General features: G+C 41.5%; 1 protein-coding gene across 1 annotated transcript; it reads left to right on the top strand.

Moving 5' to 3' along the window:
- The first annotated feature begins 45,621 nt into the window (after window positions 1-45,621).
- NXF3 (nuclear RNA export factor 3) lies at window positions 45,622-58,638 on the top strand. The gene is made up of 19 exons (XM_032331545.1): window positions 45,622-46,003; window positions 50,272-50,446; window positions 50,668-50,821; window positions 51,547-51,630; window positions 51,728-51,832; window positions 51,945-52,025; window positions 52,583-52,690; window positions 52,856-52,965; window positions 54,771-54,807; window positions 55,158-55,226; window positions 55,298-55,353; window positions 55,493-55,600; window positions 55,721-55,779; window positions 55,890-56,005; window positions 56,098-56,140; window positions 56,702-56,774; window positions 57,315-57,497; window positions 57,926-57,975; window positions 58,086-58,638. The coding sequence occupies exons 1-18, from the start codon at window positions 45,802-45,804 to the stop codon at window positions 57,927-57,929; spliced, it is 1,767 nt and encodes a 588-aa protein (XP_032187436.1). The 5' UTR covers window positions 45,622-45,801; the 3' UTR covers window positions 57,930-57,975; window positions 58,086-58,638.
- Window positions 58,639-72,089: the final 13,451 nt, after the last annotated feature.

Genomic DNA, 72,089 nt, shown 5'->3' with positions numbered 1-72,089 from the left:
AATTTGTATGCGCTTTTTGGACAAATGTGTGATCATGTATTCTGCCCATTTCTTTTTTTTTTAAGTTTTTATTTTTTCAGCGTAACAGTATTCATTATTTTTGCACCACACCCAGTGCTCCATGCAATCCGTGCCCTCTCCAATACGCACCACCTGGATCCCCCACCCTCCCACCCACCACCCCTTCAAAATCTTCAGATTGATTTTCAGAGTCCATAGTCTCTCATGGTTCACCTCCTCTTCCAATTTCCCTCAACTCCCTTCTCCTCTCCATCTCCCTTTACCTGCCATGCTATTGTTATGCTCCACAAATAAGTGAAACCATATGATAATTGACTTTCTCTGCTTGACTTATTTCCCTCAGTATAATCTCTTCCAGTCCTGCCCATGTTGCTACAAAAATTGGTATTCATCCTTTCTGATGGAAGCATAATACTCCATAGTGTATATGGACCACATCTTCCTTATCCATTCGTCCGTTGAAGGGCATCTTGGTTCTTTCCACAGTTTGGCGACTATGGCCATTGCTGCTATAAACATTGGGGTAGAGATGGTCCTTCTTTTCACTCCGTCTGTATCTTTGGGGTAAATACCCAGTAGTGCAATGGCAGGGCCATAGGGAAGCTCTATTTTTAATTTCTTGAGGAATCTCCACACTGTTCTCCAAAGTGGCTGCACCAACTTGCATTCCCGCCAACAGTGGAAGAGGGTTTCCCTTTCTCCACATCCCCTCCAACACATGTTGTTTCCTGTCTTGTTAATTTTGGCCATTCTAACTGGTGTAAGGTGGTATCTCAATGTGGTTTTAATTTGAATCTCCCTGATGTCTACTGATGATGAACACTTTTTCATGTGTCTGATAGCCATTTGTACGTCTTCATTGAAGAAGTGTCTGTTCATGTCTTCTGCCCATTTGTTGATATGATTATCTGTTTTGTGTGTGTTGAGTTTGAGAAGTTCTTTATAGATCCTGGATATCAACCTTTTGTCTGTACTGTCATTTGCAAATATCTTCTCCCATTCCGTGGGTTGCCTCTTTGTTTTTTTGACTATTTCCTTTGCTGTGCAGAAGCTTTTGATCTTGAGGAAGTCCCGAAGGTTCATTTTTGCTTTTGTTTCCTTTGCCTTTGGAGACATATCTTGAAAGAAGTTGCTGTGGCTGATATCGAAGAGGTTACTGCCTATGTTCTCCTCTAGGATTCTGATGGATTCCTGTCTCACGTTGAGATCTTTTATCCACTTTGAGTTTATCTATGTGTATGGTATAAGAGAACGGTCGAGTTTCATTCTTCTGCATATAGCTGTTCCATGCTCTTGGATAGGAAGAATAAACACTGTTAAAATGTCTATACTGCCTAGAGCAATCTATAATTTTAATGCCATTCTGATCAAAATTCCACCGGTATTTTTCAAAGAGCTGGAGCAAATAATCCTAAAATTTGTATGGAATCAGAAGAGACCCCGAATCACTAAGGAAATGTTGAAAAACAAAAATAATACTGGGGGCATCACGTTACCTGATTTCAAGCTTTACTACAAAGCCGTGATCACCAAGACAGCATGGTACTGGCATAAAAACAGACACAGACCAGTGGAACAGAGTAGAGAGCCCAGATATGGACCCTCAACTCTATGGGCAAATAATCTTTGACAAAACAGGAAAAAATATCCAGTGGAAAAAAGATAGTCTCTTCAATAAATGGTGTTGGGAAAACTGGACAGCTATATGCAGAAGAATGAAACTCGACCGTTCTCTTACACTGTACACAAAGATAAACACTTCTGCCCATTTCTTGACTGGATTATTTGTCCTTTGGGGTGTTTAGTTTGAAAAGTTCTTTATAGACTTTGCATACTAGCCCTTTATCTGATATGTCATTTGAAAATACGTTCTCCCACTCCATAGGTTGCCTTTTAGCCTTGTTGACTGACTGCTTCTTTTGCTGTCCAGAAGCTTTTTATCTTGATGAAGTCCCAATGGTTCATTTTTTCTTTTGCTTCCTCTGCCTTTGGAGACGTGTCTTGCAAGCAGGCACTGTGGCTGAGGCCGAAGAGGTTGCTTCGTGGGTTCTCCTCTAAGATTTTGACGGATTACTGTCTCACATTCAGGTCTTTCATCCATTTTGAGTCTATTTTTGTGTGTGGTGTAAGGAAATGGTCCAGTTTCATTCCGCCGCATGAGGCTGCCCAATTTTCCCAGAACCATTTATCCAAGAGGCTGTTCTTTTCCATTAGATATTCTTTCTTGCTTTGTCAAAGCTCAGTTGACCATAGAGTTGAGGGTCCATTTCTGGATTCTCTCTCTTTCTCTCTCTCTCCCCCATTGATCTATGTGTCTGTTTTTGTGCCAGTACTATGCTGTCTTGATGTTCACAGTTTTGTAATGTAGCTTTAAGTCAGGAATGGTGATGCTGCCAACATTAGCTTTCTTTTTCCACATCCCTCTGACTATGTGGGTCTTTTATGGTTCCATATAAATTCTAGGATTGTTTTTTCCATCTCTGTGAAAAATGTCGATGGTAATTTGATAGGGTTTGCATTGAATGTGTAGATTGCTCTGGGTAGCATAGACATTTTTGAAATATTTAGTCCTCCAATCCAAGAGCATGGGATATTTTTCCATCTCTTTGTATCTTCGTCAATTTCTTTCATAAGTGTTCTGTAGCTTTTAGAGTACAGATGTTTTACCTCTCTGGTTAGGTTTATTCCTAGGTAACTTGTGGCTTTTGGTACAATTGTAAATGACATTTATTCCTTACGTTCTCTTTCTTCAGTCGCATCGTTAGTGTGTAGAAATGCAACTGATTCCTGTGCATTGATTTTGAATCCTTCCATGTTGCTGAATTGCTGTATGAGTTCTCGCAAATTTGGGGAGGAGTCTTTTGGGTTTTCCACATAAAGTACTGTATCATCTGCGAAGAGTGAGAGTTTGACTTCTTCTTTGCCAGTTTGAATGTCTTTTATTGACTTTTGTTGTCTGATTGCTGAGGCCAGGACTTCTAGTACTATGTTGAACAATCGTGGTGAGAGTGGGTATCTCTGTCATTTTCCTGACCTTAAGCAAAAAGCTCTTGGGTTTTTCACCATTGAGAATGATATTCACTGTAGGCTCTTTGTAAATGGCTTTTATGTTATTGAGGTATGTTCCCTCTATCCTATACTTTGAAAAGTTTTAATCAAGAAATAATGCTGAATTTTGTCAAGTGCTTTTTCTGCATCAGTTGAGAAGATCATATGTTTCTTTTTCTTTTGTTGATTAATGAGATGTTTCACATGGATTGATTTCTGAATGTTGAACCACCCTTACATCCCAGGAATAAATCCCACCCGGTCTTGGTGAGTAATCTTTTTAATGTACTGTTGGAACCTATTGGCTAGTATCTTGGTGAGTGTTTTGGCATCCATATTCATCAGCGATGTTGGTCTGTAACTCCGCTTTGGATGGGGTCTTTGGTTTTGGGATCAAGATAATGCTGGCCTCATAGAACAAGTCTGGATGTTTTCCTTCTGTTTCTATTTTTTGAAACAGCTTCAGTAGAATAGGTATTATTTCTTCTTAAAAGGTATGATAGAATTTCCTTGGGAAGCCATCCGGCCCTGGACTCTGCTTTTTGGGAGGTTTTTGATTACTGCTTCAATTTCCTTCTAGTTATTGGACTGTTCAGATTTCTGACCTCTTCTTCTTTCAGTTTTGGTAGTTTATAAGTTACCAGGAAGGCATCCATTTTGTCCAGATTGCCTAATTTGTTGGCATATAGTTACTTATAATACATTCTAATAATTGTATTTCCTTGATATTTGTCTTCATCTGTCCCCCTTCATTTATGATTTTATAAATTTGGGTTCTTTTTCTTTTCTTTTTGATAAGTCCAGGCTTATTGGTCTTATTAATTCTGGTTTACTGGTCTTATTAATTCTTTCAAAGATCCAGCTTCTAGTTTCCTTGATATGCTCTATTGTTATTCTGGTTTCTATTTTCTTTTTAAAGTTTATGCTCTAATCTTCTCTATTCTCTTGGTTAGTTCAGGCTTTATTTGTTGTTCTTACTCTGCTCCTTTAGGTATATGGTTATCTTTTGTATTTGGGATGTTTCTATTTTTTTTTTTCATTTATTTAGATCTTTAATTTCTCTTTTTAAAAATTTCCTCTCAGCGTAACAGTATTCATTGTTTTTGTACCACACCCAGTGTTCCATGCAATACATGCCTTCCCTAATACCCACCACCTGGCTGCCCCAACCTCCCACCCCCCGCCCCTTCATGACACTCAGATTGTTTTTCAGAGTCTGTAGTCTCTCATGGGTCACCTCCCCTTCCAATTTCCCTCAACTCCCTTCTCCTCTCCATCTCCCCATGTCCTCCATGCTATTTGTTATGCTCCACAAATAAGTGAAACCATATGATAATTGACTTTCTCTGCTTGACTTATTTCACTCAGCATAATCTCTTCCAGTCCCATCCATGTTGCTACAAAAGTTGGATATTCATCCTTTCTGATGGAGGCATGCTACTCCATAGTGTATATGGACCACATCTTCCTTATCCATTCGTCCGTTGAAGGGCATCTTGGTTCTTTCCATAGTTTGGCGACAGTGGCCATTGCTGCTATAAACATTGGGGTACAGATGGCCCTTCTTTTCACGACATCTGTATCTTTGGGGTAAATACCCAGGAGTGCAATGGCAGGGTCATAGGGAAGTTCTATTTTTAATTTCTTGAGGAATCTCCACACTGTTCTCCAAAGTGGCTGCACCAACTTGCATTCCCACCAACAGTGGAAGAGGGTTCCCCTTTCTCCACATCCTTTAAAACACACGTTGTTTCTTGTCTTGCTAATTTTTGCCATTCTAACCGGTGTAAGGTGGTATCTCAATGTGGTTTTAATTTGAATCTACTTGATGGCTAGTGATGATAAACATTTTTTCATGTGTCTGATAGCCATTTGTACGTCTTCATTGGAGAAGTGTCTGTTCATGTCTTCTGCCCATTTGTTGATATGATTATCTGTTTTGTGTGTGTTGAGTTTGAGAAGTTCTTTATAGATCCTGGATATCAACCTTTTGTCTGTACTGGCATTTGCAAATATCTTCTCCCATTCTGTGTGTTGCCTCTTTGTCTTTTTTTTTTTTTTTTTGACTATTTCCTTTGCTGTGCAGAAGCTTTTGATCTTGAGGAAGTCCCGAAGGTTCATTTTTGCTTTTGTTTCCTTTGCCTTTGGAGACATATCTTGAAAGAAGTTGCTGTGGCTGATATCGAAGAGGTTACTGCCTATGTTCTCCTCTAGGATCCTGATGGATTCCTGTCTCACGTTCAGGTATTTTATCCATTTCAAGTTTATCTTTGTGTATGGTGTAAGAGATTGTCGAGTTTCATTCTTCTACATATATCTGTCCATTTATTGAAGATACTGCCTTTTTTCCACTGGATATTTTTTCCTGTTTTGTCAAAGATTATTTGCCCATAGAGTTGAGGGTCCATATCTGAGCTCTCTACTCTGTTCCACTGGTCTATGTGTCTGTTTTTATGCCAGTACCATGCTGTCTTAGTGATCATGGCTTTGTAGTAAAGCTTGAAAGCAGGTAACGTGATGCCGCCAGTTTTGTTTTTGTTTTTCAACATTTCCTTAGCGATTTGGGGTCTCTTCTGATTCCATACAAATTTTTTGATTAATTGCTCCAGCTCTTTGAAAAATACCGGTGGAATTTTGATTGGAATGGTATTAAAAGTGTAGATTGCTCTAGGCAGTATAGACATTTTAACAATGTTTATTCTTCTGATGCAAGAGCATGGAATTGTCTTCCATCTTTTTGTGTCTTCTTCACTTTCTTTCATGAGTGTTCTGTAGTTCCTCGAGTCCAGTTCCTTTACCCTTTTGGTTAGGTGTATTCCCAGGTACCTTATGGTTCTTGGTGCTAGAGTAAATGGAATCGATTCTCTAATTTCTCTTTCTGTCTTTTCATTGTTAGTGTATAAGAAAGCCACGGATTTCTGTACATTTACTTGGTATCCTGCCACGTTGCTGAATTGTGTGAGTTTTAGAAGTTTGGGGGTGGAGTCTTTTGGGTTTTCCATATAAAGAATCATGTCATTTGCAAAGAGAGAGAGTTTGACTTCTTCATTACCAATTTGGATACCTTTTATTTCTCTTTGTTTTCTGGTTGCTGTTGCTAGGACTTCTAATACTATGTTGAACAAGAGTGGTGAGAGTGGGCATCCTTGTCGTGTTCCTGATCTCAATGGGAAGATTGCAAACGTTTTCCCATTGAGGTTGATATTTGCTGTGGGTCTTTCATAAATAGATTTGATGAAGTTCAGGAATGTTCCCTCTATCCCTATACTTTGAAGCGTTTTAATCAGGAACGGATGCTGGATTTTGTCAAATGCTTTTTCTGCATCAATTGAGAGGACCACGTGGTTCTTCTCTCTTTTCTTATTAATTTGTTCTATCGCATTGATTGATTTGAATGTTGAACCATCCTTGTAGCCCAAGAATGAATCCCACCTGGTCACGGTGGATAATTTTTTCAATGTGTTCTTGGATCCTGTTTGCTAGGTTCTTATTGAGAATATTAGCAATCATATTCATCAGTGATATTGGTCTGAAATTCTCCTTTTTGGTTGGGTCTTTGCCTGGTTTGGAGATCAGGGTAATATTGGCTTCATAGAAAGAGTCTGGAAGTTTTCCTTCTGCTTCAATTTTTTGAAACAGCTTCAGGAGAATAGGTATTATTTCTTCTTTGAAAGTTTGGTAGAATTCCCCAGGGAATCCATCAGGTCCTGGGCTCTTGTTTTTTGGAATGGGAGAAGATATTTGCAAGTGACGATACAGACAAAAGGTTGATATCCAGGATCTACAAAGAACTTCTCAAACTCAACACACAAATCAGACAATCATATAAAAAACTTGGCAGAAGATATGAACAGACACTTCTCCAATGAAGGCATACAGATGGCTATCAGACTCATGAAAAAATGTTCATCATCACTAGACATCAATGAGATTCAAATTGAAACCACATTGAGGTACCACCTTACTCCAGTTAGAATGGCCAAAATTAGCAAGACAGGAAACAACATGTGCTGGAGAGGAGGTGAAGAAAGTGGAACCCTCTTACACTGTTGGTGGGAATGCAAGTTGGTGCAGCCATTTTGGAGAACAGTGTGGAGATTCCTCAAGAAATTAAAAATAGAGCTTCCCTATGGCCCTGCCATTGCACTACTGGGTATATACCCCAAAGATACAGATGTTGTGAAAAGAAGGGCCATCTGTACGCCAATGTTTATAGCAGCAATGACCACAGTCACCAAACTGTGGAGAGAACCAGGATGCCCTTCAATGGACGAATGGATAAGGAAGATGTGGTCCATATACATTTTGGAGTAGTATTCCTCCATCAGAAAGGATGAATACCCAACTTTTGTAACAACATGGATGGGACTGGAAGAGATTATGCTGAGTAAAATAAGTCAAGCCGAGAGAGTAAATTATCATATGGTTTCACTTTTCTTTGGAGCATAACAAATAGCATGGAGGACATGGGGAGATGGAGAGGAGAAGGGAGTTGAGGGAAATTAGAAGGGGAGGTGAACCATGAGGGACTATGGACTCTGAAAAACTATCTGAGGGTTTTGAAGGGGCGGGGGCTGGGATGATGCAGGAACCAGGTGGTGTGTATTAGAGAGGCCATGTATTGCATGTAGCACTGGGTGTGGTACAAAAACAATGAATATTGTTATGCTGAAAAGAAAAAAAAAATTAAAAAAAGGATGAAAGCTGTAACTGTGAGACAGGAAAGCATCAAAATTCTAGAGAAAAACAGTCAGTAACCTCTTTGACATCAGCCTTAGCAACTGCTTATGAGATATGTATCCTGAGGCAAAGGAAACAAAAGCAAAGGTAAACTATTGGGACTATATCAGAATAAAAAGCTTCTTCACGGTGAAGAAAACAATCAACAAAACCAAAAGGTAACCTATACAATGGGAGTATATATTTGCAAACATTGCATCTGATGCCCTTCAACGGAAGAATGGATAAGGAAGATGTGGTCCATATACACTGTGGAGTATTATGCCTCTATCAGAAAGGATGAATACCCAACTTTTGTAGCAACATGGATGGAACTGGAAGAGATTATTCTGAGTGGAATAAGTTAAGCAGAGAGAGTCAATTATCATATAGTTTCACTTATTTGTGGAGCAAATCAAATAACATGGAGGACATGGGGAGATGGAGAGGAGAAGGGAGTTGAGGGAAATTGGAAGGGGAGTTGAACCATGAAAGACTATGGACTCTGAAAAACTACCTGAGTCTCTTGAAGGGGCGGGGTATGGGAGGTTGGGGGAACCAGGTGGTGGGTATTAGGGAGGGCACATATTCCATGGAGCACTGCGTGTGGTGCAAAAGCCATAAATACTGTTAAGCTGAAAAGCAATTTAAAAAAATAATTAATTAATTAATTTAAAAAAGTATATGGCAAGAGGAAAAAATATATATATATAGGTATAAAAAGAAAGAACCTCGTCAAAAAGAACCCCAATTATAAGATATATATACTACCAGGATAAACACAAATACACTGAAACACTGGTGGAAAAAAAAGATGGGAGAGTGGTTTTAAATTCTCAGTGTGGGTGATGCAGGTTATTTTGATTCTTCCTGGATGTATCTTGATATCTTTGTTAAAGGACTCAACTTTCCTGAGATAAAGGGGGATTAAAAATTGGTTTACCTATAGGGGTATCATTGATTGGGGAACAGGGGTTACTTTGAACTTTAACTCTACATGAATATTAGAAAATAAAAATAAAAAAATAAACTAGACTAAAGTAAACTAAAATTTCAAAAAATTAAAAAATCAGAAAAGCAAAAAAAACCCCACGGGTGTATGTATCAAAAAGTTCATGTTAGAAGGTTATTATGGAATTTGATGTACTTGATATCTCACTGTGATGGTAAATAGGTTAAAAATTATCTATATAAAAAAATGAACCAGAATAGTGGGAACAAGATAAAAATAGAATTTGTATCTATGAAGTAGTGGTGGTTCTCTTGTTGTCTTTTTTTTTTTTCTTTCCTGGTTTGTTTTCTGGGGGAGGGGCCTGCCACGTGGGTTTTCAGTCAATGATGTTCCCTGAGTTAGTCCTCCTGTCCCTCTCAAGGGGTGGGCTCTGAGAAAACCGGTTTTTCAAGCTTTTGTTCTCTGGAGGATTTTATGGGTTTTTTTTTCTTTCTTTCTTTTTATTCTCTCGCCTTGACAGCTTTTGATGGTTTTTGGAGGTTTAGAGGAAAGCAAACTGCACCCCGACCTCCCTCTCAGAGAGAAGCCTCAGTCTGCTCCCTTGTGGGTGCTGCAGGGCTGCCGGCAGAGCAGGTTCGGAGTTGTGGTCCCTGGGGATGCAGGATCTCCTGCTTGTACCCAAAACCAAGGCAGCGGTGGCTGTCTGGGCAGCTCCAGACCGCCAGAGAGGTTCCAAGCAGCGATCACATCTGAGGTTTTCCTGCTGGCCCAGGCTGGGAATGCCTGGTATTTCCGGGTCTGAGAGCACCGGGCTGACACCTGCATGCAACTCTCTCAGGGGAGGGTGTGGGGCAAGTGCATCTCAGGCTCTGATCACAGGGCGGGGCATTCTGCCATCTGACCAGGCTCCCAGCCCCTCACGGGAGCCGAACCCCATGCGTAATCAGGCGCGCTGGATGCTCAGGGACCAAGACCTGGTTTCTCTGCCACACTCTCTGTGGCTCAGTGCCAGGGGAGGCTGTCCTGGATCCGGGGACTTAAGTCCCTGTCCATATCCACCCCGGTTCCCACAATTTCCCCCCCCGCGATTCTTTGCTCTTTTTGAGTGCTTTCAACCAGACTCCAAGTTAATGCTGGTACCCACATGCAGGGCACTCTCATATTGGGTTATTACTTTCCAATCGGTAGCCTCTGGTGGCTCCCTCCCCCTTTTGTTTATCTTCCGATATCAGTCCGACGTTCCCACTCTGCTTTACCTGCCCACTGGCATCTTCTGCCCCTGTAGAGATCCAGATGTGTATAATTCTGATGTCAGGCTGATTTGATGGGCGATCGCGGAGTTCTCTGGTAAGTAATCAGCTCACTTTAAGGTACAGGTTGAAAGGGCGCCTCCTCCTACTTCCCTGCCATCTTGTCTGATTTTTCTAATTTTGTGAGAGAGGCTTGAATGGCTATGTACTTCCTTCTTAGGGCCACCTTTGCTGTATCCCATAGGTTTTGGACTGATGTGTTTTCATTCTCACTAGTTTGCACGAATTGTTTAAGTTCTCCTTTGATTCCCTGGTTGACACATTCATTATTTTAGCAGGATGCTCTTTAACCTTCAAATGCTTGAGTTCCTTCTAAATTTCTTCTTGTCATTGAGTTCAAGTTTCAAAGCACTGTGGTCTGAAAATGTACAAGGAATAATCTCAAACTTTTGCCATCAGTTGAGACCTGATTCATGACCCAATATGTGATCTATTCTGGAGAAAGTTCCATGTGGACTTGAGAAGAATGAGTATTCTGTTGATTTAGGATGGAATGCTCTCTATATATCTGTGAAGTCCATCTGGTCCATTGTGTCATTCAAAGCCCTTGTTTTCTTTGCTGATCGTCTGTTTAGATGATCTGTCCATTGCTGTGAGTGGGGTGTTAAAGTCCCCTACTATTAATGTATTATTATCAAGATATTTATTTGCTTTGTTTCTTAATTCATTTTTGTAGTTGGCTGTTCCTGTTTTGGGGGCATAGATATTTGCAATTGTTAGATCTTCTTATTGGATAGACCCCTTAAGTATGGCATAGTGTCCCTCTACATCTCTTTCTACAGTCTTCTGTTTAAAATCTAATTTGTCTGATATGAAGATTGCTACACCAGCTTTCTTTTGAGGTTGATTAGTGTGGTAAATGGTTCGCCACCCCCTCACTTCCAATCTGGAGGTGTCTTTAGGTCTAAAATGAGCCTTTTGTAGACAGCACATGGATGGTTCTTGCTTTTTTATCCAATCTGATACCCTGTGTCTTTTGGTTGAGCATTTAGACCGTTTACATTTAGAGTAACTATTGAAAGGTATAAATTTAATGTCATTGTATTGCATATAATGTCCCTGTTTCTGTAGATTGTCTGTTACTTTCCTGTCTTTGTTACTCTTGGGGTCATTCTTCACTTACAGAATCCCCCTTAATATTTCTTCCAGGGCTGGCTAGGTGGTCACATATTCTTTCCGTTTCTGTGTGTGCTGGAAGCTCTTTATCTCTCCTTCCATTGTGAAGGGGAGCCTGGTTGGATAAAGTATTCTGAGCTGCATGTTCTTCTCATTTAGTAACCTGGGTATATCTTGCTAGCCCTTGCTGGCCTGCCCGGTTTCTGTGGGTAGGTCTGATGTTGTTCTGATGTTCTTCTTTCTGTACCTAAGGAACCTCTTCTCCCTAACTGTTCTCAGGACCGCTTCTTTGGCTCTAAGATTTGCAAGCTTCAGTATTATATGCCGGGGGTGTTGATCTATTTTTATTGATTTTTGGGAAGGGTCCTCTCTGCCTCGTGGACATGAATGCTTGTTTCCTTCCCCAGATTAGAGAAGTTCTCAGCCATGATTTCCTCAAATACACCTTCTAGCTTTCTACCCCTCTGGGATCCCGATAATTCTGACATTGGTTCATTTCAAGGCATCATTAAATTCTCAAAACCTTTCTTCATGGGCTATTAGTTGTCTTTCTCTCTTTTCCTCAACCTCTTCCTTTCCATCAGCCTGTCCTCTAGATCACTTGTTCTCTCTTCTGCCTCACTGAACCTAGCTATTAGAGCATCCAATTTAGACTGCATCCCACTCATAGCATTTTTATATTTGGCCTGACTCAATCTCGTTTCCATCCTTAGGGATTCTGTATTGTCATTTATGCTTTTCTCAAGCCTAGTTATTAACTTTATACTTGCTATCCTGAATTCCATCTCTGACATCTTACTTATATCCACATTGATTAGTTCTGTGGCAGAGAACATTGTCTCTGGTTCTTTCTTTGGTTGTGAATTCCTCCTTCTAGTCATTCTGCCCAGGGAAGGATGGGTGAGGAAATGAACAGAGTCTGAAATATCCATCATGACCCAAGCAAAATGCACCCTAGAAAAAATCCAAAGTGGTCAGAAGCCACCATAGAAAAGCAACAAAGCCAAAATGAAGCAAAACAGTAAAAAAGAGGTGGGGGGAAGAAACTATAATCTCAAAAGTTGGACAAAGCAGGGAAATCCACTTTTTCCTGATTGAGTTTTGTTCTCTGTGTTAGAAGGCATCTCAAAATTGTAAAGAAAGCAAAACTTTATAAACACACATGCATGCGATGAAATAGAGTGAAAAAAGGATTAGAATGAGGCCTAATCTATTAAATGTAGAAGTGAACAAATGAAAAGTTAAAAACTGACTTAAAAGCATGAATCGGTAAAATAAGAACCTAGTTAAAATGGTTAAAAGGTTAAAAAAAAGAAGAAGAAAAAGAAGAAATGGTAAATTTTAGACGGAAGGATAAACGAGTCATGAGGCAACACCTGGGGCTGAATATACTATGTTCCCCTGGCACTGGACTTTTACAGTCTCATGGGATCCATAAGCTTGTCATTCACCTGTTCTTCCAGTCTGTCTTCTCGGGGAGGGCCATGGCTGTTCTGCTTCTCAGGTGTGTCTCTGTGTGGGTAGAATTGCCCCAGCCTTTGTCAGGGGGATTGGCTGAATGTGAACTGGTCATCGGTGTGGCTTTTGTTCCCTGGTGTCTTTCTGCCCCTCTTCAGAAGGTCAGAGCAAAAATAGTCATGCCCAGCTCTCTGTCCCAGAGCCACAAGATTCCAGCCCTCCTCTTCACAAAATCCCTGGGTCAAACTGTGTCAAACTGGGTCAACTTCTGTGTGCACCAAACTGTGTCAAACTGGGTCAATTTCTGTGTGCACCAAACTACACAGACTCACGGGGTTTGTGCCCACTACAATCCTCCCAGGGTGACTCTGAGGGACTGGGAGTGTCACTGTGCTTTGTGTCTTTGCAACTGCGAGTGGTTTTGGGCTTGTGTGTGCATCCTGCTCTGCTACTCCCAGGTCATGGCTGGGTGCCACCCTGACCTGATAGCTGTTTTCCAGTCATGGTGCAGTTGTTTTGGCTCTCCCAGGAGATGGTAAATGGCCCATACATTCCGGTCCTTTTCAGGGTGCTTGGGTGAAGAGTGGTCTCCCTACTGGCCTGGGTTACGGTTTATGGTGACCTGAGCTATGTGTCATTCCTGGACTCCCCGACCATAACCAGTTTCCCCACTCCACTGCTTGGGCACTCTATTGATTTAGGTACCCACATTCTTTATGTGTCTCCTGAGATCCTGGGACCACAATGACCCACCTAGAATTCTGCCCTTTTCATCCTCTGAGCCCCTTTCAGAAAGGGATGTCTCTCACTGGAGCAGATTTCTAAGGATTCCAATTTTTGCCTTCCAGTGTCATATCACTTTCTGGCAGCCAGGTTATGGCTCCAGCTCCCTCCTCCCTCCATTATCTTCTGATATTTCCCCACAGTTTCACAACTCCACACCCCCTACCTTGCAAAAAGCAGTCATTTCTCTGCTTGTGGAGTTCCAGACATATATTCCTACATCTCAGGCTGAATTTGTGGGTGTTCAGAATGGTTTGATAAATACCAGTTGCATTTGAGTGACCAGCTGAAACAAGGTCCCCTACTCGTCCACCATCTTGCCTCCCTCCCCTTTGGGTCTTGGTTTTGTTGTTTTTTTGTTTGTTTTGTTTTTTAAACTGTTCTGACACCCTATGTCTTTTGATTGGAGCATTTAGTCCATTTCTATTCAAAGTAATTATTGATAGATAGGTATTTAGTGTCATTTTGTTACTTGTTTTGTCATTGTTTCTGGAGATTTTCTCTGATCCTTTCTTGTCTTTGTCACTTTTGGTCTCTCCCTTCCACTCAAAGAGTCCCCTTCAGTATTTCTTGCAGGGCTGGTTTAGTAGTCAGGAACTCCTTTAGTTTTTATTTGTCTGGGAAATGCTCTATCTCTCCTTCTATTCTGAATGATAGCTTTGCTGGGTTATGTATTCTTGGCTGCAGATTTTTCCCATTCAGCACTTCGACTATATCATGCCACTCTCTTCTGGTTTGACAAATTTCTGTGGAGAAATCTCCAGCTAGCCTTATGGGTTTTTCCCTTGTAAGTTAATGTATTCTTTTGTCTTGCTGCCTTTAAGATTTTTTTCTTTATCACTGTGTTTTGCAAATTTAATTACAGTATGTCTTGGTCTTGGCTGACGAGGGAAATCTTCCCATTCCACTGAATGTTTCCCAGTCCTTAAGATACTACCTTCTCACACACGGTTTCTGTCCCTGTGTACCCCACATCCTTCTTTCTCCTCAGCAGAAACAATGGTTCTATTGCCTTGATTCAGTCCCTAGAGACCCCTACAGTAACCCAATACTAATGGTGTACTTTAGGGAAGAAGGTTGGGGCTGTTTCAGAACTGCAGAAGGAGCAGTCTTTTAGAGATGTGGGTACCCAACATTCCCAACACTTTCAAAGATGCATTCAGCTCTATTCTGACAGCCACCTACTTCTATAGCCCCCAAGTTCCAAATGGGGTACCAGGCAGTAATAATAACAAATCGCCACTCACAGTGCTTTAAAAATGTCAATAACCCATCGTAATTTAAAAGCACTACAGGTCACTAAGTCACAGGAATAAAAGGCACAGCACAGGCAATATAGTCAATGGTGTTGTAAGAGTGTTGTATGGTGAGAGATGGTAGCTACATGTGTCGTGAACATAGTATAAGGTATAGAGTTGTTGAATCACTACAGTTTTACACCTAAAACTAATGTAACATTATGTGTCAACTATACTCAAATTAAAAAAAAAAAAAACTACAGGTCACCATAAAAATAAAAAACAAAACAAAACAAAACAAAAAACAAAAAACAAAAAACAAAACAAAAAACAAACAAACATTGGCTTGAAAAGTGTTAAATGTCAATGCCAAAATAAAGTTAGGGCAACTGGAGCCCTGGAGGCTTCAGGACACATGGAAGAAATTGGAGCAACTCCAGGTTTCATGACTGAGCAGACATTCAAATAGCAGTTTCTCCAATTTCCTTAGCCTTTCTTGACTTCCTATACCCTGACCTAAAGTATGGATTGAATAATAGTTTGCCTGAATAAAAATTTGGTTGAAAGGAGATATAATTTGAGTACTGCTTGCTTACACTAGCTTCGACAATTTGATTTTCCCACCTTCCGGATCATCTTTCCTGGAGGAAATTCCTGTTCCTCTGACTCCTCCTTGTCTGTCTACTGCCTTAAGAAAACAGTCAATTTCCGTGGTTCTGATTCCTAGGTCTCTTGGCTCCAGGGGCAGAATTTCACTTGGACCACCGTTATTGTCATCATCATCAATATCATTACCTCCAAGAGTGGTTGTTGAGTGAGCACCGATAGGGGAGTGTAAAATGACCAGTCGTAAATCCCTGGTAGCCCATCATCTACATATGAGACTGCTGGGTATATGAAATCTTCATTTCACCCCCTCTCTCTCCCACAGAGGGTTTTTAGACTTTTTCTTTTATCAATCTCTTTTTCCTTGGAACATGAAATTTTAGTTCCATAGCTGAAATGTTAAGTGTTTATGTACTGTGGTCCTTTGTACTGATATAAACCATTGTAATGTAGAGGTTACCAACTCTCAACCCTCAGCACTAATAGAGCTAAAACTCTATTTTTAGCCCATTTGGAGGTAATGTCTGTTAAGAATGCATTGAATATAGTGATGACCACAAAACTTGGAACCCGATTATGGTGTATGATATGTGGAACTCTTCCTTAAGCTCTGCTGGCTTGCGCTTGGTTATCTGTAAAAGGGGACCCACAACACCTTCCGTACAGAACTGTAAGGTGGGGCAAATGGGAAACCCAGTACAGAGTGCACAGCACATAGGGAGACTTCAAGAAATGTGAGTCCTGGCCCATTTTATCTCTCCTTCCCACAGAGTGACCACTGTAACCTAAAACCAAACAGCACAACTACCACAGAGAGCACCCAGAAACGTGGCAGTAAGAAAGTAGCCCCTATTCTCATAAAGAATGAAGCTTTGGAGCCATTTCTGTGTTGCAGGATGGCTTTGCTGAGGGATTTGGGGTGAGAAAAGAGGATCACCACACAGTGTCCTTTAATTCCTTGTCCTGTTCTGTTTCTTTGTTTATCTTCTAGATCGATATTGGAAAAGCAGTTTTCCATTGAGTTCCCAAGTGAAGAAAGAGTGCAGCTAAAGAAGAGGCAGGAATCACAGCCCCTTGACCCTGACACCAGACCTATTACCCGCTCCAGAATCATGCATGGGAATTTCATCTGTACCATCAGCTTCTTCAAGAAGAAGTGTTGGGGTGTTGTATACCTACGTGGGCACAACACTAGAAATGTGTGAAACTGCAAGTTTTCAAGTCCTAGAAGGTTGTCACTTATCAAGGAGAACTTTGTTTGCCCTTTGGGGAGTGTAAGAGGTACACTCCCATTCCTGTTCCTGCCTAGATGACTCTGGAAGATGGATTTTCCGTGGTGATGAGTCAGAGTTTGTCTTCTGTCAAATGGGCACGAATATGCCATCCTCACAGAGACACTGAGAGAGAATACTGCACATGTATAATTCTGTGCATGTTTCAGCTATAAACATATTAAGTGGTGTTGTAGTATAAGGGCCCCTTGACAACCTCTTCTCTCTGAAAACGGTGTTTCTGAGATTTCTCTAGTAAGGAGACTTTGGGGCTGTTTTGGTGTGACCAGCCATGTGGCCATGGCCATTTTTACATGTGCTTCCTGGGGCACAGGTTCTGAAGTTCTCTGCAGGCCAGAAATAAGAGTGGGGCTGCTGATAGGACCTCACTTTCCTCTCTGATAGATGTTGCCTATTGTTTCTGCAAAGAGGTTGTATCAAATTAGTTCTTCTCCAGCAGTATATGGAGTTCTCATTGCTCCATCCCTACCAATTTCCATTTAAACAGGATGCTGCATGAACGGAAACTCACTGAGCGGTTTTGATTTTCAAACTCTGGAATTACTGTAGGACATATTGTGAGGCATACAATGGAACCATTAGCTAAACATTTAGAAATGTGTGTGAAAAATATGTCATTAAGGAGAGAAGTGAGGGACGCCTGGGTGGCTCAGTTGGTTGGACGACTGCCTTCGGCTCAGGTCATGATCCTGGAGTCCCGGGATCGAGTTCCGCATCGGGCTCCCAGCTGCATGGGGAGTCTGCTTCTCCCTCTGGCCTTCTCCTCGCTCATTCTCTCTCTCACTGTCTCTCTCTCTCAAATAAATAAATAAAATCTTAAAAAAAAAAAAAGGAGAGAAGTGAGGTGAGGAAAAATGAAAAGCATCCTAACATTCTAACGAGGTGATATAGCACTAGGCATTAATATTAATAATGTTGTCAAATCCATTCTTTGCAGAGATCTGGAGAAAGAAGCGTAACCTCTTGGCCTTGTGTGTCTGTGCTCAGGAGCCTATGCTTTGGAGTCACACACACCCACAAAGAGAGGACAGCCGTATCTCACTACCAGGGCTATCCTGAGATTCAGAGCAGCCACTGAATGAAAGACAGGATTTGGACACTTTGTAAGTGTTTTCCATCATAACGAGTAGCTGTCTTTCCTCCCTGGAACTGGGAACTCCTGTGGCAACTTGTCCTGCCCTCTCAGCCAGGGCCCCTTAACTTGAATGTTTCAGAATCACTGTGCAGATTCTTTTCCTAACCCTTGTCTGAAACTCCCTAAAAGGTGTAGATAGGACTTTTGCATGGAAGGCTATACAGGTTATAAGTCACAGCCAGATGGGCTCCAGAGAATAAATAAAACACCATTTGGCACCAACAGCGGATGAGAGCGCCCTTTTCCCTTCATTCCAGCAACACCTGGTACTACCAGCTTTTGCTTTGTTGCCCATCCAATCTGCTCATATTCCCTGCATGTGCCTCATGGGAGAGTCCTCTGAGATGGTCATTAAACTTACAGATTCACAGCTCTTGTCCCTCTGCAGCATCTCAAAGAGCTCAAAGAGAAAACCTGCTTCTTTGATGTTAACCAGCAGGTAAAATGAGAGGACACAAAATACCTTACTTAAGTGGAAATGGGGTGTTGATTTTAATCTGTGATCCTAAACTTCACAGATCAGAAGCAATGGCAAATGACTGATGATGCCCTACTTGTATGGGCTCCAGGGGCAGCCTCTACTTCTCTCACTCCCTGAGTTATTTCGTATGGATGAGGATGTGTTCTGTGAGGATCTGAGGGCATGTGATTCTGCACAGTAGGGAGAGGGAGATAAGGTAGGGAGGTGTTGGCTGGTAGGGAAGCCCTGAATATAGAGGATGCTGATGTACAAAATGAGTGAAAATCAGGGCCCTAAATCAGGTTGGCCAGCTATGAATGTGATGCCTAATAATAAAGTTGGCACATGCTCCCTTCTCAGAGGCATGGGAAATCCCCGTGTGGGGATGACACTTCTGTCTTTGTGTGACTTGAAACCTAATTCTGAAGGCAGTTCCTGGTATATCCTCGCATGGTACGGTAGAGGCATTGTTGGGAGGTGGACTCCTCTGAAGGACACAGATGGTCAGAGCTGTTTTTGAGACTCCATTGCCTGGGGACAGGATAGCCTCTTCCAGCTGAGAGAAGGATGGGAGAGAAAGGTAGGTGGGCGTAAGTCTCTCTCTCTCTCTCTCTCTCTCTTTTCCCTAAGGACAACTAATGTTTATTGCTCATCTCTTTCAAATTAGACTTGCATATTCATGTAATAATACTCCTCAACACAGTAATCTAATCTGGGCATCTCCTATACACTAATAAAAATAAAAGAAAAATCTAATATATAATTGTAGTAAGAGACCAAAGTCACACAATTAATTTCAGAAACATGATAATGATGGTATAATCCCCTACTCCTATTCCTAGTGTAGAAAACAAAATATAGCTTAATAAAATACTGCTTTTTAGGAATATTTGTATTGTTTGGTAGGTGTCTCTTAAAGAAAGTTGCAACTACTGGTAAAATGAGAACCAGGATCATCAACTCTGTCTGAGTGAAGTCATGGCCTGAGAATTTTTGAGAACTTTTTACATGTTTCATAAACCTGAACTACAGCTCAGGTTTGCTGATTCCCAGCTCTGTGCTCTGTGCTCTCTTCATGAAGTACTGCAGAGCTGCCCTTCAAAGGACAGGCAAGATTTCCAAGATATCCTTCTTTTCTTAAGGCTGAAGAGTATTCCAGTGTGTGTGTGTGTGTGTGTGTGTGTGTGTGTGTGTGTGTACATGCATGTGTGCATGTGTTGTGTATGCACACACACATATATACACACATACAAATACACATATATGCTCAATTATATGTGGAAACTTTTTTTGAAAGGTTCAAACTCTTAGTAGCAGGGAATAGAATGGTGATTACCAGGGTCTGGAAATGGGAGGAAAGTGGAGATACTGATCAAAGGGTACAAACTTTCTGTTATAAGATGAATATGTTCTGGAGATTTAATGTACAACATGGCAACTATAATTAACAATAGTGTATTGTATACTTGAGATTGGCTAAGAGAGTACATCTCAGGTGTAATCATCAAACACACAGAAAAAGTGGTAAATATGGGAGTAGATGGATAGGTTAACTGGTTTATTGTGGTAATCATTTCACAGTGCACACATGTACCAAAACGTCAGGTTTCACACCCTAAATACATATAGTTTTTAATGTGTCAAATATAAAGAAATTTTAAAAAAGATATAAAGGCCAGTCCTGGTTCTTACTGGTCTGAAGACACAGTTTCCTCACCAAAAAGTGTTGGAGGGGGGGATTGTCACCACTCCCTTACCGGGTGGTTCTGAAGAGGTAATGCCATCTTGTGTGTGCATAAAACAAGGTCTGTGCAAATATAACCCCTTCCTGTTAATGACACCCTGGGGTGACTGGACTATAGAGGGATCAGCCAATGGTACAGTTTGCCTAGGGCACACAGGGCTTGGCACACAGGGCTAGAAATACAGGCTGGATCCACAGGATGTGGGGCCTTGGCAGGAAGAAAACCTGGGCTGCCTTTGAGGGTGTTTTGGAGGAATGATCGTCTTTATCCACTTTCCTAATAGCTCCAGCATTAACAGGCACTGCTGTTCTTTCTAGGGGGTGTATTTGGCTCTCAGCCTTTGCTGCTGCTATGCAGCAGTCTGTCCCTGAGGGTACAGCTGTGTCCATAGCATCCTGGAGAGGAGAAAATGGGGAGGGGGTGGGAGTCAGTCTGGGAAACCTTTGCAGGGGTGGGATCCTGGGTTCTGGAGCAGCCTGCTCTCTCAGAGGGGCCCACGCCACAGTGTGAACACATCAGGTAACACCAGTGATGGAAGACAGTGAGTAAAAGGGATGGATCAATGAGCCAAATACAGATAGCAGGTCAACGCCAAATAAAGCTTGCGATCACCAAGACAGCATGGTACTGGCATAAAAACAGACACATAGACCAATGGAACAGAGTAGAGAGCCCAAATATGGACCCTCAACTCTATGGTCAATTAATCTTCGACAAAACAAGAAAAAATATACAGTGAAAAAAAGACAGTCTCTTCAATAAATGGTGCTGGGAAAACTGGACAGCTATATGTAGAAGAATGAAACTAGACCATTCTCTTACACTGTACACAAAGATAAACTCAAAATAGATGAAAGACCTCAACGTGAGACAGGAATCCATCAGACTCCTAGAGGAGAACATAGGCAGTAATCTCTTCGATATCAGCCACAGCAACTTCTTTCAAGATATGTCTCCAAAGGCAAAGGAAAGAAAAGCGAAAATAAACTTTTGGGACTTCATCAAAATCAAAATCTTCTGCACAGCAAAGGGAACAGTCAAGAAAACAAAGAGGCAACCCACGGAATGGGAGAAGATATTTGCCAATGACAGTACAGACAAAAGGTTGATATCCAGTATCTATAATGAACTCTTCAAACTCAACACACACGAAACAGGCAAACATATCAAGAAATGGGCAGAAGATATGAACAGACACTTCTCCAATCGAGACATACAAATGGCTATCAGACACATGAAAAAATGTTCATCATCACTAGCCCTCAGGGAGATTCAAATTAAAACCACATAGAGATACCACCTTACACCAGTTAGAATGGCCAAAATTAGCAAGACAGGAAACAACATGTGTTGGAGAGGATGTGAAGAATGGGGAACCCTCTTCCACTGTTGGTGGGAATGCAAGTTGGTGCAGCCTCTTTGGAGAACAGTGTGGAGATTCCTCAAGAAATTAAAAATAGAACTTCCCTATGACCCTGTCATTGCACTCCTGGGTATTTACCCCAAAGATACAGATGTCGTGAAAAGAAGGGCCATCTGTACCCCAATGTTTATAGCAGCAATGGCCACAGTCGCCAAACTATGGAAAGAACCAAGATGCCCTTCAACAGACAAATGGATAAGGAAGATGTGGTCCATATACACTATGGAGTAGTATGCCTCCATCAGAAATGATGAATACCCAACTTTTGTAGCAACATGGATGGGACTGGAAGAGATTATGCTGAGTAAAAGAAGTCAAGCAGAGAGAGTCAATTATCATATGGTTTCACTTATTTGTGGAGCATAACAAATATGGAGGACAAGGATGTTAGAGAGGAGAAGGGAGTTGGTGTAAATTGGAAGGGGAAGTGAATCATGAGAGACTATGGACTCTGAAAAACAATCTGAGAGGTTCGAAGTGGCGGGGGGGTGGGAGGTTGGGGTACCAGGTGGTAGGTATTATAGAGGGCACAGATTGCATGGAGCACTGGGTGTGGTGAAAAAAATAATGAATACTGTTTTTCTGAAAATAAATAAATCAATTTAAGAAAAAAATTTTAAATATGTAAAAAAAAAAAAAAAAAGCTTATGTTCAGTCTTTCCACATGCATAGGACCTTTCCAAACGGAATTGGTGACACACCCTCCATGCTGTTTCATGAATTATTCTAACAAATAACACTTTTTTTTTTCATTTCAAAAATCAGGAATTTTAATATTAAGAAAGACAGAAAGCACAATGGAGATAGATGCTCCTTTGCTGGTCACATGGAGATTTGCAGTTTTAAAAATCTTGGATGGGGCCACAGCCAGAGTGGTGGGAAGGAGGAAGAAAATGACCTGGGCTTGAAGGGACCAGAAAGAGCCTTCTGGAAGTTTCTACCCACTGGCAGAAGTCCCTTGGCATCCAGCACTTTGGCATCTGTAAGTCCCAAGACAGAAATCCCACCCCTGTCTGAGACAGAGAGAAAGCTGCACTTTGAGAGTGTGTAAGGAATGATAGCGCTTGAGACATAAAAACACAGACACGCAGAATGTTGTGCTTCAGCCGTAGAAACACACATGCACAGACACACACACCCCTACCCCTGCCATATCTAAGCAATTAGTTTTGAACTTTCTTCTCTCCTCACCAGCAGTCTATTTCATACATATTTCAAAAACAGTAAGTATATGTGTCTGTTTTTGTCAATCCACTTACAAATTCCTTCTCTCCAAATTGAAATCTTCATGATTTTCCTGATGTAACATTTCAAACATTAAGCGAATGTATATTTATAAAATAATGTTACTTGGTTTCTGTCATTTTCTCATCCTCATCCTCTGAATAAAGGGGCCTCTGTCAATAGATTGGTACATCTTCTCCAGATGTGGTTATCTATAGTTGGAGAATTAAATTGTATTTACAGATAAACAAATACATATTCCCATTCACATGTTTTTCAAATTCACAATTACATTATACATACACATCTTTAGCTTGTTTTCCTATTTTGTGTTATTCATCTCAGTTATTATATGCATTTCACTGGTTGTTGTGGCTTTGGGGCTTATAAATGTTTTTGTGTGTGTGCACTTTTTCAGTGAGTTCTCTGTAGCGTCCTATATCCATCTCTTTGTTGGTTAATACATATATGCTTCATATTGCAAGCTAGTCGCTGTAGCTTTACTACATACTTACTAGGTGTTGTCATATTGCTCTCCAGGGTGGCTGTACACTTACCAGTGGCACCTGTCACTTCCCCTTCCCCAAATCATGCATCTCAAGGGGGAGTTTGTGTTCCTGGTTCTAAACATGGGCCTTATAGTCAGACAAACAGGCCAGGTGATACTGGCCCTATCTCTCAGTAGTTGTGTGAACCTAGAAACATACTTAACCTCCTTGAACCTCACCTTTGTGGTGTGTCAGTGGAAATCCTGACTCCTTCCTGAAGGGAACATTGTGAGGAGTTCAAGGGTAAACCATCCTAAGGATCCCAGCATGATATTCGGTGTATCACCCACAGTGCCAGTGTTTGCTCCCTTCCCATCCTAACTGCTCCAGTCTTTGACAGGGGTGAGGTTTCTTACCTCAATAGCATCAGCACATTTTAGTGAGTATTTGCCAATGCAACAAGAAGAGAAACACGCATACTCATCTGTTTAATATAGGTATTTCAGTGCCATCTCTGTGATGTGTAGTGTAATGGAGCTGCACTGGGGCAAAGTCCTCATCCTTTCCATGCAACAATTCTGCTTTTCCTCTCCTCAGGTGGTACCCTCTATGTTTACATCAGGAGTGTGCATGACCTGGGCGTCTGAGAAGATCTTGGTGCCCAGAAGAGGTGACTGGGTATCTACTGGGAGAGACACTGGAATGCAGGTCAGGAGGTCTTCCTGGGACTCAATGCCTGAGCCATCCCAGGGTAAGTTCCTTCCCCTGCATGTCCTACACTATCGCATGGGTATTCACTGAGCATCTGTCACTCTTCACACCTTTGGTGGCCCAGGGGCTACAGAGGTCATGGTAATGTTTCACAAGGTCCAGGTCCATGTGGAACTTAAGGTAACCTCTGTAGAACCTCCTTAAAGAATAAAGAGGAGGAAGGGCTCACTGGAGTTGTTAGAGACTCCTCAAACATGAGCTGGGCCTGGCACTGTGGGCAGGGCTAATGGAGGCTGGATGGGAGGGAAGGGATGGGGAGACCAGCCTGGCTGGTGAAGAGTGGGGGCTCCCAGGGGAGCAGACATGGCTCAGATGTAACTGATTGGACACTCCTGGTTTAGGAGCAATTGCAGGATTATTACATATTTGCTTCCTTAAGATATTACACAATCTTCTAGGAAGTCTGGGTGAGATCAAGGCCTTGCCCGACCTAGGAGATAATTGGTTAGAGGCCTGTCCTCCTACCACTACTCCACCACCACCTTTTCTGATAAATGCTAGGGTATTACAAACAGCCAGGCATCACTTCTTCCCACTATATTTTATTTTGGAGAGGTGGGGACAGTGTCTAACCTTTTCTGCTCTTGGTCTGAGTTTCCTGCCTTTGGATATGGCCATTGAAGGGGTATAAGTGTTCACATCCAACCACTGGTTTTCTTCAGCACAAGCATTATAGGATGATGGTATGACAAGGGGCTGTGAATGGAGGGGGATTCTGGCATCATGGAAAGCATGATGTCACTGACAGCTTATAAGAAGCCATGTGGGATTAATGGAATCCATATTTAGGAAGATAAACAGCAGTTATGAACTGAGGCTGTGACTAGGGACCACAGGCAGGGATCCCAGGGCTACGGTCAGAGATAAGTTCTGAGACAAAGTATTGGGAGCAGAGCAGAGAGTAAGACACAGGATCTGGAGGTATTCTGAGTGAAGGCACACAAGTTCGTTGGAGATGAGGGATGGAAAAGGGCATCATCAGGTCACTACCCCTGGAGTTCCCATAGCTGCTTCTTGGCCTCCTTCCTCACAGAGGCTCCTGAGCACTGATGGAGGCTAGGAAGGTGTCCACCTCCTGCCCCCAGAAGCAGCCTTTGTGAGAAGGACACCTCGTTGGAGGTGGTCCAGGTACTTGATGCCTTTGTGCTTGATAGGCAGGAAGAGAAGCAGCATACAGGAAATAATGCCTCTATTATTGTTTCCTGAGCTAAGCCCACATGGAATTCCACAACCCCAGCCTCTCTGCTACTGTATCCTCAGGCAGAGCAAGAGGGAGGGAAATGAACAGAGCAGCTGCTGCTGGAACCTTCCTATCCAGACTCCCATTTGCTACCCTACGTCCTAAAGAGTCTTCCCACCTCACACTCCATACCATATCACAGACAATTCACCTGTTCCTTGGTACAGGCATCTACAGTGGACGCTGTCCCTCACATATATTTGATCAGCATGGAGACCAGACACTGTGGAAATAAGGAGAGATATAGGGCATAGGAAAATATGCATCCTAAACATAGGTTTAAAAACACTTCTATCTAAAAAAAAAAAAAAGAAATTGTTGCTGAGGGATGGTTTATACACTATGTAGTTTCCCTTTAAATTCAGTTTTATTTTTAATTTCAGTATAGTTAACATACAGTGTTCTGTTAGTTTCAGGTATATAATATAGTGATTCAAAAATTCCATACATCAGAGGATTCAAGATGACAGAGGAGTAGCAGGCTGAGATGACATCAGGTAGCAGGAGATCAGCTAGATAGTTTACCAAACCATTCTGAACACCTTCAAATCCAACAGGAGATTGAGGAGAAGAGCAGCAATTCTAGACATAGAAAATCGACTGAAAGGAAAGACCCGTGGAGAAGTGAATCTGAAGTAACGGGAAGATAGACCATGGGGGGGGTGGAGCAACGGAGCACAAAATCAGAACTTTTAAAAGTCTGCTCCCCTGAGGGACATCACTCCAGAGGCTAAGCAGGGGTGGAGCCCTCATGGAGACAGCATAGTCTCAGGTCCCACGGGGTTACAGAAGGATTGGGGCTGTCTGAGTGTCACAGAGCTTGCAGGTATCAGAGCGGGGAAGTCAGCTACAGAGATGGAGCCAAGGAGTGAGCTCTCAACTCAGGGTTACCTTAAACTGTGATCCATGGCACAGTGAGACCACTACTCTTTGAGCAGGGGCCCCACAAGTGGCAGATCCGGGAGACCACCCTGGAAGAGTGGCAGGGATCTGCTGGGTTTGGAGATTCCAGGCAGGACTGTATGCCAGAGACAGAATCTCAGTCACAGGCCGGTGAGCTCAGGGTGCCGCCAGAGTCCAGGGAGATGGGAGTGATTGAGCACCTTTCTCCGAGGGCACACTGAGGAGTGGGGTTCCGAGCTCTGGGCTCCTCTGGGCCAGAGATTGGGAGGCTGCCATTTTCATTCCCATCTTCCAGAGCTCTATGGAAAGGGTTCAGGGAACAAAGGCCTCCAAGACTGAACCCAAGCAGATTACTTAGCCCTTAGCCCCTGGCAAGGGTGGACCAATTCTGCCTCGGGTAAAGACACTTGAGAATCACTACAACAGGCCCCTCCCTCCAGAAGATCAGCAAGAACATCCAGCCAAGACCAAGCTCACTGATCGAAGAGAACATTGGAATTCCAGAGAAGAGGAAAGCAAAGCATGGAATTCATGGCTTTCTCCCCATTATTCTTTAGTCTTGCAAAGTTAATGAAATTTTTTTATTTTACTTTTTTCTTATTCTATTTTTTTAAACTTTTATTCTTTCCTCTTCTAACTTTTTTAACTAGTTTATCTTAACAATGTCTTTCTGAAAAAAAACTTTTTGAACCTTCATTATTATAGTAATATTTTATCCTTTATTGTATATAACTTTATTTTTTGTATACACATAAGGTATCTTCTAAAACATTTTGGGATACAACTTCTTATAATAGATGAAAATTTACCCTACATCTAGCACAGGGCTTTGTTGTAGTTTCCAGCCTGAGCAAATTCTCTCCACTTTCTTTTTCTTTCCATTCCCAAACAACTAATTTTATCAACTCCTTTTTTAGATTTTTTAAAATTTGCATCCTTACAGTCATATTACATCCCTTCATCATGTTGACCCTTATTTTTGCATATATATATATGCATATATATTTATATAAAGAATATACTATATATATATAAAGAATATATGTATATACTTTATATATATATGTGTATATATACATAAATATGTATATATATACACAAATATATATATACACAAGGTATATACATATATTCTTTATATATAGATAGATATATATATATAGTGTGTGTGTGTGTATATATATACATATATATGTGTATATATACACATATTTACATTTATTTATATTTATTTATATTTTGATGGGAGGTCAGGGTTTGCTTTGTATCCAGCCATATTTGTTTTGAGAAAGTAACGAATGGTCCTTCAACTGGGTTTTGGTGCACTGCCAAATTAGTCAGGTTCAAGGGTTTTGTTCAAAGTGCCCATGAATATGTGTGAAGGCATCTTCATCTTAATAATATACATATTTATGTATATATATATACATACAAACACACACTATATATCTATCTATCTATATATATAAAGAATATATGTATATACCTTGTGTCTTTTAAATTTTGGGAAGTAGTTTCTTCTAAGATACCAAAATAGTCCCAAAATTAAGTGTGTGGCTCTGTTCTAATCAGAGAATAGAATCAATTTAATTTATATATTTTCCTTTTTTTAAAAATTTTTGAAACTTCTTTTTACCCCCTTTCTTCTCCCCATGATTTGGGGTCTCTTCAGATTTAGTTAATGCACAGTTTCCTGGGGTCTTTGCCACTCTTTTACTATTTTATTCTCTTGGTCATATATACTTATCTGGATAAAATGAGAAGACGGGAAAAACTCACCGCAAAACAAACAAACAAACAAAAAACCAAGAGGCAGTACCGAAGGCTAGGGACCTACTCAATATGGACATTGATAATTTGTCAGATCTAGAGTTCAGAATGATGATTCTCAAGGTGCTAGCTGGGCTTGAAAAAAGCATGGAAGATATTAGAGAAACCCTGTCTGGAGAAATAAAAGCCCTTTCTGGAGAAATAACATAACTAAAATCTAAGCAAGACAAAATTTAAAAAATTTAAAAAAAAATTAAAAAAAATAAAAAAGCTTTTAATGAGGTGCAACCAAAATGGAGGCTCTTACTACTAGGATAAATGAGGCAGAAGAGATGTTTTGTGGTACAGAAGACCAAATGATGGAGGATCAAGAACCTGAGCAAAAGAGAGACAAAGAACTACTGGACCATGAATGGAGAATTCAAGAGATAACTGATACAATAGGATGAAACAACATTGGAATAATTAGGATTCCATAAGAAGAAGAAAGAGAGAGGGGGGCAGAAGATCTGTTGCAGCGAATTATCATAGAGAATTTCCCTAATATGGCAAAGGGAACAAGCATCAAAATCCAGGAGGCACAGAGAACCCCCCTCAAAATCAAATAAGAATATGTCCACAACCCATTATCTAATACTAAAACTTACAGGTCTTAGTAACAAAGAGAAAATCCTGAAAGCAGCCTGGGACAAGAAGTCTGTAACATATAATGGAAAAATATTAGATAGGCAGCAGACTGATCCACAGAAACCTGGAAGGCCAGAAAGAACTGGCTTGACATATTCAGAGCCCTCAATGAGAAAAACATGCAGCCAAGAATACTATATCCAGCTAGCTGTCTTTGAAAATAGGAGAGATAAAAAGCTTCCAGGACAAACAAAAACTAAAAGAATTTGTAAACACCACACCAGCTCTGCAGGAAATATTGAAAAGGGTCCTCTAAGCAAAGAGAGAGCCTAAAAGCAGTAGACCAGAGAGGAACAGAGACAATATACAGTAGCAGTCGCCTTACAGGCAGTACAGTGGCACTCAATTCATATCTTTCGATAGTTACCCTGAATGTAAATGGGTTAAATGCCCCAATCAAAAGACATAGGGTATCAGAATGCATAAAAAAAAAAGCCCATCAATATGCTTTCTTAAAGAAACTCACTTTAGGTCCAAAGATACCTCCAGATTTAAAGTGAGGGGTGGAAAACAATTTACCATGCTAATGGACATCAAAAGAAAGCTGGGATGGCAATCTTTATAACAGATAAATTTGATTTTAAGCCAAAGAGTATAACAAAAGATGAGGAAGGACACTATAGAATACTGAAAGGGTCTGCCCAACAAGAAGATCTAGCAATTTTAAATATCTATGTCCCTAACATGGGAACAGCCAACTGTATAACCCAATTAGTAACAAAATCAAAGAAGCACATTGACAATAATACAATAATAGTAGGGGACTTTAACACCCCCCTCACTGAAATGGACAGATCATCCAAACAAAAGATCCAAAAGGAAATACAGGCCTTAAGTGGCGCACTGGACCAGATGGACTGGTCATCACAGATATATTCAGAACATTCCATCCCAAAGCAACAGAACACACATTCTTCTTTAGTGCACGTGGTACATTCTCCAGACTAGATTATATCCTGGGTCACAAATCAGGTCTCAACCAGTACCAAAAGATTGGGATCATTCCCTGCATATTTTCAGACCACAATCCTCTGAAGCTAGAACTCAATCACAAGAGGAGATTTGGAAAGAACACAAATACATGGAGGCCAAAGAGCATCCTTCTAAATAATGAATGGCTCAACCAGGAAATTAAAGAAGAATTGAAAAAAAATTAATGGAAACAAATGACAATGAAAACACAACTGTACAAAATCTGTGGGACACAGCAAAGGCAGTCCTGAGAGGAAAATATATAATGATACAAGTCTGTCTCAAGAAACAAGAAAGGTCTCAGCTACACAACCTAACCCTTCACCTAAAGGAGCCAGAGAAAGAACAGCAAAGAAAGCCTAAACCTGGCAGGAGAAGAGAAAAAAAGATCAGAGCAGAAATCAATGAAACAGAAACGAAAACTAAAACTAAAACCCAAACCAAAACGAATAAACACAACAAATCGACGAAATTAGGAGCTGGTTCCTTAAAAGAATTAATAAGATTGACAAACCCCCGGCCAGCCTTATTGAAAAGAAAAGAGAAGGGACCCAAATAAATAAAATCATGAATGAAAGAGGAGAGATCACAACCAACACCAAAGAAATACAATTATAAGAACATATTATGAGCAACTATATGCCAGCAAATTTGACAATCTGGAAGAAATGGATGCATTCCTAGAGACATATAAACTACCCACAACTGAACCAGGAAGAAATAGAAAACCTGAACAGACCCATAACCAGTAAGGAGACTGAAGCAGTCATCAATAGTCTCCCAACAAACAAGAGCCCAGGGCCAGATGGCTTCCCAGGGGAATTCTACCAAGCATTTAAAGAAGAATTAATTCCTATTCTCCTGAAACTGTTCCAAAAAATAGAAATGGAAGGAAAACTTCCAAACTCATTTTATGTGGCCAGCATCACCTTGATCCCCAAACAGGACAAGGATCTCATCAAAAAAGAGAACGACAGACCAATATCCTTGATGAACACGGATGCAAAAAGTCTCACCAAAATACTAGCCGTTAGGATCCAACAGTGCATTAAAAGGATTATTCACCACAACCAAGTGGGATTTATTCCAGGGCTGCAAGGTTGGTTCAACATCTGCAAATCAATCAATGTGAAACAACACATTAAGAAAAGAAAGAACAAGAACCATATGCTACTCTCAAGAGATGCTGAAAAAGCACTTGACAAAGTAGACCATCCTTTCTTGATCAAAACTCTTCAAAGTGTAGAGATAGAAGGTACATACCTCAATATCATCAAAGCCATCTATGAAAAACCCACAGCAAATATCATTCTCAATGGAGAAAAACTGAGAGCTTTTCCACTAAGGTCAGGAACACGGCAGGGATGTCCATTATCACCACTGCTATTCAACATAGTACTAGAAGTCCTAGCCTCAGCAATCAGACAACAAAAAGAAATTAAAGGCATCCAAATCGGCAAAGAAGAAGTCAAACTATCACTCTTTGCAGATGATATGATACTTTATGTGGAAAACCCAAAAGCCTCCACTCCAAAACTGCTAGAACTTGTACGGAATTCAGCAAAGTGTCAGGATATAAAATCAATGCACAGAAATCAGCTGCGTTTCTGTACACCAAAAACAAGACAAAAAAAAGAGAAATTAAGGAGTCAATCCCATTTACAATTGCACCCGAAACCATAAGATACCTAGGAAGAAACCTAACCAAAGAGGCAGAGACTCTCTACTCAGAAAACTATAAAGTACTCATGAAAGAAACTGAGGAAGACACAAAGAAATGGAAAAATGTTTCATGCTCATGGATTGGAAGAACAAATATTGTGAAAATGTCTATGCTACCTAAAGCAATCTACAGATTTACTGCAATCCCTATCAAAATCCCATCCTTTTTTTTTTTTTCAAAGAAATGGAACAAATAATCCTAAAATTTTTAGGGAACCAGAAAAGACCTCAAATAGCCAGAGGAATATTGAAAAAGAAAGCCAAAGTTGGTGGCATCACAATTCCAGACTTCAAGCTCTATCACAAAGCTGGCATCATCAAGACAGCATGGTACTGGCACAAAAACAGACACATAGATTAATGAAACAGAATAGAAAGCCCAGAAATAGACCCTCAACTCTATGGTCAACTAATCTTTGACAAAGCCGGAAGGAATGTCCAATGGAAAAAAGACAGCCTCTTCAACAAATGGTGTTGGGAAAATTGGACAGCCACATGCAGAAAAATGAAACTGGACCATTTCTGTACACCACACACGAAAATAGACTCAAAATGGATGAAGGACTTCAATGTGAGAAAGGAATGCATCAAAATCCTTGAGGAGAACACAGGCAGCAACCTCTTCAACCTCAGCCGCAGCAACTTCTTCCTAGGAACATTGCCAAAGGCAAGGGAAGCAAGGGCAAAAATGAACTATTGGGACTTCATCAAGATCAAAAGCTTTTGCACATCAAAGGAAACAGTTCACAAAACCAAATGACAAATGAGAGAATGGGAGAAGACATTTGCAAACAGCATATCAGATAAAGGGCTAGTATCCAAAATCTATAAAAAACTTCCCAAACTCAACACCCAAAGAACAAATAATCTAATCAATAAATGGTCAGAGGACATGAACAGACATTTCTGCAAAGACGACATCCAGATGGCCAACAGACACATGAAAAAGTGCTCCACATCACTCGGCATCAGGGAAATACAAATCAAAACCACTATGAGAGGCCACCTCACACCAGTCAGAATGGCTAAAATTCACAAGTCAAGAAATGACAGATACTGGCAAGGACGCGGAGAAAGGGGAACCTTCCTATGCTCTTGGTGGGAATGCAAGCTGGAGCAACCACTCTGGAAAACAATACGGAGCTTCCTCAAAAGTTAAAAAATAGAGCTACTCTACAACCCAGCAATAGTACTACTGGGTATTTACCCTAAAGATACAAATGTGGTGATCCGATGGGGCACACGCACCTCAATGTTTATAGCAGCAATGTCCACAATAGTCAAACTATGGAAAGAACATAGACGTCCATCAACAGATGAATGGATAGAGAAGAAGCAGTATATATATAAAATTGAATGCTATGCAGCCATCAAAAAAATGAAATCTTTCCATTTGCAATGACATGGATGGAACTAGAGGGCATTATGCTGAGCAAAATAAGTGAAACAGAGAATGACAATTATCATATGATCTCCTTGATATGAGGAGGTTGAAAGGCAATGTGGGGGGTTTGGGGGGTAGGAAAGGAATAAATGAATCAAGATGGGATCGGGAGGGAGATAAACCATTAAGAGACTCGTAATCACAGAAAACAAACTGAGGGTTGCAGGGCGTAGAGGGGGTAGGGAGAGGGTGGTTGGGTTATGGACACTGGGGAAGGTATGTGCTATGGTGAGTGCTGTGAAGTGTGTAAACCTGGTGATTCACAGACCTGTACCCTTGGGGCTAATAATACATTATATGTTAATTAAAAATTAAATTTTTTTTTAAAAAATTCCATACATCACTCAGTGCTCATCACTACAAGGGCACTTTTTGATCCCCTTAACCTCTTTCACCCATCCCCTCCCCCTCTGGTAACCATCTACTTGTTCTCCACAGTTAAGAGTCTGATTCTTGGTTTCTCTCTCTCTCTTCCTTTGCTCATTTGTTTTTGTTTCTTAAATTTCACATATGAGTGAGATGATATAGTATTTGTCATTTTTTTAAAATTTATTTTTTATTTATTTTCAGCATAACAGTATTCATTATTTTTGTACCACACCCAGTGCTCCATGCAATCCATGCCCTCTATAATACCCACCACCTGGTACCCCGACCTCCCACCCCCCGCCCCTTCAAAACTCTCAGATTTTTTTCAGAATCCATAGTCTCTCATGGTTCACCTCCCCTTCCAATATTTGTCATTTTTTGACAGACTTATTTTGCTTAGAACTATATTCTCTATCTTCATCCATGTCATTGAAAATAAGATTTCATTCTTTTTTGTGGCTGAGTTATATCGCATCACACACACACACACACACACACACACACACACACACGCTTATGTATGTATATATAACACTTCTTTATCCATTCATTTACCGATGAACACTCCAGCAGCTTCCATACCCTGGCTATTGTAAGTAGTGTCGCTATAAACATAGGGGTTCACATATCCCTTTGAATTCATGTTTTTGTATTTTTTTGTGTAGATAGCCTGTATTGTGATTACTGGATGATAGAGTCATTGTATTTTTGACTTTTTGAGGAACCTCTATACTGTTTTCAGAGTGGCTGGGCCAGTTTACATTCCCATCAGCAGTGCAAGAGGGTTCCCTTTTCTGCACATCCTCACCAACACTTGTTGTTTCTTATGTTTTTGATTTTAGCCATGATGACAGGTGTGAAGTAATAACTCATTGTGGTTTTGATTTGCAGTTCCATGATGGTTAATGATGTTGAGCACCTTTTCTTTTCTTTCTTTTTTTAAAATTATTTATTTGACAGAGAGAGCGAGAGTGAAAATGCATGCCTGAGAGAGAGAGAGAGTGCTCACACAAGCAGGGGGAGCGGCAGAGGGAGAGGGAGAAGAAGGTTCCTTGCTGAGCAGGGAGACTGACATAAGGTTCAGTCCTAAGACCTGAGCCGAAGGGATCATGACCTGAGCCAAAGGCAGACGCTTAACTGACTGAGCCACCCAGGCACTCTGAGCACCTTTTCATATACTTGTTGTACATTTGTATATCACTTCTGGAATAATGTCTATTCAGGTCTTTTGACCATTTTTTGATCAGATTATTTTTATGTTATTGAGTTGTATGTGTTCCTTATATATTTTGGACATCAGCCCCTTCTCAGATATATGCTTTACAAATATTTTCTCCCACTCCATAGGTTGCCTTTTAATTTTGTTGGTTATTCCTTTTGCTGTGCAAAAGCTTTTTACTTTCCTGTGGCCCCACTTACTGATTTTTGCTTTCATTGCTTTCGTGTCTTTGTGTCCTATGCAAGAACTTTGCCAAGGAGCTTTCTTTCCTTTTTTTTTTAAGATTTTATTCATTTACTTGACAGAGAGAGCCAGAGAGCACAAACAGGCAGAGAAACAGATGGAGAGGGAGAAGCAGGATTCCTACTGAGCAGGGAGCCCAATTCGGGGCTCAATCCCATGGAATCATGACCTGAGCCGAAGGCAGTCGCTTAACCAACTGAGCTACCCAGGAGCCCCCAAGGAGATTTCCCCTTATGTTTTCTTCTAGGAGTTTTATGGTTCCAGGACCTACACTTAAAGCTTTGATCCATTTTGAGTAAAGTTTTGTGAATGGTGTAAGATAGGGGTCCAATTTCATTCTTTTTCTTCTGAATGTCCGGGTTTCCCAGCACCCACCCTTTCTTGCTTGCTTGCTTGCTTGTTTGTTTGTTTTTCTTTTTAAATTATTATTGTGTTATGTTAGTCACCATAAAATACATCATTAGTTTTTGATGTAGTGTTCCATGACTCATTGTTTTGCATGTAACACTCAGTGCCCCATGCAATCCATGCCCTCTTTAATACCCATCACCGGGTTCACCCATCCCCCAACCCTCTCCCTTCTAAAACCTTCAGTTTGTTTCCTGGAGTCCATAGCCTATCATGGTTCATCTCCCACTCCAATTTCTCCCCACTTCATTTTTTTTCCTTCCCTCTCCTAATGTCCTCCATGTTATTCCTTATGTTCCACAAATAAGTGAAACCATATGATGATTGTCTTTCTCTCTTTGAATTATTTAACTCAGCATAGTCTCCTCCAGTCCCATCCAAGTTGATGCAAAAGTTGGGTATTCATCCTTTCTGATGGCTGAGTAATATTCCATTGTGTATATGGACCATTCTTCTTTATTCATTTGTTTGTTGAAGGGCCTTTAGGGCCTTTAGTCTCTTTCCACAGTTTGGCTATTTTGGACTTTGCTGCTATGAACACTGGGGTGCACATGGCACTTCTTTTCACTACATCTGTATCGTTGAGGTAAATACCCAGTCGTGCAATTGCTGGGTTATAGGGTAGCTCTATTTTTAATTTTTTGAGGAACCTCCACACTGTTTTCCAAAATGGCTGCACTAATTTACATTTCCACCAACATTGTAACAGGGTCCCCCTTTCTCCACAACTTCTGCAACATTTGTTGTTTCTTGCCTTGTCTGCTTTTGCAATTCTAACTGGTGTAAAGTGGTATCTCAGTGTGGTTTTGATTTGAATTTCCCTGATGGTGAATGATGATGAACACTTTTTCATATGTCGGTTAGCCATTTGTATGTCTTCTTTGGAGAAGTGCCTGTTCACATCTTCTGCCCAATTTTTGACGTGATTATCTGTTTGTTGGGGGTTGAGTTTGAGAAGTTCTTTATAGAGTTTGGAAATCAGCCCTTTGCAGTGTCATTTGCAAATATCTTCTTCCATTCTGCGGGTTGCCTCTTTGTTTTGTTGACTGTTTTGTTTGCTGTGCAGAAGCTTTTTAAGTTGACGAAGTCCCAGAAATTCATTTTTGCTTCTATTTCCCTTATCTTCGGAGAGGTGTCTTGAAAGAAGTTGCTGTGGCCGATGTCAAAGAGGCTCCTGCCTATGTTCTCCTCTAGGATTTTGATGGATTCCTGTCTTACACTGAGGTCAGTCATCCATTTAGAATTATCTTGTGTATGGTGTAAGTGAATGATCCAGTTTCATTCGTCTGTATATAGCTGTCCAATTTTCCCAGGACCACTTATGGAAGAGACTGTCTTTTTTCAATTGGATATTTTTTTGTGCTTTCTCAAAGATTGTTTGACCATAGAGTTGAGGGGTCCATATCTGGGCTCTCCATTCTGTTCCATTGGTCTATGTGTCTGTTTTTGTGCCAGTACCATGCTGTCTTGGTGATCACAGCTACGTAATATAGCCTGAAATCAGACAACGTGTTACTCCCAGCTTTGTTTTTCTTTTTCAACGTTTCCTTAGCATTTGGGGTCTTTTCTGTTTCCATACAAATTTTAGGATTGTTCATCCCAACATTCTGAAAAATGCTGTTGGTATTTTGCCAGCACCAGTTTTTTGAACCAACTGTCCTTTCCTCGTTGAATATTTTTAGCTCTCCTATTAAATATTAGTTGACCGGTTATGTGTGGGTTGATTTCTGGGCTCTCTGTTCTGTTCCACCGGTCCATGTGTAGGTTTTTATGCCAGTACCATACTGTTTGATTATGATGGATTTGTAATATAGTTGAAAATCAGGGTGTGTGATGCCTCCAGCTTTGTTCTTCTTTCTCAAATTGCTTTGTCTATTCTGGGTCTTTTGTGGTTCCATATGAATTTAAGTGTTTCTTTTTGGTTCTGTTTGTGCAAAAATGGCACTGGCATTCTGATAGGGATCACACTGAATCTATAGATTATATGGGGGTAGTGTGGATATTTTAACAATATTAATTCTTTCCATCCACAAACATGGAGTATCATTCCATTTATTTGTGTCTTCTCATCAATTCAGCATATAGATATGTCACCTTCTTGGTTAAATTGATTCATAAGTATTTTATTGTTTTTGATGCTAGTGTAAACATGATTATTTTATTCGTATCTTATTTTCAGTGGTTTACTGTTAGTATACAGACGTGTAACTAATTTCTGTATGTTAAATGTGCATCCTGCAACTTTACTGTATTGACTGTGCTCTTGTTGGTTCTTTTTTAAAATCTCACTTTATTATTATCATGGTCACAGGGTGACTTAGTCTGACGTTGGTGTTCAGTGTGATGGCTGATGATCAACAGGAGAGCAATATGACCCAGCTGCGAGTGTCAGGTGATTTCGTGATGGATAATGGTTGGGTAGACAGCAAGAAAAATTTGAGAGACTGTGCACATTCTCAAGGAGAGAGACAGAGTTTGCTCATGTATACAAAGCCAGGTGTAGATGGAACCACTGCAGACAACCAGACCAGTTATACAGAGGAAAAGGTCTCTACATTAATTTTTTTTTTCTCTCACCTAAGTGCATGGTGAGCAAACTTGGGTACCACTGTGCTAGAAGGTAATGGAAACGGCGCTCAAATCCAAATCTGCTTCCCTCCTGTTCACAGGTCTACAACCAGTGAGATTTGGCACTATCCTGTCTTAAAAAAGAAGCCAGCATGGTGGGGGGAGACCAAACAAACTGAATTTGTCCTGGGGTTCATTTTTCACATAAGGAAGTGAAGCAACAGGCAGATCCTAGACTGTGGCAGCCAGTTAAGGGTGAGGACCAGGTTGAAATAAGTGAGTTGTGGCTGTTTATGCTCGCACAAGGCACTATCACATCTCCCTGGGATTTCTACTGGGGAAAGCTTGTCAAGTTTGAGGCTTTCAACCATTTTCTTCCCATGTTCACTTTAGTGCTGAATTTACTGTGTAATGTGTACATCGCACTTTCACGAGTAGAAAGTCAGTTTTCCTTCCATTGTGGACATTCACCTCTGCACTTTAAGCAAACACCCTGCTCATGCCTTCTGCCAAATAACTTCTTTTCCCAGCTCCTGAAAATGGGTAGTTTTGATGGGAGGTCAGGGTTTGCTTTGTATCCAGCCATATTTGTTTTGAGAAAGTAACGAATGGTCCTTCAACTGGGTTTTGGTGCACTGCCAAATTAGTCAGGTTCAAGGGTTTTGTTCAAAGTGCCCATGAATATGTGTGAAGGCATCTTCATCTTAACCTCAAATTCTGTAGTTTGTGTTACCTATCAGCAAACATGTTGTAATGCAGATTTTAATTGTAACGCTTAAAAATGAAACTCTTTAATTTTGAGAAGGCAAATCCTTTTTGAGCAATACATATTCCCCCAGGCCTTGCCAATGACATTCCTACAATTGTTCATTCGCTTTCATGGAGAAAGGATACATAACTTTCCTTCTCTGTTAAAAGCAATATCTGCGTAACAGATGTCAGAGTGATAAATAGTAGAAATAGAAACAAAAACTTGTCTCTAATAGTCACAATAAATTGAAGCTAGAATTTTAAATAGTTTTCAGGTGTCAGGAAGGGATCCCCAAAAGTTTACTATGTTTGTGAGTGTTCTGTGGCTTTGCTAGTTATTTGCATTTCTCCCCGCATTCTTGAGTGTATTTTCCACACTGTCTAAACCGAGTGTGAATTCCCATTATGTTCACAAACAAAGCTTACAAAAGTATATCCAATAATGGCTTCAGAAGATGTGGGTTCCATTCTGGGCTCAGCCAATGAATAGGAGCATGACATGTGACAGTGTGGGACATTAAGGCCCCAAGCACCAACTTCCCTGTTGAGGGAGTGAGGATTCTCTTCTTCATGGGGTCCTTGCCAGAACTTACTGAAATCACAAGGCAGCGCAGGTCACACAGGTGCTTTAGCCGCAGCCATGCCTGGAATCTGAGGCTCAGTTTCCTCATCTGTAAAGAAGGAATGACCATGTGGACTTTGTGGTTACATCAAAGGGATTAATCGTTATTATGTAGATTAAAATAGAAGTCAGTGTCCTATTACATACATAATTAGTGAGAATATAAGGAAAGATGAGATCTCCTTGGGGGCTAATGGAAATTTTTGTTTCCTTCTTTAGTGTTTTTTTAAATGATTTTTGAAATTTATTTAAATATTCTGAAATATATTTAAGAACATCTCACAAAGCAAATTATTTAAAAACTTCCAAGCTTGTTGACAAGGATGTGGAGAAAAAGGTGCACTTTTGGTGGGAATGCAAATTGGTATAGACACTGTGGAAAACTGTATGGAACTTCCTCAGAAAATTAAAAAGAGAATTACCATGTGATACAGTAATTCCACTACTGAGTATATAGCCAAAGAAAATGAAGACACTGATTTGAAAAGCTATATGCACCCCTATGTTTGTTGCAGCATTTTTTACAGTAGCCAAGATATGGAAGTAACCCAAATATCCATCCATAGGTGAATGTGATGAAGTTTTAGCATATAAGTGAGGTCCAGAGCTGATGACTAAGAAAGAATTCTTAAGACATCTCTGGTGGAAAAAGGTGATTTAAATAAAGAATGGGAACAGGACCTGTGGGCAGAAAGAGCTGCTGCTCTGTGATCCCAAGGAGTGACTGATTATATACTCAGGAGTTGGGGAGGTGAGGACAAAGTGGGTGTTCAGAAGGGCTGTCCTATGGTAAAGAAGACTCTCAGGATAATGGAGGCCTGGTTATTGCCAAGACAAGCTGCTTTGTTTTTGTTTTTGTTTTTGTTTTTCTCTAATGAGGTACCAACATGAAGACAGTTGGGAGTTTTTTGGTGGAATGCCCCACTCTTCCTGTCACACGTCCCTGTCCACAAACTTTAGGTTTAGAGGAAATTCAACTTTATTTATATTTCCTTCCACCTTAGCCTCCCTCCATTTTATGGAGGGGAGGATGATGTTAGGGTTTCAGGAACTGAATTATGGGCCTCTGGAAGTTAAGTTATGATAAGAAAGCTTCTTCCTTGTAAACCACTAGGACATTTGTAAATTAAGTGAGACTCAGGTCTTGCAGTATTGCCATCTCTTCAAGATAGCTATTTGTTTTTCCCTTAGGGCAGCCAGGAGCACCTGAGGAAAGTCGCATATGTCCATGGGAGGTGGTTTGTGGGATGTCAGCTTCTGCTTTGCCCTCAGCTTGCTTTCTGTTCCCTCATTTCGATAAAGGAGATGTGATCTATCTATCTATCTATCTATCTATCAATCGATCTATATCTAGATAGATAGATATCTAGGTAGATAGGTAGATATCTATCTATCTAGATATCTAGATACAGATCGATCGATAGATATTATATATACACGCACACATACATATGGTGTACATCTATCTATCTATCTATAGTCGAGAATATATGGTATATATACCATGGTGTGTGTGTGTGTGTGTGTGTGTGTGTGTGTGTGTGTGATGGAATATCACTCAGCCATAAAAAAGAATGAGATTTTGCCATTCGCAACAACATGGGTGGACCTGGAGTTTAAAATGCAAAGTGAAATAAATCAGTCAGAAAAAGATAAATAATATATTATTTCACTATAGTTGGAATTTAGGAAACCAAACACATGACTAGAGGGGAGAAACGACGAGAGAAGAAGAAAGAAAGAAAGAGAGAGAGAAAGAAAAAAAAAGAAAACAAAACAAAACAGACTCTTAAAGAGAACAAATTGGTGGTTACCAGAGAGGAGGTGGGTGGAGATGGGTGAAATCGATAAAGGGCATTAAGAGTTCACTTACTGTGAAGAGTACTGAGTAATGTACAAAATTATTGAATCACTATATTGTACACATGAATCTAATATAATGCTGTATGTTAATTATGCTTCAGAGTGAAGAAAATATCACCACCTCCACGAACAACTTTCTAACTCACAATTCTACCTCTGGAAGTTTCACTTGTTCCCTGCCATGCAAAACCACATCTCCTAAAACTCACAGACTGTCATTACAGTACTTTCATTGGATCTTTTTAGAGAACAAAGCAACAGTCTGCAGCCTCGACAGCTTCTCTGAGGTACATGCCCTCATTGTTGTCTGTGGAACAACCGTTCAATTTCTGAACGGACCTGTGTCCTGAACATCCCCCTCTATGCTGAGTGAAATAGATCAGGAGAGAGAGTCAATTATCATATGGTTTCACTTATTTGTGGAGCATAACAAATAGCATGGAGGACATGGGGAATTAGAGAGGAGAAGGGAGTTGGGGGAAATTGGGGGGGGGTGAACCATGAGAGACTATGGACTCTGAAAAACAATCTGAGGGGTTTGAAGTGGTTGGGGGGTGGGAAGTTGGGGTAACAGGTGGTGGGTATTATAGAGGGCACGGATTGCATGGAGCACTGGGTGTGGTGCAAAAATAATGAATACTGTTATGCTGAAAAAAAAAAGCAGACGCTTAAACGACTGAGTCACCCCCCCCCTAAAAAAAAAAGTAGGAGAGACAAATCCGTGGCAAATCTTCAGGTAAAAAATATTTGAAAAGCTTCAGAATCTTTAGCCCACCCTGTGCAGCCACAGCCCAGGAGAACACTTTGAGCTCACAGTCTTTTGTCCCATTTCACATGAAATGTGTACCTGGAGATGGTAAAGGTGATGGAGTGACTAGATGCCTAAAGGTAATTAAACCAGTAGGGTGTGTCTGAGACTTCTCACAGGAAGTGAATGTTTAAACTGAGACTGGAGCCTAAGGAGGCATTAGCCAGCAGAATAGGAGATGATGGGGACTAACCAGATACAACAGGCAGGAAATACCTTATAACCTGCCTCATCCCTTGGGAAAACCAATGTGGAAATTCCTTACACAGCAGTTTGGCATGCTGAGAAAAAATTTCGAATACTTAACAAGACAATTGTAGAAATTTCCTGAACCCTTTCTGCCCTCTCTGCTCCCACCTCAGGCTTATATCTCCACCAGCCCTCTAAAAGTTGTGTGATGTTATTACTATGATTTCTCTCTGTGAAACCACAAAGAAGAAGAAAATCATTAGGTAAAGAAGTTTGAGCATGATTTTGATTTATATGCCCTTTCATTGCTCACAGTGCAAAATGTAGCTTTTAATTGATTCTTCTCTCCATTTCACAAATAATATTTTTCACTGGAGAAAATTCAGGAATTGGAGGTCCGTGTCATCTGATGAACATATCTAGAACGGCAGCTTAGCCATCATTTACCAGGGAACCTTGGAAGGAGGAAGGAGGAATAGAGCAAGGTCCCAATCAGAGGGAAGCTTCTGGAGATTTTGTGTCAAAGGAAGCATTAAGGGTGAGTCAGAGCCCATGCACATTAAATTCAGTAGCAAGAACTTTTCTTCAGCCCTTCCCTCCCAACTATAACAGGAACCGATATATATACACATATATGTACGTATGTAACAACTGTAACAGAAGACCTATAGGCGTGTGATTGAGAGGCAGAAATAATGTGAAAAAACTGTATGGATTTGGATACATACAATTAAGCCACACACACATATACAATTTTTGTAGGGAAATTTCCAACTGGGTATATACTACCATGCTATAAAATCTTATGTCATTTTTTTTTTGGATTTCAGATTAATGTGTTTATTTCAAAATCAAATGCAATGTAGGAATGTATATTTATTGAAAAATATTTTTGTATGAATTTTTTATCTTCACTGCAAGATGTAGTTCCTTGATAATTTCATTTATATTCCCCAGATATACTTCCCTATGCACAGTAATATATAGGTACATTTACATGAACATAAGTATTCTTCAAAATTTTGCCCACAATCTTTATATGTGATTCTTCATGTTATATACACACACACATATGGAAATATATGAACACACAAACATACATACAAGCATGTGTAATTGTTTTGTACATGTTTAATCTTATAAATTTGTAATGTATAGCTCTTATTTGAATTATTTCAGTGGACTTCAAATGATAATCTTTCCTTAATCAGATTTATATATATAATAGGATATTAAACATTTGCCTCTAAAACTCATTCCATGCATTTTCCCAAAATTTGCATTCTTTATATGTGACATTTCTGTTTGGGATAGAGAAGGATTTTTTTTTTCCCCTTTAGCTTCCTTTTAATTTGTCCAATTAAGTTTGTAACAGAGTTAAATGTTTTTCTTGGGTCACATATCTGGTTTTGAATGCCCCAGGTGTTCATGTCATGCTGACAGGGTACTCAAACAACCTTTTCCCCAATGCCTTTGTCTTAAAGATGATGGCGGAGATGAAATCCCATTCCCCAGGCCTGGAGGCCTGGATAGGGGGCCACAAGGATACCACTGTCCTGGGGGTGGTGTGTGGGTCTCAACCAGAAGCAGAGGAAAAGCGACCTCCATGGAGGGAAGGAAATGATCATTTACAGGATTATTTTAAGCCAGAGGCACTTTACATGGTATCTCCAATAACCTTATTCAGTTATTTTCCCCATTTATTTACACACGTAAAATTAGGTGTGAAGCTTTTTTCCATTGTGCCCTGAAGCCTTCGATGCTTTGAATGATGAATTCTCATTGGGCTAGTATTTGATGCAACCCTAAGTGTTTCTTGTTTTGTTTTCTGTTGTAGCTGTATTGTTTTTAAATGAAGAAAACCCATGAAAATTAAAGCAATTTCTGTACTATCAAAAGAAAAAAAAAGTTTGAAAAGATGGGAGTACATTTTTGCAAACAATATTACAGAATTCGTGCTACTGGGCTAGAAAATGGAGGACTTTTGTTTATCAGTGGAGAAAGGGACGAACAATAACAAATAATTTACATCAAAAGCAAAATGCTTCTCCAGTACATATCTGGAAAGATGCCATACCGCATTAACTGAAGAAATGGCAACCTGGAGATGTTGTAATAAGTAAGTGAAAAAACCAATTTGTAGAAAATTACTTATGTGATTGCAAATTTTTAAAAGTGTGTATCTATAACCACATAACTACACAAATATTTTAAGGTAGGAGTACATGTCACATGAAGGGAAACACCTCTGGAAAACGTGTACCAATCTATTTACATTGGATGTCTTGTATATTTGTGAGTTGGGGTGAGGGGATCATACAGATGGAAGGTGCAGAATGATTTCATTTTCTAAGTATACATTTTAGTGTTTAGCATTTTGCAATTAGGCAAATTTGTTGAGAGAAACACTTGAAAACATCTAATAGCTAATTCACAAGAAAAGTTCACATATACTTACCATGTTATGAAAATGTTCACATGATGCTGTTTAATTAGCAAATATAAACTTCAGCTTTAGATTTAACCGTTTGTGTGTGTGTGTGTGTGTGTGTGTGTGTGTGTTTCTGTCTTACACTTCCTTTGCCTCCAAATGTCAAGAGTTTTCTTCACTTCTCTAAGGGACTGAATTTTCTCTCTCAGGGCATGGAGATCCAGGAAGGGATCTGTGGGCAAAGAGTAGAAAATTCCAAAGAGTAGTGGAAAATTCCAGAGTGTTCTCATTAATGCACTGGAACCCAGGTGCCTCCCTCCTTCTTTATGCGTTGCAAAGCCTTCTGGTCTGAGACTTTCAGAACTATAGTTGTCTCTGACCACAGGGGGCATCTACCTATACTGACTATATTTTTTGGTAAAGGAAAAGGCATGATTTGTTTCATTCTACTCTCATTACGGTGACTCACCAAACTCTGCTATTTCCTTTTTAGTTTCCAGGTCTGGGGTGTGTGTGTGTGTGTGTGTGTGTGTGTGTGTGTGTGTGTGTGTGTTGTTTTTGGTTTTCTTTTTGTCTTTTTGGTGGGGGAGGGTAAGTTTGTTTGTTTGTTATTATGTCTCTGGAATGAGCAGGAGATTGTTATGCCCAACCCCCCAAAATGGGTCCGTGATTAAAGGAGCGAGACTGTTATAAAGCGAAGGTCAAGCAAAGCTTGACTTACTTCTGTAAATTCTTACTTACCTTCCATGCCAAGCATCAAGAATCAAACTGACCAGCCAGGGCTGCACCTCTTACAGAGGGCGACCTTTCTCTGTTTCACAGACTAGCTTTTAAGGTCAAAGGCCATGCATCCGGGCCTGGCCACGCACAGGTGGCCAATGAGATTGTAATACACACAGGAAACTCCACAGTCATGTTAGGTCACACATAAGTGACCAATTGAATTACAATTTACCCTATAGTAGACATTTGATCTAGCCTATCACCCTCGTTAGGATTGGCACCCAAAAGGCTCCCAAAGGGCGGGCCCATACCCCTTGGTAGCTAGGGAGACAGTAAGCAACCCCCCACTGATCAGCTGTCTCCACCTGGCCTGACCCACCCTTGTATCTGGGCTTTGTTACCTGGGGCTGGTTTCCGACTTGTTTTTAAGTCAGTCCCCTGGGGGGAAGGGGAGCAGGGACAGTTTAAGGGTTAAACAACAAGATTGCTGTTTAACCTTAATGGAAGCCTCTGGTTAAATTGGTCCTTACAGAGATAATGCCAGTCATGTGATTATTTTCAGAACATTCTGTTATTTTGCTCTAACTTAAAAAAAAAATTCCACATATTGCAGTAAGAATTTAGTTAGGCTACATATGCATGGGCATGTCACTGCCATTCCATGAAGCTCAGCTGTAGTCTCTGTTTCTCCAGGTAACATCTGAATAACTCCAAACAAGCTCTGGCACCTCATTAAGCCACAGCAAACTTGCAAAGCCGATATCAGAGTCCCTTCGTGAGGAATCCATGACAGAACAGATGCAATGTAGCAAATCCAGAGCCTGCCCTATAGCTGGCACTCAGAGTTCTCTGGGTTGGCTGAATGAGGGAACAAGATGTGTTGCAGTGGATACAGAGCCTGGCATACAGAGTTCCCTGTTTGTAGCTGCAGATACCTGGGTCCCACCCCTCTTGATTCTAGTTGGCCTTTTCTGCAGGGCTGATTCAGTTGGAAACAGTTCCCTGGTAGGCTGGTAACAAATTCAGGGGACAGTAATTATATGAAGTAAAGCCTCCTCTGGCAGCCAATGCTCTCTTCTCCATGCCTCTAAGGAAGGGACTTCCTGTAAGGACTCCTTCTTGTTTGTGTGACGCTGACCAAGTGGTTTGTGGCCTGCTCTCACCTTCCTCAGCAGCCGTCACTGATCATCTCCAAACATCCAGCTCCAGACCCCACGGATTCTCTTCACAAGCAACCTGGGAGGATATTGGTGACGGGCCACTGCCTTCAGTCCACACCATGGGTGAGTTGGTCAGCATGAGGCCTTGGTCTCAGGTTTCCAGAGGGTATGAGGGGTTCTGGGTCCCTTTCTCCACCCACCGGACACCCAGCCAACCCCCATTAAAAGGAAGTGTGGAGAGGGGCCAGGCTACCTGTTCTCCACTCTCGAGGAAATGGGCTGTTGGGTCCTGACATTCCCATCCTGGTTCCACATGGAAAACCTCCTCTTCTGTGGAAGTGGTCATGGCTGATGTGAATTCCACCCCACCCCCCCAACACACACTGGTTGAGGGGATAGACCTGACTTATATGATCCTCACGGGTCCAGAGTTTGGAGAGTGGGGAGGGTCTTCTAGGTTGGCTGAGTGGGAGGCAAAGGGGACGGGGGGTGGCTGTGGTGGTGGTGAAAACTAACATTCTTTGGATACATACTAGAGGTTGGGGAGGGGCATAGAACCCACCATTACCCCTGACTCTTACATCAACTATTCAGGGTAGATTATACTACCTCCATAGACATTTCTTGAGGTTTGCCTTATAGCCCAGCATATAACCAATTCTGGAATGTTCCATGTGTAGTGGTTATGTGCACTGTTCCATGCCAATTAAGCAAATTTATTAATTTACTTAACTCTCATTTTAAAATCTCCACCTAGTGGAATTGATATCTGCCATTTTATGTCACTCAAGGAGGTGTTTTCCCCCTGTAATTGTGAATTTATCCATTTCTCCTTTTACGGTCATGTTTGCTTTGCATGTTTTGGCTCTGTGTTAAGACACACACACAAGTTTAGAATTCTGTATTAATGGCTTCTTTTTGCATTGAAGCTTTCATCACAACAAAAGCTCCCTCTTTTCTCTAGTAATGTTTTTTTTTTTGTCCTTGAAAGAGTACCTTTCCCTTTAGTAATATGGGTATACGAGCTTTCAGTAGGTTAGTGGGTAAATGGTATACATTTTGCCAAGTTTTATTTTTATTTTCAAATTTTCTAAATCCTTAAATTTTGCATGTGTCTCCTTATGGAGCATTTGATGGAATTTTTTCTTTCTAATCTTTCTAATCTTCTAATACCTATCTTTCTATTTGGAATATCCAGTCTGAAACTTTTAATGTAAATATAGATATAAATTGGTTTCTGTATACCATATTAACTGCACATTTATTTCTGCCTGTGGTAAGGCCCTTTTCCTCTCCTGTCCTTGAAATGATTTAATATTTTCTTTTAGAAGGAGATAGGGGTGGGGAGGGGCAGGGGGCGAGGGAGAGAGAGAATGGCTTGATCTCACAACCCTGAGATCATGACCCGAGCTGAAATGAAGAGTCAAACCCTTGGGACACCTGTGTGGCAACTCTTGGATTCGCCTCAGGTCATGATCTTTAGGTCATGACCTCAGGATTGTGTGACGGAGCTCTGAGTTGGGCTTCTTGCTCAGCGTGGAGTCTGCTTGAGATTATCTCGCTCTCCCTTCCACTCTGCCCCCCCATCTCTTTCTCTCTCTCTCTAATAAATGGATAAATAAAATCTTTTAAAAAGTTGGACCCCTTAACTGATGAAGCCACCCAGGCACCCCTTTATATATATATAAATTGTTACATATATATGTATATATATATATATTGTTACCTCTTTTGGCTGGGCAGTTAAATATTCTTTAGCCATTCTTGTAGCATTTACGCTTAAGAATATAATGTATTTTTGGAATATTATGCAGCCATCAAATGAAATGAAATCTTGCCATTTATGAAAACATGGATGGAAGTAAAGGGTATCATGTTTAGTGAAATAAGTCAACTGGAGAAAGACAACTATTATATTATCTCCCTGATATGAGAAAGTGGAGATGCTCCATGGGGGGTTTGGGGGGGTAGGAAAAGAATAAATGAAACAGGATGGGATTGGGAGGGAGACAAAACATAAGTGACTCTTAATCTCACAAAACAAACTGAGGGTTGCTGGGGGGAGGGGGGTTAGGAGAGGGGGGTGGGGTTATGGACATTGGGGAGGGTATGTGCTATGGTGAGTGTTGTGAAGTGTGTAAACCTGGCGATTCACAGACCTGTACCCCTGGGGATAAAAATACATTATATGTTTATAAAAGAATTTTAAAAATGGAGAAAAAAAAACTTAAAAAAAAAAAGCCATTGGGACCTGAAGCCATCGAATTGTAAAGTTAAGACTTCAAAATCATCTTGTCTGGTGATTTTCAACGTTTTTTTTAAATTAAATTAATTTACTTGCTTTCAGAAAAACAGTATTCATTATTTTTGCACCACACCCAGTGCTCCATGCAATCCATGCTCTCTCTAATACCCACCACCTGGTACCCCAACCTCCCACCCCCCCGCCACTTCAAACCCCTCAGTTGTTTTTCAGAGTCCATAGTCTCTCATGATTCACCTCCCCTTCCAATTTACCCCAACTCCCTTCTCCTCTCTAATACCCCTTGTCCTCCATATTTGTTATGCTCCACAAATAAGTGAAACCATATGATAGTTGACTCTCTCTGCTTGACTTATTTCAGTCAGCATAATCTTTTCCAGTCCCAACCATGTTGCTACAAAAGTTGGGTATTCATCATTTCTGATGGAGGCATAATACTCCATAGTGTATATGGACCACATCTTCCTTACCCATTCGTCCGTTGAAGGGCATCTTGGTTCTTTCCACAGTTTGGCAACCGTGGCCATTGCTGTTATAAACATTGGGGTACAGATGGCCCTTCTTTTAACTACATCTGTATCTTTGGGGTAAATACCCGGGAGTGCAATTACAGGGTCATAGGGGAGTTCTATTTTTAATTTCTTGAGGAATCTCCACACTGTTCTCCAAAAAGGCTGCACCAACTTGCATTCCCACCAACAGTGGAAGAGGGTTCCCCTTTCTCCACATCCTCTCCAACACATGTTGTTTCCTGTTTTGTTAATTTTGGCCATTCTAACTGGTGTAAGGTGATATCTCTATGTGGTTTTAATTTGAATCTCCCTGATGGCTAGTGATGATGAACATTTTTTCATGTGTCTGATAGCCATTTGTACGTCTTCACTGGAGAAGTGTCTGTTCATATCTTCTGCCCATTTTTTGATATGTTTGCCTGTTTCGTGTGTGTTGAGTTTGAGGAGTTCATTATAGATCCTGGATATCAACTTTGATTATGCATTATAACAATCTTTGGAGTTAAAACACATACACCTGTGTCTCAAGTATTAAAAAAAAAAAAACCTATAATTATTTTTTTTCCTTTTCACGGTCTTATGTAAATTACTTCTTTAAAGCTCTTCAGACAGTGAAGGAACCTTGGAACACTTTGATTCCACTCACGCCCTCCCAGTGTTTTGCCATGAATTTGCCATGAATTGGTGTGTATATTTAAACCCCTAGAAGAAATTAGTGTCCTGGTGCTACATAGTCAATACTCATTTAGACTGGCCTACATATTCACAAATGCTACTGGTCTTTCTTTCCTGCATCTTGGTGCCTCAATCTGGGATCGTATTTCTTCTACCTGAAGAAGAACCTTTAATACTTCTTTTAGTTTGAGACTTCTGGTCACAAATTTCCCGAGTTGTGCTACATTAATGCCACTGTGAAATGCACATCTTTTCCTTAGGAATGTTTTTCCTTAAAGCATACTTTGTCTCCTATTAATGCTGTTATACTGACTTGATTATCCTGCTACTTTGTGCAAGTTCTCAAGCAAGATTGCTTCAAATGCCACTTCTCCACGTTGCCCTCTCCTTCATTCCAGGACTCAAATGAAGCATGTGTTAGATATGCTCTCTACATCTCCCTTAATTCTCTCCTTCTCTCTTTTGGTATTCTCCATATTGTGTCTCTCCTGGCTTTTCTGGATACTGTCATCGGATCTAACTTTCACTTCTCTAATTCTTTCTTCAGGCAGGAACTCACCTTTGACCCTTGAACCATAACACCAAACTTTCAGGGTGGATTTTGTTATCCCCCTAGGGCAGAGGAGGGAACTGTGAGTTAGAGATGACAGGCAACTTGTCCCAGGTCACCCAGCCTGAAAATGGCAGAGCAAGGGCTAATGTCACAGATTAAACCCTAGGCCCAAACCCTTTCTTCTGTGCTTGTGATCTTCTTGGCCGCAAGTGCTCCCCACCTCTCATCTTCCACAAAATGGAACCACAGAGAAGTTTGTCAACCTCTTTGGCACTGTGCTCTATTTGATTTTAGATGATAAAGTCAGTGATGTTTCTTCACAACCCATGATATTTCCCGAGAACCGTTTGTGGTATGGGGACCACTGATGTGTTGTTCTCAATTTCAGGACATAATGATGTGGGTAACCCCTTAAAAAGAAGAACAAGATGCTGGGGTATTTACCGAAGGAGATACAACAACTGGTCTGAACAAATTAGTTCTGGCATTCATCCTTCATCCCACCAGCAACAAGATGGAGATCCAGCAACAAATGGCGCTCACATGAGCACCCGAGTGAGATAGTAAGTGACCAGTCAGCATAGCTGAAATGTACCAGCCAGTGGAGTGCATAGGCCTGAGGTAGAATATGTCATTCTCTTCTCCAACTTAGAAGAGTGAAGAATGATAGAATCAGGTTAATGGTTGAGCAAACTTTATTGTACCCTGGTATCAGTGGGCAAATGTGTAATGGAAGACTTTCTGAGCACGTGTGGACTACTTCCTTCTCTCCACTTCCCCACAGCGCTCCCTATGCTGTTCCACCATGTCATCGGAGAGGCAATTCTCAGAAACAAGACCAAACCCAGACTAACATGGAGGGAGAGCAAAAGCCTCCAGAGAGAAGAATGGAGCAGGAGAAGCAGGATGAGACCACAGGGAAATGGTTCAAGATCATTGTGAGTATCCTGGCAAAGTGGACTGAATACATAGAAGAAGGTGAACAGAGGGAACTGTGTTGGACTCATGCAGAGATGCTAGGTACTTTTCTGGAGCAGAGGAGTGGGTAATTGGCATTTTTTACTACTAGCATTGTCACATTTTCGACATCACATATGTTAATATCCTAGTTAATACCCTAGATCAAGTAAGGGCAGACTCAGAAAAGCAGTATAAAGGGAACAGACTGACTACAGGGAGAATCAGGTAAGTTGACTAAGAGCAGAGGAAACTACAGAGCAGAGGAAACTACAGCCAAGGAGATGGAGCAACTCCACACTGGAAGGCTCAGTTTAGCTCTAGCTGAGTGTGGGAGGAGGTTGAGTCTCTGGCGTCCCTGCTGAAGAAGTAGGAGTCTCTGGGGTCCCTGTTGGAGTAGCAGGCTGAGGCATCCTGCCTTGAGCTAGGATCACTTGGGACTTTATAAAAGGAAGTATATGTTAAACATCTTAAGTTGATTATTTGAAGAAAGGTGTTTGAATGGAAAGAAAGGTTATTTAGGAAATCCATGTCTGGTACAAAAGTTTGCAATGATGGATAACATCTTATTATAAGAAATTATTCCATAGCCCCCCCCCCCGAAAAAGGTATGAAAGCAGGACATGGTTGGGTCTTATCTTAACCTTGGATTCCATTGTGTCAATCAATCTCTTCTCCCATCTTTTCTCCCATCTCTGGATCCTAGATTCCATTCGGCATCAAATATGATGAGAAGTGGCTGCTGGATCTGATTCAGGGACAATGCAGTGTCCCCTTCACCCCAGTTGAGGTAGGAGAAAACAGTGAAGCAGATGAGAAGAAACAGGGCAGATGAGTAGTGGCTGGGGTCTCATATTTTTTTTTTTCTCTTGCCATTATCCCTATAGTTTCACTATGAGAGAATGCAGGCCCAGTTTTTTGTTGAGGATGCCAGCGTTGCCTTTGCACTGAAGAATGTCAATGGCAAGATCTGGGATGAGGCTAATGAAAGGGTGAGTGTCAAGGGCGTGACTGGGGCTAGTTAGGGGCAAGAGGGCAGGAGAGGGGCAAGGTCTTGTGTCAGATTTCCTGGTACTTACCCAGCCCCTCTTGGGTTCCCTACAGATCTCTATCTTTATCTACCCCTCTGACACACCCCACTCTGTGCAGAAGGAGCTGAAGTCAGTAAAGGTGGAGCAGACAAAGGTAATGCTGACTCAAGACTAGTTGTGCACCCACATCCAGGCCCACATCTTCTTCAAATACCTATTGCACCCCATCTCCACCTCAAACACTCAGAGCCACTGAGCCCATCTCTAACTCTGCAGCTGACCATGAACAAATGATATGGAGGCTCCCAGCAATCTCTTAACATCCAGAGAGTCTGCTTTGCCCCTGGTATGTCTACATCAGTGATTCCAGGGCAAGCGAGGGCAGAGGAGCCTGTCTGGAAAGGAGACTTAGCGATGGTAACGTGGGGAGGGGCTGGTGCTGGAGCTGTACCAGCTGGGCCTTTCTCAGCCCTCTGATTCCCTCCTCTTGGCTTCTCGGAGACTTGATCACTCATGATATTGAAATGGTACCAAAGCCTAGACACAGCATGGCTGCCTCCCTGAAGACCCATGAGAAGAACATGCCTGAGATGAGGACTCAGAGCCAGTGCCGAGACTGGTGGTCAAAGTGGGAGAGATTAGGTAGAAGAGGCAGACTGGTCTCAGATATCCGCTGTGGGGGTCCTCACTCTAACTTTTTCCTCACCATAGCTTTTACCCTCGAACCTGAGAAACAAGACACCCTGCCAGCTGGATGGCCTGTCTGACACTGTGCAGAATGCCACTGACATTAAACACTTGAACCTCTCCAACAGTGAGGTGAGGTGTGGTACCCAGATCCTTCTCTGAAAGGAGGGTGGGAGTGCTCATGGGATGGTGACAAGGGTCAGGGAAGTGGATTTGTTGGAAAAGGGAAGGGCTGGGTGTGCAGGGTCATCCTGGCCATCTTTCTCTGCTCCATGTGCTTCCTCCCCATAATTATAGGTGATGTCTTTAGAGGAGCTGGACGAGGGCAAAAGTCTGCAGCCAGAAGAGATGAGTGCCGACAGAAGCACCCTGTGCACCGCCTTCCCTGATAAATCAACCAACATAAGGTCAGTTGTACACTATGTCACCCCGTGGGACTCTGAACTATGCCTGACGGTTCCTGTTTGGAGGAGGCAGCAGCTCTGTTCCTTTGTGTATGTGTGGGGTGGGGTGGGGGACCAGAGTCCCTATGCTCTCCTCTTTGTGTCCCTCACCTGTGCTTGGACATCTCCTTCCCTTCGTCTGACCTGCTCACCAGTTTGTCTGGTCTGAGGTCCCTTTGCAGGTTGTCTGAACCCAGCCTTCCCTAGAATGCCCTCCCCAAAGGATGATCCACGAAGCAGGGCTCCCCTTCCTCACTAGGACGAGGGTGACCACCTTGAACCACATGCTGTGACCTGGACTGACAAGGGTCCTCCCACCCAGGGCCTCATGCTGAGACAGGACTTCCTGCCTCCCTGCCAAGACAGGGCTTCCCTCCCTTGTTCTGAGAGGGACTCTCCTTTTTCTGAACCAAATGTGTCCCCCCTCCAATTCCAGGCTGGCTTGGTGGCTTTCCTGCCCCATGCTGAGGGCCGAGGTTCTGGGGGTCTGCCATCATGACATCCATTCCTCTGACTCAGGGCCAGGAGCTTGGCCCTCTGTAAGAGAAACCAGGGTTCCCTGATTCTGAGGGCCAGAAGTAGGTGACTGCCAGTGAAGAGAGGGCTTCCTGAGGCAGGAATGGAAGGCAGAGGGCAGAGGTGCTTGAGAGGGCAGAAGACAGGCCTCTCAGAGGCACTGCCCCCTCCCCTCCCTCCACAAGGCACATCATCCTGACTGGTCCTTCAGAGGAGCCCTGGGTAGCCCGATATGGTTCTGATCCTTCAGACAAAGAACCAACTGGGACAGGCACAGGTGCACTGGGGCCAACGGGAGGGAAGGCAGTAATCATAAGAGGGAACCACAGACCCTCAGCTCCTTGCTGACCTGGGGCTTGACCCTCTACTCCTTCTGGGGTAGTTCTCCTGCCCCCATGGCTGCCTCGTTCCCCAAGCCCAGCTCAGACTGAGCTCACGCAGGTGCCAGCATGCAGTGGGCCCCCAGGCCAACACCTACCGGTTTTCCATTCTTACCTTGGGTGCCAGGGCCAGCCAGGGCAGATGAGGGAAAGGACTGTAGTCAGGGAGCCATTTCCTCCTTCTCCTCTCTTCCTCCCTGACCCCCCCCCCACCACCAGGTTAGAGCTGCTTTTTTTTTTCCCCTTCCCTTTGCTTTGTTTTCTCTCCCCCCTTTATCTCTACTCCCCTATGTCTCTCTCATCTCTCCTTTCCTACCTTCACTCCCTCTTCTGTCTTCATCCCCCTCCCTCTCCCTCCCTGCCTCCTGGGTCTTGCCCCAGTCACCTCCCCGCCCCAGCATCCTGGGCCACCCCTGGGGGGTGTCATGGCCCTACAGAATGCTGGACCCCTAGTGAGGTAGCAGAGTCCTCGTCTCCCACCCCATTGCCTCTTCTCTCTGGAGCCTTTGGTGGGGACCGGAAGGAAGGAAGGGAGCAAGAAAGTGGAAGGCAGCCCTGAAGCCTGGGCTTCAACTGTTGCTTCTGGTGGCACTGGAGATGGGATTCAGGACAGTCTAGGTGGGATCCACCCAGTGGGAGGGGGAGGAAGGGGATGGAGCAGAGGAATGGAATCAGAGAGAGAGGGAAAAGAGAGTATGTGCTTCCCCACTAGGTCCATCTGCAAGGGAGGAGCCAAAGGCGCTGGAAGGCTGGGACACTGCAGTGTAGGTGGGACATACTGGGCTGTGTGTCAGGTGTAACTGTGCTTGCTCCCATGATGAGGGACTCCTGCAAAGTTTCACCGACTATTCTGTTTTGTCTGGATTTCTGCAGCTCCATCCTGGAATTGTTTCCCAAGTTATTACGCCTGGTAGGTGTATTTCTTGATTATTGACTTCTCTACTGGCACTGATGCTGCCCCAAACCAGCTCTGAAGCCATTTAGGTCTTGCAGAAGTTACAATCTTCATGACCCTTAAACATCATGGAGGTCCAGATCCACGTGGGAACCCAACAAGGGCTCTATATCTTCTTCAACCACGTTCTCCAGGGGCATCAGGAACCCCAAGACTGTGATCCCAAATGTAGTCTTGCCCATGTAATTTCCAGGGCCCTTTTGCACCTGGCCTCTGACCCTCACCCTCCCCGAGGCCCATGCTTTCCCTGACTGTCCAGCACTAACTCCTGGTCTGCACTGCCCACTCCCTCTTCCTTTCCCCAGGACAGCCAGGAGTCACCTTCACCAACCAGCGTTGGTATTGCAGCCCACAAGTGGTTACCAACCTGCAGGGTAAGGAGGGCAGATCAAGCAGGGTTTTGGGTAGTGCACAGCTGTGGTCCTGAGGACTGTTGTGATTTCAGGGAAGCTTCTTTGGATCTGATGCACTGAAGCGTCTAGTCCTGCAATTCCTGCAGCAGTGAGTACTCCTGGGAATCTGGGGAAGGGGATAGCTTGGACGGGGGAGGCCACCTAAGCTCAGGACTGCTGACTCGGTCTTGATATCTCATCTGGGGTCCAGACCACAGAGATAGACTGCTGTCATTACTCTCCCACAGTTACTACTTGATCTACGACTCCAGAGACCGTCAGGGTCTCCTTGGTGCCTACCACGAAGAGGCCTGCTTCTCCCTGGCCATTCCCTTCAGCCCCGAGGACCCAGGCCCGTGAGTAGCAAAGCTCAGTCTCTGTTCCTGGGCCCTGTGGCTCCCCAGCAGACACAGGGCAGCTCCTGGAATCACCCACACTGGCCACACCACCACCTCCTTTTCCTCTTTCTCTGCTAGAAGCAGCTTGTGTGAGTACTTCAAGGAAAGCAGGAATATGAAGAAGCTCAAGGACCCCTGTGCGTGTGTGATGGGGAAGACTGGGCAGGGAAAGGTGGTGTGCAGGGGTAATTACAGGGCCCAGGGTGTGGCAACCTCTGACTTTTGCTTGTTTCTCCTCCCCCCATAGCCCTGCGTGTTCAGCTGCTGAAGCATACAAAATGTGATGTCATGCGCTCCCTCTGTGTGCTGCCCAAAACTCAGCATGACCTCAGCTCCTTCGTGGTGGACATGTGGTTCCAGACGGTGAGCACCTCCTTCGTCCCAAGGGCAGACCCAGAAAGCCATGGGTGGGTAGGAAGTTTAGGTGACTTAGCACCTGGGCTCTTCCCTTTCAGGAGAGGATGCTCTGCTTCTCTGTCAACGGGGTGTTCAAGGAAGGTGCGTGTGTGCATAAACTCCTCCCCAGATGCTCCTCTGCTCTCTCCCCGCTGGCTGGGCTCCCTCTCAGAACTCTCCCAGCTTACCTGGTGCCTTCCTTTCTCTTCCTATTCCCGCTGTGTTCTCCCATCTCCACTCTGCCCTCAGATCATCCTGATCTGAATTAGGTCTATGCCTGCCTGCCCTACACCGCTGGGGCATTAGAGACACAGTCTGTGGAGTTGGACAGTTCTGACCCTAGATCCTTACTCTGTGACCTTGGGCTCCTAACCTATAAGTTTACTCAAATGTTAATGGAACTAATGATGTCCATCTCTTGAGCAGCTGTGAGAAATGCATCAAATGCACTTTTGAAGTGGTTTTCACTGGTCCCAGCACATGGTAGGGTCCCTGTCACTCGGAATAGATTGCCTTCCCCATTCAGAACACCCTGAGCTCCCCAGAGAACAACTGTCCCCTTCAGCATGAATGTCAAGTCAGACCGTGACTGGGGAGTGCTATGTGAGTATGTAAAGCATGTTGGAATGCTAAGGGGGTATTGTTTGTTGCTCGTTGTTAAAGTGGAAGGCATGTCTCAGGATTCTGTTCGTGCCTTCACTCGGACCTTCATTGCTACTCCTATCAGCAATTACAGGTGAGTGCTTTGTTGTGGGTGGAACACCCAGTTCAGTATGAGTTCTGGGGTATGTGAATGGGGAGGTACAGTCTTTGGGGTGTTCCGCAATTGTGAAAAGCCAACAGGTATAACCAAGGAATCGTGTCTCCTAGTGATTAAGAGCACCGGCTCTGGAATCAGATTATGGGTTCTTTCCCTGATCCCAACACTCACTAGCTTTGTGAGTTTTGTCAAGTCACATGATCTCTTTGTGACACAGTGACTTCCTCTGAAAAACGGACTGTCCACTCTTTGGCAGTGTAAATATGGGTGTAAATTTGCCTGTGGTTTGGGGATAAACCTATAAACGTAGTGAAATTGGTTAGACAGTCTCTCCAAAGGTTGGCTCTGTGAAGTGTGAAGGAAAAGTAGAGGTATCAGCCAAGGAACCTGGGTGGCAGGCACAGTAGGGGTATGGAAAGAACTTGCTTGCTGAGTGGCAGTGGAAGCAGGATCATTGTTGGGGCGTGGGGTTGACAATCTGTCCAATTTCTAAGGTCCCGCTTTTTTACCCTTCAGTCTATGTATCGTGAATGATGATCTGTTTGTGAGGGACGCCAGCCCCAAGGAGAACCAGAGCACATCCTCTGTCCCAGTGCCCACACCCTCCTGCAGCTCCTGGCCCACCCTTTGCCAGAAGCAGCAGGAAATGGGGCAGACTTTCTCCACCCAGTCTGGGATGAATCTCCAGTGGTCTCAGAAGTGAGTGCTGGGGGTGCATGGGGATAGGAGGGAGCTGGGAGGAACCAAGATTGAATCATGTCAACTTGCAGGTAATTTGTTTTGCTTATTTAGTTCACTCACTACTTATAAGATAGGCAGGTTTTTTTTTTTTAATTATTTGTACATTTACTTACTTACTTAGTTTTAGCTAGCCCACTTTTTTTTTTTTTTTTAACAATTGTTCATTACTTTCCTAAAAATCCATCGACCTGTACCTTTATTGGCAGACATTTTGGTCTCAGGAGTTTTTCCCAGTACGCACTGTGCCACAGGGCTCATTCCATTGCCTAAGTTGTGATAAATGTGGTGGTGTGCTCCTTTTGCATAGACTGGGACATGGTACTGTGCAGTCAGATTGTCTCTGGCTTTAGTTTTAATGGATGTCACCTGTGCTTTCTCCACACTAGGTAACTTCATGACAGCCACTGGGACTACATTGGTTCTCACACAGCGCAAGGTGAGGTTCAGGAATTCAGGCCAAATGAACCAAAACTGGGTGGCCTGGGGAGGAGACTCAGGGTTCCTGGCTCTGCTGATCTCCCAACTCCCTCTCCTCACTTCCTCCAGGCCAAGCACATGATCCCAGAGGAGACCCTCACCCAGACTCCTCCAGGATCCTGAGAACACAGCCCTGACAAGAAACTGTTTTTGTAGTCATCTTCATCTTCATCATCTTTGTTATCTTTTTTCTCTAGCCTGAGTTAATCTCTGACTGAGCGGGAGGTTTGCTGGGAGCTGGGAAGCCAACGTTTAACTGACGCTAATCTGCTCAAAGACCAACTGTGTAGTTTCCCACTCAGGATCCCTGATTCTCTTCTTAATAAATAGTGGCATTGCATGTTATGTTGAATCTCTGAAAAATCCATCCAGCGCCTGTATTTTGATCACTGGTCTATAGAGAAAGAAAAGGAGACGCAAAGAGGGTCAGTGACTCTTGGAGAATAGTAGGGTAGAGACTCAAATGCTTAGACTTCTCTTTAAAGCCCAGGCTGTGTGTGTGCCCCATGGCTGTGTGGCTACCAGGGTGGGGGATGTTCTCTTATTCTATTATAAATGGGGATAGTGTTCTGTGCCCCTAGTGCATTAGTCAAATGTTTTTAGGCAGAGAACAATAGAACTGTTTTTTTCAGAACTGTTTTTTCTGAAAATAAATAAATTGAAAAAATTAAAAAGAAAAAGAATAGTGTTACATTCTTTTTTTAATTTATTTTTTATTTTCAGCATAACAGTATTCATTATTTTTGCACCACAGCCAGTGCTCCATGCAATCCGTGCCCTCTATAATACCCACCACCTTGTACCCCGACCTCCCACCCCCTACCCCTTCAAAACCCTCAGATTGTTTTTCAGTGTCCATAGTCTCTCATAGTGTTACATTCTTAGCCATATATATCTATTGAAAAGAAACCTATTTGAAGAAAGGCAGCATTAAAAAGCATATGAAAATCTTAGGATAAAAAATTATCCTCATGTATAACTGATATAAATATCCTTGGTATATAAAAGCGAAATCAGTAGAGTGATCAGATAACTGAGATCAGCCTGAAATTCTTATTAAATGAAGTAGTAATGCCCAGAAAGTCTATGAAAGTCTATCCAAACATAATAATAATAAAGACACATTTACAAACACTGCGATAAGATACTAAATGAGAAAAGAAAGCTAAAGACTTTAGTTTCCAGGAAAATACATTGTGTGTGTATGTGTGTGCACGTGCACGTGTGCATGTGCGTGTGTGTGTATGTGTGTCTGTATTGCTATACTGTATATGATATGTAGAAAACTCATTAATTATAAAAGTACATTGTGTCAGGTAAAAAATATTTGGAAAAGACATAACCTCTTAGAGGGAAGATTTTTTTTTCTTTAGGTCAGAGATCTCCCCTTTGGTGTGTAAGGTATCTGTTGTGGCCTGGAGGAAATGGGGAATTATTGATATGAGGAAGGTCCCTGAGAGTCAGTTCTGGGAGGTGTTCACAAGTAGACCCTCCCTTGAGGCCTAGGAGCATAGTGGAAGGAAGGGGTTCAAATGTAGGCACAGACCTTGTGTGCCTTCATGAGCAGATAAGTAAACAGCCCTTCAGACCTGCACCTCCTGGGTAGCCTCTAGGTTGCTGCTGTCGATTGTTGAGAACTAGAAATGCTCCCCTAACTACTTCCATGTCTATTGCAATTCTTATTCTCCATCCTGTTTATAAAACACATGACTACTCAGTCAAAATCGGACAGGTCTGAGGCCACAGGAAACTAACAGGTCCCCAGCCTGGTGTCTGCTGGGACACCTGCCAGCTGCTTAGGACACCTGCTGGATGGGAACCTGCCATCTTAGCTCTGATGTTTTTTTGCCTTACAAGGGTCCTGCTCAGATGTTTATCTTCTAGGCACCCAATGAAGCTTTGGGTTAAGGATCAAGATCATAACCCACTTCCTTTTGTTCCATGTGCTCTTGTGACCCCAGTTTTTTAAACTATTTTTGTCATCCATTCTCTCTATGTCAGCAGAAAGACTGCCTTCCCACGTCATCACTGGGTGTTCTGTAAGCCAAAGCTTAATTTTATATGTAATGGGGACCTAATGAAGATTTATGAATGGGTATAGAGACAAAAATCTTCCTTTTGAATGCCAGTGACACATAGATGTTAACAATATAAACATTATAAATGTGCATATGTATTCATATATATTTCCATACTTAATCTTCCCAAGTTAATAACTACCCTTTTAAAAAAATTACTAAAATAGAAATTACTGTAGTAATTTTAACAATGAGGGTGTTATGCTCAAATTGTTTTGAAAACACACTTGATTTGGAAAATGCACATCTGTCCCAATTCTATTGAGTTTATCTGAGAGAAACACTAGACAAAAGAGGATAATTAGACCCAACTGAACCAAGCCACAAACTTCAAATATCTACCAGCTCCCTCAGTTCACAGGAAGTGTTATCAGCCACACTCATCCACATTTGATGTTAGAATTTTCTGTCTGATGCCGTTAGCTTTCTTCCTACCACTTGATATCTTTACTATGTATGTTCCGATCAATGGACATGGTATGTCTCATCATGTATTTAGGTCTCATCATTATTTTGTTGTTTTTAGCACACAAGTCCTATAAAGGTTTTAAGAAATGCAAATGATGTTGTGCTTTTAGGTTCAAATTAGAATGTCTATGTGTTCATTGTTACTTTATAGTAACTTTATACTCCACTTATCTTGTATCCTATTACCTTCTTGAACTCACTAGTTTTAGGAGGGGTATGTGTGTGTGTGTGTGTGTGTGTGTGTGTGTGTGTGTGTGTGCTTTCCTTGGATTTTCTATAAAGACAACTAAATCATCTGCAAACAAAGAGATATTTTTTCTTCCTCTCAAATCTGTATGCCTTTTATTTCCTTCCTTCCTTCCTTCCTTCCTTCCTTCCTTCCTCTTTTGCCTATTTCCCCTGCTGGAACTTCCATACTATGTTCAATAAAAGTAGTGAGAGTGTACATTTTTCCTTTTTTCCCAGCTATTCTTAGGTAAGAAACCATTCAGTCTAGCATCATTAAATATAATTTTGTTGTAGGTTTTTTTTATAGATGCTATTTGTTAAGTTGAAGAAGTTTGTCTTTATTTCACAAAGAGAAACTCTCTTAGAGCTAATAAGTGAATTTAGCAATGTTTCAGGATACAGTATCAAAATACAAAAAAAATGAATTTCTAAACATTGCCACAGAACAGTCTGAAAATGAAACTAGGAAGACAATTTCAACTACAGTATCATCAAAGAGAATAAAACACATAAATAAATTTAATGGGGAAAACGCAAAACATATATTCTGAAAACCACAAAGCATCATTGAAAGAAATCAATCAAGACTTACTCAAGTGGAAAGATGGAGGAGGAGACAAGATGGCGGAAGAATAGGGGACCTTGTTTCATCTGGTCCCTTGAATTTAGCTAGATAACTATCAAATCATTCTGAACACCCATTAATTCAACCTGTGGTGTAAGAAAAAAAAAACAATCTGGAGCTCTACAAGTAGAAAAGCAACCACTTTCTGCAAGAAAGGGGGTGCAGAGAAGTGAATCTGAGGGGATATATTGGAGGATAGGGAGCCTCAGTAAGCTGGCTACCAGAAAGTGATATAGCCCAAGATGGCAAAATCAGAACCCTTAGAAATCTGCTCCAGTGAGAAACATTCCTGACTGAGAGGAGCTGGGGTGGTGAAAGGGGGCAAATTTCTAGAGGCAAATTTCCCTGGAGTCACAGAAACAACCAGGGTGCCTGAGCCAGTAGAGTTCCGAAGCATTGGAGCAGGGAAACTGGTTAGGGTCAGCGAGCCTGGAAGGGGACTCTCAGCTGGGTTTGTCATAAAGTGTGAGCTGAGCCTTGATCGGGTGACTGCTCTCTGTGTGGGGACCATGCAAATGACAGGAACTCAGGGCCCCTCCACCTTCCCTTGGGATGGGCAGAGTGTGTGCATGCAGACCCTAGGGACAGCTCTCAGTGCCTGAACCCTACAATAAGCAGTAACACAGCGGCCCTCCGCCTCCCTACACCAGGGCTGAGCAGGTGCGTGTGTGGTAGGGCAACAGCTCTCAGGGTGGGAACCCTGTAGAGGACAGTAGTGGGTAACCCTCTGCTTACCCCCTGGAGGGATGGAGTGCGCACAGGAATTGGAGACAGCTTTCTGTGCCAGGACCCTACAACATGCAGAACCTTCTGCCTTCCCCCTCAGGAGGATCAGTGTGGATGCACACTGTAGAAGTCTGCAGAGTTTGGCACACACAAAAGTGAAGACCATTTATCCCTGAGGGTTTACTGAAGAGAGGGGATCATGATCTTTGGACTCTGGAGCTGGAGATCAGGTGCCACCATTTTTATTTTGATCCTCTAAAGAAGCCTGGAGAGCCTTCCGGAACAAAAGCCACACAGGGGACCAGCTTACACTGAGCCCGCCCTCCTGCCAAGGGGCAGAGCAACTCCGCCCAAGACAAGACACCTGAGAAACAGCATGGCAGGCCTCTCCCCCAGAAGACCAACTGGAAGAATCAGTACACAACAAATTTAGACCACACAAGACTGTAAAACTCCAGTGTTAGGGGAAAATGGTATATATAATTCAAGGTTTTTTCCTCCTGATTCATTTACCTTTCAGTTTAAAATTCTCCATTTTTTTTCTTCTTTCCCTTTTCAACTAGTTTCGTACTTTATCAGTCCTTCTTTTTAAGTCTCTTTTCTTAACTTTTGTTTTTTCATTTAAATTTTATAGATATATTTTTCAGTTTTGGCTTCCTTTCCCTCTACTCAATTTTATTTTTGTATATATGTAAGTTTTGTTTTCTTTACAATTTTGGTATTTAGTGTCTTCTAACACAGAGACCAAGATACACCCAGGACCAGCTAGATCACCAGGTTTTGTCCATCTTGTGAGATTATATCCCCCACCCCACCTCCTTTTCTTCATCATCCTTTGCTTTTGTTTTTCGTTTTCTGGTGTCTGACCTCTTTGAATTTGTCTAGTGTGTATTTTGCTTGGGTTGTGGTTGATATTTTTGATCCTGCTCATTCATTCATCCATTCTTCTCTGGGAAAAATGACTAGAAGGAGGAATTCACAACAAAAGAAAGAACCAGAGGTAATACTCTCTGATACATATCTTATCAATATGGATATAAGTAAAATGCCAGAGCTGGAATTCAGGATAACAATTATTATATAATTGGACTTGAAAAAAAGCATAAAAGACACTAGAGAATCTCTTAGGGCAGAAATGAGATCTAATCAGGCCAAAATTATAAGTGCTCTAAATGAGATGCCATCCAAATTGGATGCTCTAACAGTTGGTGTAAATGAGGCAGAAGAGAGACAGTGTCATAGAAGTCATGTTGATGGAAAGGAAGGAAGCTGAGGTGGAGAGAAAAACAACTACTAGGACATGAGGAGAGGCCTCAAGAAACTGGTGATGTTATAAAATGTACCAACATCAGAATTATTGGGGTGTCTGAGGATGGAGAGAGAGTGAGAGAGAGGGCCATAAGGTGTATTTGAGCAAATCATTGCTGAGAACTTCCTTAATCTGGGGTATAAATCAAGCATTCATATCCAAGAGGTAGAGAGGACATCTTCCAAAATCAATGAAAATAGGTCAACACCCTGACATATAATAGTGGAGCTTGCAAATTTCAGAGACAAAAAGAAAATCCTGAAAGTAGTTCAAGACAAGAGGTTCCTAACCTACAGGGTTAGGAACATTAGACTTACATAAGACCTATCCACAGAGACCTGGTGGGCCGGAAACGGCTGGCATAATATATCCAGGGATCTAGACAAGAAATCCACATAGCCAAGAATACTTTATCCAGCAAGACTGTCATTGGGAATGAAAGGAGAGATAAAGAGTTTCCAGGACAAACAGGAACGGGAAGAATATGTGTCCACCAGGCCAGCCCTGCAAGAATTATTAAGGGGAATCCTGTAAGCAAAGAGAGAGAGAGCCCAAGAGTAACATAAGCCAGAAAGAAACAGAGACAATCTACAGAAACAGGGGCATTACAGGCAATACAGTGGCACTAAATTCATACCTTTCAATAGTTACTCTGAATGTAGATGGTCTAATTGCTCCAATCAAAGGACACATGACATCGGATGGGGGAAAAAAAAAAAAAAAGAAAGCAAGTCCCATCCATATACTGTCTACAGGAGACTCAGACACCTCCACACTGAAAATGAGGGGGTGGGGAATGATTTATCATGCTAACAGACCTCAAAATAAAGCTGGGGTAGCAATCCTTATACCAGACTAATTCAATTTTAAAACAAAGACTGTCGTAAGGGATGAAGAGGGACACCATATCATACTTAAAGGGTCTATTCAAAAAGAAGATCTAACAATTATAAATATTTATGCTGCTAACTATGGAGCAGCCAATTATATCAACCAATTAATAGCAAAATTAAAGAAGCACATAGATAATAACACCTTAATAGTACGGGACTTTAACACTGCCCTCAAAGCAATGAACACATCATCTAAGCAGAAAATCAGCAAGGAAACTAGAGCTTTGAATGACACATTGGACCAGATGGACTTCAGAGATATACAGAGAGCATTCCATCCTAAAGCAAAAGAATAAACATTCTTCCGGAGTGCACATGGAACTTTCTCCAGAACAGATCAAGTACTGGGTCACAAATAAGGTCTCAACTGATATCACAAGATTGGGATTATTGCCTGGATATTTTCAGATCACAATGCTTTGAAACTTGAACTCAATCACAAGAGGAAATTTGGAAGGAGCTCAGACATTTGGAGGTTAAAGTGCATCCTGCTAAGAAATGAATGGGTCAACCAGGAAATTAAAGAAGAACTAAAAAAAAAAAAAAAAAGTCATGCAAACTAGTGAGAATGAAAACACATTGGTCCAAAACCTTTGGGATACTCCAAAGGTGGTCCAAAGAGTGATGTACGTAGCCATCCAGGCCTCTCTCAAAAAATTAGAAAAATCCCAGATACACAAGATAACTATACACCTAAAGGAGTTAGAGAAAGAACAGCAAATAAAACCTAAACCGAGCAGGAGAAGAGGGATAATAAAGATTAGAGCAGAAATCAATGAAATAGAAACCAGAAGAACAATAGAACAGGTCAAGGAAACTAGAAGCTGATTCTTTGAAAGAATTAATAAGATTGATAAACCCCTAGTCACACTTATTGAAAAGAAAAGAGAAAGGATCCAAATTAATAAAACCATGAATGAAAGGGGAGAGATCGTGACCAACACCAAGGAAATACAAAGAATTTCAAGAACATGGTATGAGCAACTATATGCCGAGAGATTAGGCAATCTGAAAGAAATGGATGCATTCCCAGAGATGGACAAACTACCAAAGCGGAAACAGGAAGAAACAGAAGACCTGAACAGACCATAACTAGCAAGTAAATTGAAGCATTAATCAAAAACCTCCCCCAAAACCAGAGTCCAGGGCCAGATGGCTTCCCAGGGAAATTCTACCAAACATTTAAGGGAGAAATAATACCTATTCTACTGAAGCTGTTTCAAAAAATAGAAATGGAAAGGAAAACTTCCAAACTCGCTCTAGGAGGCCAGCCTTATCTTGTTCCCACAACCAGACAAAGGCCTATATCCCAGATGAACATGGATGCCAAAACACCCACCAAGATACTAGCCAATAGTATCCAACAAGTACATTAAAAGGACAATTCACCAGGACCAAGTGGGATTTATTCCTAGACTGCAAGAGTAGTTCAGCATTCACAAATCAATCAACGTGATACATCCCATTAATAAAAGGAAGGACAAGAATCATATGATCCCCTCACTTGATGCAGAAAAAGGATTTGACAAAATACAACATCCTTTCTTGATCAAAACTCTCCACACTGTAGGGATAGAGGGAACACACCTCAGTACTGTAAAAGCCATCTACCAAAAGCCCACAGTGAACATCACTCTCAAAGGGGGAAAAACTGAGAGCTTTTCCCCCTAAGTTCCAGAACATGATAGGGATGCCAACTCTCACCACTGTTGTTCAACATAGTACTAGAAGTCCTAGCCTCAGCAATCAGACAACAAAAAGAAATAAAAGGCATGCAAATTGGCAAAGAAGAAGTCAAACTCTCACTCTTCATAGATGTCATGGTACTTTATGTGGAAAACCCAAAAGACTCCCCCCCCCCAAAATTGCTAGAACTCATACAACAATTCAGCAACATGGCAGGATACAAAATCCATGCACTGTTGCATTTCTAAACACTAACAATGAGACTGAAGAGAGAGAAATTAAGGAATCAATGCCATTTACAATTGCAGCAAAAGCTGTAAGATACATAGGAGTAAACCTAACCAGCAGAGAGATGAAAGATCAGTACTCTAAAAACTACAGAACACTTATGAAAGAAATTAAGGAAGAAACAGAGAGATGGAAAAACATCCCATGCTCTTGGATTGGAAGACTAAATATTTTAAAAATGTCTGTGCTACCCAGAGAAATCTACACATTCAATGCAATTCCTATCAAATTACCATCGACATTTTTCACAGGGCTGGAACAAACAATCCAAAAATTTGTATGGAGCCAGAAACGATGCCACAGAGTCAGAGGGACATTGAGAAAGAAAGCCAATGCTGGCAGCATCACCATTCCTGACTTTAAACTATATTACAAAACTGTGATCATCAAGATGGCATGGTACTGGTACAAAAACAGAGACATGGATCAATGCAACAACAACAACAAAAAAGAGAATCCAGAAATGGACCCTCAACTCTATGGTCAACTGAGCTTTGACAAAGCAAGAAAGAATATCCAATGGAAAAGAACAGTCTCTTGGATAAATGGTCCTGGAAAAATTGGACAGCCACATGTGGAAGATTGAAACTGGACCATTCTCTTACACCATACACAAAGATAAACTCAAAACGGATGAAAGACCTCAATGTGAGACAGGAATCCATCAAAATCTTAGAGGAGAACCCAGGCAGCAACCTCTTCAGCTTCAGCCACAGTGCCTGCTTGCAAGACATGTCTCCAAAGGCAGAGGAAGCAAAAGCAAAAAAGAACTATTGAGACTTCATCAAGATAAAAAGCTTCTGGACAGCAAAGGAAGCAGTCAACAAGACTAAAAGGCAACCTATGGAGTGGGAGAATGTATTTTTAAATGACATATCAGATAAAGAGCTAGTATGCAAAGTCTATAAAGAACTTATCAAACTCAATGTCCCAAAGAACAAATAATCCAGTCAAGAAATGGGCAGAAGACAGGAACACACATTTGTCCAAAGAACACATACAAATGGCTAGACACCTGGAAAAAAATGTTCAACATTACTTGGCATCAAGGAAATACAAATCAAAACCACAGTGAGATACCACCTTACATCAGTCAGAATGGCTAAAATTACCAAGACAGGAAAAACAAATGTCAGTGAGAATGTGGAGAAAGGGGAACCCTATTACACTGTTGGTGGGAATGCAAGCTGGCCCAGCCATTCTGGAAAACAGTATGGAGGTACCTCCAAAAATTAAAAATAGAGCTACCCTATGACCCAGCAATTGCCCTACTAGGTATATACTCCAACGATTCAGCTGTAGTGAAATGAAGGCGTAGCTGCACCCCAGTGTTCATAGCAGCAATGTCCACAATAGCCAAACTCTGGAAGGAGCCAAGATGTCCTTCAGTGGATGAATGGATAAGGGAGATGTTATTTTACACACACACACACACACACACACAGGAACATTATTCAGCCATCAGAAAAGATGAATACTTACCATTTACATTGACATGGATGGAACTGGAGGGTATTATGCTAAGTGAAATAAGTCAATCAGAGAAAGACAGCTATTATGTGGTTTCACGCATATGTGGAATATAAGAAACAATGCAGAGGACTTATAAGGGAAGGGAAGGAAAACTGAATGGGAAGAAATAAAAGAGGGAGACAAACTAGGAGAGATTCTTAACTATGGGAAACAAACTGAGGGTTGCTGAGGGGGAGGTTGGTGTGGGATGGGGTAACTGGGTGATGGGCATTAAGGAGGGCGTGTGATGTGATGAGCACTGGATGTTATATGCAACTCATGAATTCTTGAACACCGCATCTGAAAATATTGATGTCCTTTGTGTTGGCTAATTGAATATAAATAAGAAAAATTAAATGGGAAGACATCTGTGTTCATGGAGTACTTAATATTGTTAACATAGCAATACTATTCAAATGTATACACAGATAGTATCAGCATTATTATCACCATGATACCAGCAGCAACCCCATTAAAATCCAAGCTACTTTTATGCATAAACGAAAAGGTGATTTTAAAAAATTAATTTGGAAATGCAAGGGGCCCAGAATAGCCAAATCAATCTAGAGAAAGCAAAACAAAATTGAATAACTCACATTTTCCAATTTCAAAAATTACTACAAAGTTAAGGGTATTGGCATAATGCCAGATATATAGGCCAATTGAATATAATTCCAACTCCAGAGATAAACTGCATATTTTTATATTATCTTACTTTCATATACTTACTTTTATATTATCTTACTTTTGCATGTTTTTTGTTTATTTATTTTTAATTTTCATTCCAGCATAGTTAACATACAGTGTTGTTTTCATTTTAGGCATATATCAACAATTCCATACATTTGTGCTCACCAAGATAAGGGTACTTTTAATTCCCATCACCTATTTCACCAATTCCCCCACCCACCTTCCTTCTGATAACCATCTGTTTGTTCTCTATAGTTAAGAGTTCCTTTTTGCATTTGTCTCTTTTTCCCCCCTTTGTTCCTTTGTTTTCTCTCTTTAATTCTGCATGTGAGTTAAGTCATCTGGTATCTGTCTTACTCTGACAGATTTATTTCACTAAGTATTACACCTTCAAGCTCCATCCATGTTGTTGCAAATGATAAGATTTTGTTCTTTTTGTTCTTTTTTAATGGTTGATTTTATATATTTTATATATATAAAAATGTATATATATTTTTCATATGTATATTATATATGTATTATATATATATTATATATATATTATGGAAGTAGCCCCAGAGTCCATGGATAAATAAATGGATTAAAAAGATTAAAAAGATATAGATAACTATATATCGATAGGTCTATAGATATAGATATCTATCTATAGATCTATATCTATATAGATCTATATATCTATATCTTTTTAATCTTTTTAATCCATTCATTTATCCATGAACTCTGGATATCTATAGATATAGATATATCGATATATAGATATCTATATATCTTTTTAATCCATTCATTTATCCATGAACTCTGGGGCTATTTCCGTAATTTGGCCACTATAAATAATGCTGCAATAAAAATAGGAATGCATGTATCCCTTTGAATTAGTGTTTTTTTTTAAATTTATTTTTTATTTTCAGCATAACAGTATTCATTATTTTTGCACCACACCCAGTGCTCCATGCAAAAACGAAAAGGTGATTTAAAAAAATATAATACCCACCACCTGGTACCCCGACCTCCCACCCCCCACCCCTTCAAAACCCTCAGATTGTTTTTCAGAGTCCATAGTCTCTCATGGTTCACCTCCCCTTCCAATTTCCCCCAACTCCCTTCTCCTCTCCATCTCCCCATGTCCTCCATGCTATTTGTTATGCTCCACAAATAAGTGAAACCATATGATAATTGACTCTCGCTGCTTGACTTATTTCACTCAGCACAATCTCTTCCAGTCCCGTCCATGTTGCTACAAAAGTTGGGTATTCGTCCTTTCTGATGGAGGCATAATACTCCATAGTGTATATGGACCACATCTTCCTTATCCATTCGTCCGTTGAAGGGGCATCTTGGTTCTTTCCACAGTTTGGCGACCGTGGCCCTTGCTGCTATAAACATTGGGGTACAGATGGCCCTTCTTTTCACTACGTCTGTATCTTTGGGGTAAATACCCAGTAGTGCAATGGCAGGGTCATAGGGAAGTTCTATTTTTAATTTCTTGAGGAATCTCCATACTGTTCTCCAAAGAGGCTGCACCAACTTGCATTCCCACCAACAGTGGAAGAGGGTTCCCCTTTCTCCACATCCCCTCCAACACATGTTGTTTCCTGTCTTGCTAATTTTGGCCATCCTAACTGGTGTAAGGTGATATCTCAAAGCAGTTTTAATTTGAATCAGCTAGGACAAAGAAGATCCTTAAGTACAGAGGAAAGCCCATCAGAATAACATCAGATCTGTCCACAGAGACATGGCAAGCCAGAAAGGGCTGGCAAGATATATTCAGGGCACTGAATGAGAAGAACATGCAGCCAAGACTACTTTATCCAGCAAGACTGACATTCAAAATGGATGGAGAGATAAAGAGTTTCCAAGACTGGCAAGGCTTAAAAGACTAAGCAACCACCAAGTCGATACTGCGGGAAATATTAACGGGGCTTCTTTAAAGGAGGATAAAGCCCAAGAATAGCATTGAACAGAAATATAGAGACAATCTACAGAAAGAAAGACTTCAAAGGTAACACAATGTCAGTAAAAATGTATCTATCAATAATCACCCTCAATGTGAATGGCCTAAATGCGCCCGTAAAATGGCACAGGGTTGCAGACTGGATAAAACGACAGGACCCACCCATATGTTGTCTATAAGAGACCCATTTTGACCCTAAAGATACACCCAGACTGAAAGTGAAGGGATGGAGAAGCATCTTTCATGCCAATGGGCCTCAAAAGAAGGCCGGGGTAGCGATTCTCATATCAGATAAATTAGATTTTAAACTAAAGACTGTAGTCAGAGATACAGAAGGACACTACATCATTCTTAAAGGGACTAGCCACCAAGATGATCTAACAATTGTAAATATCTATGCCCCCAATATGGGAGCAGCCAACTACCTAAGAAAACTGTTAATCAAGATAAAGAGTCATATTGATATGAATACACTAATCGTTGGAGATCTTAACACGCCTCTCTCAGAAATAGAGACAGATCATCGAAGCAGAAAATCAATAAAGAAACAAGAGCATTGAATGACACATTGGACCAGATGGACCTCATAGATATATACAGAACATTCCACCCTAAAACAACAGAATACTCATTCTTCTCAAGTGCACATGGAACCTTCTCCAGAATACACCACATACTGGGTCACAAATCAGGACTCAACCAATACCAAAAGACTGAGATTATTCCCTGCACATTCTCAGATCACAACACTTTGAAACTGGAGCTCAATCACAAGGAAAAGTTCCGAAGGAACTCAAACACCTGGAAGCTAAAGACCACCTTGCTTAAGAATGTTTGGATCAACCAGGAGATCAAAGAACTGAAACAATTCATGGAAACCAATGACAATGAAGACCCTTTGATCCAAAACCTATGGGATACAGCAAAGGTGGTCCTAAGGGGGAAATACATAGCCATCCAAGCCTCCCTCAAAAAACAAATTGAAAAATCCAGAACACAGCAGCTGTCTCTACACCTTAAAGAACTGGAGAATCAACAGCAAATCAAACCAACTCCACACATAAGAAGGGAAATAATCAAGATTAGAGCTGATATCGATTAGGTAGAAACCAGAGATACAGTAGAATGTATCAATGAAACTAGAAGCTGGTTTTTTGAATTAGTGTTTTTGTATTCTTTGTGTTAATACCCAGTAGTGCGGTTGCTGAATTGTAGGGTAGTTCTAATTCTATTTGAGGAAACTCCGTATTGTTTTTTTAAGAGTGGCTTCTCCAGTTTGCATCCCCACCAGCTGTGCAAGAGGATTCCCTTTCCTCCACATCCTCACCAACATTTGTCATTTCTTGTGGTTTTTTTTTTATTATTTTAATCATTCTGACAGGTTTCAGGTGATATCTCATTGTAGTTTTGATTTGCATTTCCCTGATGATATGTGATGATGAGCATCTCTTCATGTGTCTGTTAGCCATTTCTATATCTTCTTTGGAGAAATGTCTGTTCATGTCTCTGCCCATTTTTAACTAGTTTTGGTGTTGAGTTGTATAAGTTCTTTATATATTTTGGATACCAAGCCTTTATCAGATATGTCATTTGCAAATATCTTCTCTCATTCAGTAGCC

Source organism: Mustela erminea, chromosome X, assembly GCF_009829155.1.
Source record: "Mustela erminea isolate mMusErm1 chromosome X, mMusErm1.Pri, whole genome shotgun sequence".
NCBI lineage: Eukaryota > Metazoa > Chordata > Mammalia > Carnivora > Mustelidae > Mustela > Mustela erminea.
The sequence above is the reverse complement of the archived record's forward strand: the minus strand, read 5'-3'. Positions and strand labels throughout refer to the sequence as shown.

Excerpts from the sequence above, each read along its gene's own strand:
- NXF3 (XM_032331545.1), top strand. The coding sequence starts at position 45,802 with ATGCCTCTAAGGAAGGGACTTCCTGTAAGGACTCCTTCTTGTTTGTGT. Across the intron at positions 51,631-51,727 it reads TCCCCTTCACCCCAGTTGAG|TTTCACTATGAGAGAATGCA; the intron begins GTAGGAGAAAAC and ends TTATCCCTATAG. Across the intron at positions 55,354-55,492 it reads GTCCTGCAATTCCTGCAGCA|TTACTACTTGATCTACGACT; the intron begins GTGAGTACTCCT and ends ACTCTCCCACAG.